Source organism: Seriola dumerili, unplaced genomic scaffold, assembly GCF_002260705.1.
Source record: "Seriola dumerili isolate Sdu_G_001 unplaced genomic scaffold, Sdu_1.0 BDQW01001124.1, whole genome shotgun sequence".
Taxonomy (NCBI): Eukaryota; Metazoa; Chordata; class Actinopteri; order Carangiformes; family Carangidae; genus Seriola; species Seriola dumerili.
This window is the reverse complement of record NW_019175379.1, coordinates 4,851,831-4,912,778: the sequence shown is the minus strand read 5'-3', so window position 1 is coordinate 4,912,778 and position 60,948 is coordinate 4,851,831. Positions and strand designations below refer to the sequence as shown.

At 40.7% G+C, this 60,948-nt stretch overlaps 2 protein-coding genes across 2 annotated transcripts; both read left to right on the top strand.

Moving 5' to 3' along the window:
* The first annotated feature begins 755 nt into the window (after nucleotides 1–755).
* On the top strand, nucleotides 756–12,281 carry ptchd1 (patched domain containing 1). The gene is made up of 4 exons (XM_022767206.1): nucleotides 756–1,431; nucleotides 4,254–4,968; nucleotides 9,565–10,301; nucleotides 10,636–12,281. The coding sequence occupies exons 1-4, from the start codon at nucleotides 1,018–1,020 to the stop codon at nucleotides 11,734–11,736; spliced, it is 2,967 nt and encodes a 988-aa protein (XP_022622927.1). The 5' UTR covers nucleotides 756–1,017; the 3' UTR covers nucleotides 11,737–12,281.
* Nucleotides 12,282–20,315: 8,034 nt separating this feature from the next.
* adgrg2 (adhesion G protein-coupled receptor G2) lies at nucleotides 20,316–39,108 on the top strand. The gene is made up of 16 exons (XM_022767052.1): nucleotides 20,316–20,561; nucleotides 21,791–22,049; nucleotides 22,576–22,586; nucleotides 34,435–34,571; nucleotides 34,679–34,859; nucleotides 34,998–35,153; nucleotides 35,376–35,498; nucleotides 35,930–35,975; nucleotides 36,064–36,167; nucleotides 36,373–36,497; nucleotides 36,660–36,928; nucleotides 37,047–37,146; nucleotides 37,308–37,594; nucleotides 37,682–37,783; nucleotides 38,604–38,720; nucleotides 38,825–39,108. Exons 1-16 carry the CDS (start codon nucleotides 20,316–20,318, stop codon nucleotides 38,923–38,925), a joined length of 2,364 nt encoding a protein of 787 aa, XP_022622773.1. The 3' UTR covers nucleotides 38,926–39,108.
* The last annotated feature ends 21,840 nt before the right edge of the window (nucleotides 39,109–60,948 follow it).

Sequence of the window (60,948 nt, the reverse complement as noted above, 5' to 3'; positions counted from 1 at the left end):
GCAGCGCGGAGCGGCGAGGGGCGGGGCAGAAAAAAGGGGGCTCAGAGCGGGTCGTGAGGGCGGTGCAAAAGAAGAAAAAAAAACAGAGAGAGAGAGAGAGAGAGAGAGAGAGAGAGAGAGAGAAAGAGAAACTGTCCCCGGTTTGAAAGCCGGTAATTAGTGACGTGCCTTCCCGAGGAGCAGAGCGGAGCAGTCGCTGCTGAGAGTGCAGCCCGGTGGCGGATGAAAACAGGGGCTCCGCTAAAACCACCGGGGCGATGAGGAGAGGAGAGGACGGACGACAGAAAGCCCTCTGCCGCAGAGGAAACCCAGATTAGACTGATTTGACATACAGCTCCACCGGCATCCCCGGTGCGTGCACACCGCGTCAGCGATCCTGCGACTCCCACCAAACCACCCAACCAACCCGCCTCGGCCACACATCAGGCTGTGTGGCGACTTGGTGATGCAGGGTGGAGCTGGACGCGCGGACAGCCGGCAAGATAACATCTTGGTGTGAATGCGTCTTAGATGATCTCCGTCATCACCGGGTCGGTCCCCCCCTCGGTTCCCCTCTTTAGGTATGTACAGACTCCAGTTTCGTGCATGTGTGCAACCTGTCCGAGTGCACCAAAACAACTACTGAACCCATTAGTCAGTTTTCAGGGGAAGCTAAACAAGTCTAATTATGAGCCCACTTTGGCTCTGCGATTTTTCTGTTGCGCACAGAGCCGTGCAGCGTGCAGAAGGCATTGAACGCAGCAGGGTAGTGGCTATTAAATGTAAAGTAGGCTATCAATATTCTTTCTAACCGCAGAGCAGAGAAATGCTGGCTCATTTAGCAGCTTCTGTCCTTTGAGCTATTCCAGCGGATGAGAGAACCCCGGGGGAAGGGCTGCCCCTGTGACCGGAGTAGGGTTGGATTCTCCCCGGCTGGTGACCTCCTGCTCCGGGGACACATCCTCCCACCACCTGGCGTCACCTCTCCTCCCCCAGACTGATAGCGACGGAGCCCACCGATGCGTCCGGCAGCCCCTGATGCTCGGCAGTGCTCCGGGGCTTTCCGGTCGGTGGGAGAGGCTCGAGCCGCGGCCGCGCGCTAGGATGCTGCGCCAGGTGTTGCACGCGGGCCTGAGGACCTCCTTCCACGCGCTGGGCCGGTTCGTGGCGGGCCACCCGGTCTTCTTCGCCTCGGCTCCTGTGCTCCTGTCCATCCTGCTCGGGGCCAGCTTCAGCCGGTACCGCGTGGAGGAGGACGTGGAGAGCCTGCTCGCGCCAAAACACAGCCTGGCCAAGATCGAGGGCAACCTGGTGGACAGCCTGTTCCCGGTCAACCGCTCCAAGCACGCGCTCTACTCCGACCTGCAGACGCCCGGCCGATACGGGCGCGTGATCGTCACCACCCGGAAGGGGAGTGTGCTGGACCCGGTTCACCTGGACACCATACTAAAGGTATGCACACTCATTTTAAACACATTTCCAAACTATTTCGAGAAGTTTAGCTTGTTTCAATGGAGTTTGGCCCTGACAAACAAACAAATAAATAAGGTAAAATAGATAAAAAGTGCTAATAAACAATATAGATGATAAAAATAAAATAGAAAATAAATAAAAACAGCCTTATGCTATAATAATAGACATAATTTAAACATTTTCAATGACATATATTTGCAGAGGCAATTTGTGCATTCAAGAACTCACACACAAACATACACACATTTAACGGATGATTTAAGAATGTTGAGAGGCTCCAACCATCTAACACACACAACACTGGAGAAGGTCGGACACTTTCCAGTTTAGCTTCGTGTCCCCTTTAAATCACAGCAAAACATCTCAAATTGAAGCTGCAATGAATTGGCAGAATCCAACTTAAAAAAAATAAAACAAAAAAAACAAATCCACTCCTGGTCACATTCACACACACACACACACACACACACACACACACACACACACACACACACACAAGAGGTAAAGGTCAGTTTCTGAAGGGCCAGAGCACATAGTGTATGCAGGCTGTCTTTCCCCTCATTGTCAGTGATTGATAGTCATTAAACAGAACAACACGGTCCAGTCTCAAGCAGCCCCCGACAACCTTTATAGTTGTGAAGCAGAGCACTTTAATTACAAAGTGGAGTTAGCCGCAGCTCGGAGGCCTCTGTCTCCACGTAGCTGTTGCTAAATGGATTTATGAGTATTAGCTTGACACCCCTGGAGCAATTAGCCAAAAGATTTCATTAAGTTATGAGGTTGTAATCAGAGCTTGCTGACTAATAGGCCTGAGACACCAAGCTCTTTTGTGTATGGGCTGTGTCTCCTCTGTCCACGCTTGTCTCAACGTGTCTCTTTGTCAAATATAGTTATCGCGACCCACTTTACACAAATACCCACAACACAGTGTTGGTCCATTGAGGACTGCCACACTTAGAGACAGGCTAGTTTAGGGCCGTGCATCATTTCCTGGCAGGTTGGTGCATAAAAGACAGAGTGCTGTGAAAGTGAAAAATCGGCCGTTACATAATCTCACACTGTTACATATCATCTGCGAGGTTCAAGATTCTGTCAGATTCGTCTCCACTTGCCCCGTCATCTACTTTGGTTTGCGAGTTCTTACATATACCCGGAAAGCTTTTTCAGCATCCCTCTGCGAATGTGCCTGTACTTGTTGCACGCAGGAGTCCACAGTAGGTGTTGGTGGAGAAAGCAACAGCGGTTGATAGAGAGAGCAAAGAGAAAGAACTAGACACGGTTCCCACTTGAAATAAGAGTACGATTTGTGAGTCACACCCATTGACTGCACTGTGTACTCGTCTATTTAAGCCTCTGTCGGTGAAGAAACTGGCAACTCTTGCTCTTCTATAATGGATATTTATTGACTATATCATTGATCAGTGTCTGTGCAGCACTTGCGACTGAAAAAAATAGATCTTTGATGTTGAAGAAATTAAAACGGAGTGTTTCAGCTGTTTTCTGTTCCTGTATGTCTTCACTGTGCTAGCTGTGCTAAAACTACCTTGATGTGATGTCACGATACACGAACACAACAGAAGGGGCTTAGAAATGTAAAATAATCAGGTATAAAATTGTATTTAGTTTGGTTCATTTTTTTTATTTGTTTGTTTGCACATTTTAAAAAATACAGTTATTATAAAAGATATGATATGTGCACAAGATATATACAAACTCACTAACATTTAACCCCTTCAGTTCCATGTCAGAGCAGCTTTAAGGTTGTTAAAATCTTATTATTACATTCTCACCGTCTCATATATGTCATGTGTTATGTTGCTTCAGCTCTTTATCTAAACAATGTGATGTTTACAGAGTGAAATACTATTCAAACACAAGACTATGTTTTTATAGCTGCACCTCTTCATGACATGTAAATATTCTGTATGCACTGGACATTATTTTAGACACTTTTAAACACATTATGCATTTTATTTAAGACAAGAAGTAATAATGAAAACGTATGACAGTCTTTTAAAACAGGGATTCACACTTTAGACATCAGCTCATGACAAATAATTGTTCGTATTAGGGTTAGGGTTAGTCTGTAAAGATTTAAGTTATGTATGTATATGTAAGAATTCGGTTCTGTATAACTGCAATTAATATGGTCAAGATATTACTGATTGGGCCTTTAAAGGTCATGTAAGTGACGCTCAGATGAGGAATTTTAAGGCCCCACCAGGAAGCTGCTAACAATGATAATGACAGATTGGAATAATTTGGCAATAAAAGCGGCAAAAATTAAATGAGGAATTTTAAAAGTGTCCGTATCTTACAAGGACAGGATGCTGTAAGGAAGTAACTTTCAACGCAAGTCCGTTTTCACACACACGCACACACACACGCACGCACACACCCTCCCTCTCCGAAGTCAATGCAGCACTCTGAGGTGGGAGACAGCTCTGCCCATGTTCGCTGTGGCAGAGACTGGCATCGGGCCTGTTGCTTAGTAACCAGTACTGTGCTGGATGCTGGCACTGTTGTCCTCTCGCCATAGAAACGGAGGAGGAATCAGAGACCACTATTGTTATGCTGTCGAGTAAAACGCACACGTTCCCCCACACATCCCTCTCTCTTATTCACACGAGCAGCTAGAAAGTCAAAGTATACAAAGTAGGCGAATGAGCTTCTGCTCAGGGAAACTTTGATGGAACTTTTTTCTTTATAATTATTACTTTACTTGTCACACAAAATGAGGCCACTGGGAAGCTAACTTAATGAACCTCTCTGTTGTTTGTGTGTGTTTTTTCTGCACACAGCTCCACAGACGCATCTACCAAATGCAGGTGACCGTCCCGGCCACAGGCTTCAACAGCTTCAACTACTCCTTCTCTTACCTCTGCCTCCCCGACGACAAGAACGTCTGCATCATCGATGACATTATTCGCGCCATGGAGGAGATCCAATCAGCTCGCACCTCCAACCGCTCCGTCCCAGTCCTGCGGTACCCGATCACGCAGCTGGCAGACGGGCGGCAGGCGTACATCGGACACCAGCTGGGTGGGGTTCAGGGGTGGGGTCCCAGCGGGGCGGTGCGAGGTCTGGGGACAGGAGCCAGGGGAGAAGGTGTACGTTCTGCGCGGGCATTGCAGCTCACCTACTACCTCCAAGCCCGAGGCGGCCTGATGGACCGGGTGGCCGGCCAATGGGAAAAGGCCTTCTGTGCAGAGTTACAGCACTTTGCGGCGCTGCACCCGAAGCTGGGGCTCTACCCTTCCACTTCCTCCTCTCTGAGGACAGACTTCCAGTTTTCCTCGGTGCTGGCACGTCGCCCCCTGTTGGCCAGCTTGGGGGTGTGTGGCGTGCTGGCCGTCCTCTGCTGCTCTATGAGGGACTGTGTGAGGTCCAAACCCTGGTTGGGACTGCTGGCTTTGCTGTCAATCACACTGTCAGGCCTCACTGCTGCTGGGATACTCAACCTGACCGGGGCCACCTACAACTCTACATACCTGGGCATCCCTTTCGTCATGCTCGGTAGGTTTAAATCTGATATTTCTGATTGTTAAACAACAAATACATAAGATCTTTTTTTTTTACCTGTTGAGTCTTTATAATTCTGGAGGTCAATGCACTCATTCTCCGTTTGTCCTTTCAGCCAAGTTTGGGACATTTTTTCAGAACTTATGGTTGTTGAACGCAGCAAAGTCTTGGCAACAACGATCCATAAAAGCACAGAAAAATCAAAGAAAAGAGAAGCTAACACAAGACAGCTGGGAGCCACAGTGAACATTGCCATTGTTTTTAGATCGCAGATTGCCTGTGTTCACCGTCTGCTCTTTTCAGTACCTGTGATGGGTTTTGCAGACGCCAGCCTCGGGCTGAATGCCATTTCAAAGTAGACAGATCATCAAAATGACTGACAAGTGGTGGGGCATGAACTTGACTTACAGAGGGGGAGGATGTTGGCACGAACAACATATTTTCTGACAAAAACATCAAAGGTTCTGAAAAATGAAGCTGTTAAGTTGAAGTTCTTGAACTGGAGCCTGGAACAAAAGCAGAGCAAAAGGTTTCAAAGTAGTTTACATGTCAACAAGTCAACTCCAAATTTAATGAAAGAAGACCTTGTGTGTCATCGTTTTCCAACTGAAGCCATATAAACGTCTTATGAGCTGATGCCATTGTCTGCAAGACTACATGGTTTGTGAATGCCCTTCAAAACTGTTACAAAAAATAATTAAAATGAACATTTTTTGAGCTGACAGCGCTACAGTTAAGGTTTGGTTAGTTTCAAGAACACACACAGCTTGGTCATGTTTAGGGGAAAAAATGATGGTTTGCGGTAAAATAACTTCATTAACTTTAGGAAACCTTGGTCATCAGAAGGGAAGATTGACTGAAACAAACAGTGGATTCCTGTTTCAGTTTCCAATTAGTCGATTAATCAAGTGGTCGATTGACAGAAAATGAATCTGCAAATATTTTCATAAATTTTTTCATTCATTTTTTCACCCCAGCATCTGAAATGTGTGAATTTGATGCTTTTCTTCATCTTATGTGAGAGTAAACTGAATATCTTTGGGCTTTGGGCTGTTGGTTAGATCATCGTGGACTGAGGGAAATTACAGCAGGCATTTCTCACAATTTTCTGATTTTGTACACCAAATGATTAATTGGTTGATTGAGAAAATAATCAGCAGATTAATCAGTAATAAGAAACACCCTTAGCTGCAGCCCTTCCACTTCAGATATAGCCTATCACGGCGCGTGTGACTGAGGTCCATGAGTGTAAAGGGCCAACAAAGGCAGTGAAGAAGACTCATAGCGGGGATGTAAACAATGTAGGATTTTCAAAATTGTCATGAATAGGCTTTTCAAATGAGGCAGAAAATGCATTCAATATGTTTGTTAAACCTCAAGGATAAACACAGTGAGTTTAAAATGAGTGCAAACAGACGCTTTGTTTACAAGGAAAATCCGCGGGGCGCTAATACAAACTGCATTTATACAGACATGTTTACTTTTGTCATGAACTTGAGGACAGTAAAAAAAAAAAAAAAAAAATTTCCTAAATGTATTCATTTGCCTTTAGGAAATAACTTTGCTGAAAAGCAAAAAATCTCCTTACAAGCATTTCTTTGTTTAGTTTTTTTTCCAGAGTTATATGTACCAGAGTGAGAAATCTACCAGCAGCGTTCAAGTATTCATGTGTGGTTTGTTCAATACTGAGTTAAGTCAGTCAATCAGAATGAACAAACCAGGAGCAAAATAAAAAATGCATGCCATATGTGTGAAGGCGTACAGGCACTTTATCCTGAGCGCATACATACTAAATACTGTACGATGTGCTGTACGCAACCACTCATGCACACATGTACTCTATACCATAATTACTCTGTAATGTGGAGGAGGGAAGGCTGCTGTTAGGCTTAAAATAACTGCAGAGAACAGAGGAGACATGGGGGGATAAATGCAGAAGGGGGGGGGTGATGAAATATCACTCCAAATAGGGGCTGATTTAAGGATTCTCTTAGTAGAAAATGAAGTTAAACTGTAGTTAGAAGGAAGACAGGCAGGCTGGGAGGAGGATTTTTCAGAATGCCAGTGGGCAGACAGAAAAATGTGGGAGGAAGTGTGAGGAGAGGAAAAAAAAATAATGTGGCTGTACTACAGTGAAAGATAGGATTAAGAATAGGGAGTAAAACTGTTTATGTAATGTTTTAGAAATGTGGAGAAGTGACAGGATTTTGCATCTTTCTCTCAGACATAAGAAACTTGTTAACTTGCAAAGCTTGGTACAAAACACAAATAGATGTTGATGATGGGGGGGGGGGTAGTAAACAACGTTCTCTGAATGATCATCCGTCAGTTAATTTACTTACAACAGTGTCCATCTGCAAAACGTTTACATTGGTAGAGATTGAAGAGTTTGTGTGTGTTTGCTAGGACTGGATATTGAACCTCAAAACTTTTTAAGTATCAACAAAAATGTTTTTGGTTTAAGTAAAATAAACAATCAGCAACTATTTTGAAAATCGATTAATCGACAGAAGAACAAAAATGTTGGAAAAAATGCTTCACATTCTCAGGTTTAGGTTTAAATATTTTATAATAATGTGAATATCTTTGGGTTATCAGCCTTTAGTCGATCTAAACTACATTTGAAGACGCCACCTTGGGCTCTGCAAAGTTGCAATTTGATAGCCAGTCTATCCATAATCAACAGTCTAAACTGAGAGGTTTCAGTGTCTGAAATACATTTTATGACACAATAGTGATATCTAGGGACTGAAATGGTTTTGGCAGAAGACACATCCTTATCTTCTGGCTATATTCTCCTGCAGTACTGTCTGAGTGTGTGTGTGTGTGTGTGTGTTTGACCATGAGAGCACATTAGCCTATCTGAGGCTGGTAAATAGAAAAATCCTTGGGCGAGTGCTGTCCCCAGCCTGTCTTTTCACTTCCATCTTCTCTCTCTGCAACATTAACCTCCCCACCTCGTTCCCTGTCATACACTAATTCCCTCTCTTTCAAATACACTCACACGCACGCACACACGCAAAAAATCCGCAGACTTTCTCAGTTGCACCCACGCCTGAAGTGTCGGTATGTTACGCCTCTGCGAAGGTGTTAAGTGTTTCGCCATGGTGAGGTCACTGAAGAGAGAGGGACGGGCGGGTGGTGGGGGGTACGTGTGTCACTGGTGACTCATGGGTGCCATGGCAACCACCATAGAGGAAACCATTAAAAACCATCTGCTGCGTGTATATTAACATGTATGTGCATGCACATGAGACATGGATGCAGCATATACAGTCACATCCAGTGCAAATGGACATTGATGTATGTCAGTGAATCAAATTTTACACACTTTAAAGATAAAATTTATCTTTAGAAATTTTGGAGATTATTTCTCAGTTGTACTACTTCAAAATTTTGGAAATATTAAGTTTTAAATCGTATAATTTCTAAATTGAGAGCTGGATATGAGTCGTATTCTCATGCTGCTGCTGCTGCTGCTGCTGCAATGGTACAATTTCTCAACCAGGGTTGAGAGACTGTGTTTCCATGGTGTCTTATAACTGTCATTTCACATATTTGTAGTTCAAATGGGGTTGAAGTGTGACATTATGTAGAGAGGACTGTTCAAAAGCAGGCAGGCTGAGTTATTACACTCCCTTGTGCGACATTGTGATTCCTCAGAATGAATAAATTGTTTCCAAGCTCGGTGCAATCGAGGGATTCGAGACAAAGGAAAGGTGTTCGTTGGAAGTTAGGTAGTTCTTATGTCTTTGGGACTTCAAAGGGACAACTTTGTTTTTGAGGATTTTTATTTTTTTTCTATTTAGTTGTGTCTCTGTGCTGTTGGAAGGAATGTTAAATACTGAGGTTAGCATGGCGTAGTTTAAGTTGTGGCTGTCTGTGAGATCAAGGTGGGGGTGTAGATGTTAGAGGTAGATGGAGAGCTGCTCTAACAAAACGTTGAGTTGTGATTTAAAGCTGCATCCGTTGGTTTTTTGGCCACTTGGGGGCAGTGCAACAAGCTGCAACAGTTGCTCACTCACACATGCAGCAGACACAGATCCACCTTTAACATTGATACGGACTTTATTTAATCAAGTGGTCTCATTGAGATCTATTTTTTTCAAGAGAAGTCAAAGGTGCATTTACCAGAGACTGGTTCTCACAGTCGATCAGAGTGGTGAGAGTGAACCAAACACTAAAGCTGTTAGCTGTAAGACCGAAACATTGAGCTGAGAGAAACTAAAATGCACCTCACTGAGGGAAACTGCAGAGTCATGATAATTATAAATTAAGGGGCCAGTATTCTCCGTCCAAAGTGTTTGTCAAATGGTCGGATATCTTCAGAAACGCCCTCCACCCACATCTTTCCAACATCAGATTAGGGCCGTCTGTGTCCGACCATCTCTATAACTTTGATTTGACCAGCTCTTGATATAAAAGTATCGATCGGTGCAGCTTTATAGTATATACATAAAATGAGACATAAAAAAGGAGACATAAAAGAATCATAAAAAAGTCATCCTTGAGTAATTTCGTCTGGGTAAATTGGTAATATAGTACAATTCCCCTGATATAATATACTTTTCTATTTCTGGCTCCCCTCAGGTCACGGGCTCTTCGGCTCCTTCGAGATGCTGTCGTCGTGGCGGCGAACCCGGGAGGACCAGCACGTGAAGGAGCGCGTGGCGAGCGTCTTTGAGGATGTCATGCTGCGTTTCTCCGGCTCCACCATGCTCCACCTGATGACCCTGGGCCTGGCCGCCTCGCCGCTCACCAACATGGAAGCTGTCCGGCTCTTCTGCCGCACGGCCGCCTTAGCCGTCACTATCAGCTATGTTTACATGTTGTCCTTCTACAGTTCCTGCCTGGTGTTTACAGGATACTTAGAGACCGGATACAGACACGGCTGCTTCTGCCGCAGAGTCCCCAAACCGGACCGGCTCGACTCCAAACCGGCCTGGTACAGGTGTTTAATGTACACCCGTTACCAGGACGAGACGCAAACCACCAACCCACCACACGTGGTCGGACACAGTCATGCTCACCCACCAAATCCCAACCTAACTCACACACATGCGCACACACACCCACATAGCGCAAACAACCCTAATTCACACGGACACGGTCATGTGGCGAACTCCACACACGCACATCCACACCCACACCCACACCCTCACACACACCCCAATACCAGCATGGACCCTCATCCTCAGGACTCTCACCTTTTGCTGGGGTGTGTGAGGCGTTGCTATGGAGACTGGATCACTAATACTTATGTCAAACCCTTTGTGGTTCTGCTCTACCTGGTTTACATCTCCTTTGGACTGATGGGCTTCCTACAGGTGAGGCACACACACACACACACACACACACACACACACACACACACACACACACACACATCACAGCAATACAAGAAAGAAAACCAACACGATTTCAATAATATTAAATGCCTTGAGGAAAATGGACACCCCAAAGATTCCTGACCAGATACTGGGTCAACCAATCAGTTTTCCATGTACATGTACAAACAGTATATGTGTCATGTGACTCAGCTTCTTGCCATCTGTGAACATCCACACACCAAGATTACACAGGATTGCAGACACACAAGCTCTCTAACACAAAGGGAAACATACGTTTTAATCTGAAACAAATATCTTCTGTTGCCAACAGGTGACCCAGGGTTCTGACCCCAGTGCGTTGGTTGCCATGGATACGACGACAGTCTTGTACACCCGTGCCCAGCAGCGATACTTCAGCTCGTACTCCCCCGTCATTGGATTTTATATCTATGAAAGCGCCCCCTACTGGAATGCCTCGGTGCAGCGGGACCTGCTGGAATACGCCAAAGGCTTCCAGAGAATCAGCTGGCTGGAGGCGTACCTGAACTACCTGACAGACCGCAACCAGTCCACCAGCCAGTCACGGGAAAACTTCACCCGCACACTCCGCCACTCCTTCCTCCGCGAGCCACAGTTCGCCCACTTCGCAGACGACATCATATTCGCAGAGCGCGGTCAGGGCGAGGAGCCTGACGTGGCCGCATCGCGGATCTTCCTGGTGGCCAAGACGACAGAGAACAAACGCGAGGAGATGTCAGTGCTGCTGGACACGCTGCGGCGCCTGTCACTGACCTCACGCGTTCGTTTCCTAATCTTCAACCCCTCCTTCGTCTACCTGGACCGCTACGCTGCGGCGGTGAGCTCCCCGCTCAGACACTCACTGCTGGCGGTGCTCTTCCTGTTGGGTCTGTCCTCCCTGGCCGTGGTGGAGCCGCTGGTCTCCGTGTGGCTGGGCCTCACCCTGCTCTCCGTGCAGTTCGGGGTGCTGGGCTTCATGACCTTATGGGGTGTGGAGCTGGACTGCATGTCTGTGTTGTGTCTGATCTCAGCTTTGGGGCACTCGGCAGACTGCAGCGGCCCCCTCCTCTGTGGCTTCGCCTCGGGTCGGGGTGAGAGCAGGACTCGCTGGGTGAGAGTGGCGCTGGAGAGACACGGCGTTCCCTCCCTACAGACGCTCATCTGCTACAGCGCTGCCCTGGTGCCCGTGGGCTCCGTACGCTCCAACCTCACACGCACATTGTTCCGCTGCCTCACCCTCACGGCCGGCTGCTCGGCCCTGCACACGCTGGCGTTCCTGCCCACCCTCCTCACCTTCCTGCCCCCCTCCAAGAGCCGGGGCCACCGGCCCGGCGGAGACGGGCAGAGACAGGAGGTGGAGTGTGTCGAAATGAACGACAGCACCCGAGTGGTCGACCAGATCACCACTGTCTGAGCATGGGATGATGTTGTGTTTTCGCACCCCGCCCCGCCCCCGGTTGCCATGGTGACTGCCGGCTGGGAATTGGTTCATTGTAGTCTGAGCAGCCGCTGTGCATGCTGCAGACAAGAATGCTGATCCTTGTGAGGAAGAGAGGAAAAGAAGGAGAGAAAGATGCGAAGAATTAATAGAGGCTGAAGGTCGAGAGAAAAAAGATTCAAACAAGAAAAAGCAAGTCGGAGTCAGTAAAGACAAGGAGAGAGAAAGAGGGGTTTCCAATGCAGTGTATCCATGGTTACCTGCTTGTTGCTAGTGCTGTGTGGCATGTGAATGAGGTTTGTTTTTCCCCAAATAGCCAAACAGGTTGAGGATCAGCTGAGGTCAGGCCTGGATGCGACCGCATCACAGAGGAAGTGCCACACTTTTCACGTCTCCAAAACTCGCTTTAGATCCGATCACATTGTTTGGCTACCGCTATCTGTCCGCCATATCAAGTTGCACAAATACAGCTACAATGACATGAGGCAATCATCTGTATAACTCGAGTATTTCTACTTTAATGCTGGACAAATAAAGTCAAATGAAGGAAACATTGTCTGACGTGGTTTTAGCTCTGATGCAAGTCGTAATGCAACTGCTCATATATTTAGACGGAAAGGTTCACATCTGCGCATCTGTTGTGAGTGTTTTACTTAAATATCTTGAATCATTCATTGAATTTTAACAACTTGAGCATGCGAATGTGTCTGTATGAGTTTTAATGTGGTTTGACAGGGCTGAAAAAGGAGTTATGTAAACATAATCTGACTTCAAACTTTTGAAAATACTGTTAAGCCACATCTTATACTCAACTCAGTGAAGGTGAGTGGATTTTCGTTTCATAGCACTGAAAGATTAGCCACATCTCTTTCCAGAAACACTGCCCCAGTTACTCTGTATTATCCACAGAACGCTGTGTCAACCGTTTTCAATGGGTCTACATTTATTCCCAGTGCAAACTCTTGACATATCAGAAGATTAATACTAAAAGAGGAGTGGTGATTCCTCCAGTTCCCTCTTTAGGCAATACAGACGGCCTTGCCCGCACCACCTCTCCATCCAGGATCTCACCCCAACTCTGACACAAACATCACTGTAAAGGAACAGTGCAAGATGCTGTTTGCTGACCACGATTGTTTTGGTACAAGAACGTGCAACCGTTGGCGTTCTCGATGGATTTCTTGAGTCGTCTACCCCCAGAACTCCAGTGGTTACTCACCGAGCTGTCGTTCGGTGTGTCGTCCCGTGTATTTACGAAAGGTTTATGCTCCTTCCTGACTGTCAAGGACTGAAACATATGTGCGAGTTAATGGAAACGATCTTTATATGTTGTTTATTCAGCCTTTGTAGGTTTCGTCTATTCTTCAAGCTTTACCCAACAGATTTTCATCCCTCCCTCCCGACTACTGTATGGACCTGACATTTTGTTTTGCCAGAGCCAAACAGCTATCAACCTTTTTAGTCCTAACCTGACCCCTGACCCGAAGCCGATCACGTTTCTCTCTATTCAGTAGAATTGTGCACTAGAAACATAGTCTATTCCGGTGCCATATAGTTAGCCTGTCATTACACACACACAGACAAAGTCATCAAGCGTCTCCCCCTGATAAAGAAATGCTGAAAACAGTCATTACATCACATTCATCTGGCAGATGCTTTTGTTCAAAGTGACTTACAACAAGTGCATTCAAATCACGCAGGAGCTGGATATCATCCAAAACTGGGGATATACTGTATCCAATCAGCTCTACCAACCAGACAAGACCTCCACATAATGTTCTTTCTTTTCTTTCTTTTTTTAAATCTGGATATGGATTCAGTTACAGGTTTTATTCACTGTCTGTGTTTGATCACTCGGAGCCTGAAGTGATAAATTTTCACTCACTGTTAAAAGCATTAACGCTTTGAGCATCAACAACTATTGAAGGTATTGTTCTCTTGTGGTTGTGGCCCCTGGAGCTGAGGAGCTTGTTGCCTTTTATTCCTGAATTCGTCCCTGTTGTGTGTGTGTGTGTGTGTGTGTGTGTGTGTGTGTGTGTGTGTGTGTGTGTGTGTGTGGGAGTGCTTGCTATTGTTAATCCATGCTCCTCTCTGACACTCGCCTTGAATGAGTATTGTTCAGGATCTATGCAGGCGTCACAACCATCCACCAGCTTCCCACCCATGAGCTCTGCCGATTGGTTCTTCTTCAAAAGCACATGCCTGACCTTCAAGCTGATGGTACCACGAACTGTGGGCTGCGTCGTCTTTTGTAAAACACTATAGCACTTATGCATTTTCAGGGCTTAATGCAGTTCTTTCTAAATATAATCCACACACAAAGCATTCTGCTCTCCCGCATCATCTGTATAAACGAGAAAACGGCTACTTCTTGGAAACCATTACGTCTTCAATCCACAAGGTCTAACTAAAAAATCAAAACAATAAAGTCTTCAGAAAGTGTTGAACAGACACATCATGCAAAATAAAACTGCCTTTCTTTCCATAACTAATCGTCCATTAGTTCAAACTCAAGATTGAGCCCTGAGGCGTGAAACACACAGGACTCTGCGAGGTTGCCAGAAACCACCAACACACCCCGACTCTCCAAATTAAGTTTCCTGCTGCTGCTTCCGCTGTTGCTGCTGTTTAGTCTCATAAGTCAAGTTGTGGACGGACTGTGAGACAATGGGCCCCTGGGCCCCCTTACTTTTCCTTCATATTGACAGAGACACAAAACGACTACAAACTACATTTTGTGTCTGTTTGTCATCGTTGTGAGTCTCTTTGTGGCTGTTTTGCAACTCCTTGTGCTCATTTTGTCTCCATTTGTCATTGTCTTTGTCTCTCTTCGCCGTCATTTTGGGCTTGTTTTGTCTCTTTCTTGTAAATCTGGGGCTGGTTTGCATTCCTTTGTAATTTTATAACTTTTCGTGGTCATTTTGAGCCTCTTTGTGGTCATTTTAGGTCTCTTAGTTGTCTATTGATTGACTTTCCAAGTGGAAATGTTAATAGTCACTTCAAAAAGAGAATCTGGCCGAGGTGCTCCCTGAACCCTGGGGCCCTTTGGGCCTGTGCCCGGTAGATCCAGTCAGTAAAGTAGACCAGTGTAGGAGCTGTTGAGTTTCACTTCAGATGTAAAATAATCTGCTGCAATATTTTGCATTAAACACAAAGCACAGCCAAGGCTGATGGGAATGTCATTAGTTTTTGCATAAACCTTTTCACTCATTTCGGTTTCCATTCAGTAACACATTTTTTTTTTATAATTACAAAATTAACATGATTATACATTTAAGTGTAGCACCATTTTCTACATACATTATTTCACATTTAGTTAATTTTGTATTGTTAAGACTGAAGTTATGTTTTCCTTCAATTGCATTTGTATCATTTCCTTTTCCGTGCTGCTGTTTCTGGAGACATTGGGTCTCTTCCAAGTAAAACTCTTGACTTCCTCTCTCTCATTGGACCCCACTCTATCAGTCCTGCAGTGAGCAGTGTTAAAGGCCTACACCTGCGGGCCCTGGCCTGTACCAAACACCTGCTACAGCAAGCTGGGGAAATTTAGGGAAAGAGCCTTTCTGTGTGTATTTTGCAGTTTTGTTTTTTTTCTGTTTAGAGTTACTTTGTTTATCTTGTAGTACTTGATATTGAGTTACCCACAAGCTTTCAGTCTGCTTTTAATTTGTAGTTTTTTGTGTTTTGGCCACCCCCTCCCACTTCTGTTTAATTGGTCTGACCAGCCAGTATATATGTTCCACCTGTTTGTCGTTTTAGGGCAAATGCTATTAAAGTAATCCGGTGGTTGTCTGAACATTCACGGGTTCATTTTGGAAAAAGCGGAGGGACGAGCAGCTTCTCCCGTGGAAGAACCTCACAGATTCATTTCTAAACACAGGGACATCGCTCCGGATGGACCAGCAAGGACCGTGGGGATGGGGGGTGAAAACTTGGACCAGCACTGGTAACGTTAAAATCACCCCACCTCCCCTGGAGAAATAAATCCAGACACACACATACAGTTGTTAGTAATGTACTCTGACAAGCCCCCTCCCCTGTTTTGGATTGTACCATCTCTACCAGTTTGAATAATTTGTTGCCTCTGGATTCTCCCTGTGCAGACCAGTTGACACACATTCATCTCAAACACACTGTCACAGGTGCAGGCGTGTGTGTGTGTGTGTGTTTGAGCAAAAAAACAAAAAGAATTAGGACGTGTTTAATGTAGCGCAAGAAAAAAGAGGAGAGAGTGAAGAGAGCTTGCCAGTGGGATTTTGATTCACTTGAGCTTGAACTTGAACTCTCTCTCACACACACACACACACACACACACTGACAACCAACTCAACCAAAAGTGCTGTGTCACTGAAGAGGAGCAGTAACGTGCTGCAGCTCTGCTCTGCTCCACTGATCTGATACTGTTTTGTTATCCCACAGTAAAAATGAACAAAGGCTGACACATGAGCCTCGGTGGAAAGAAAAATCCCTGTAGTCTTTATTGCCCCCTTGTGGATAAAAAAAAATGGTCCACTATTTAATTAGCTAGATGCCTTCTCACCATATACACAAACACACACACACACACACACACACACACACTAAGGCAAGTGAAGACACACTGTGATTTGAAGAGCTGTGTCGCCCTCAGGCTGCTCCTGTGTTGTTTGGTTTCATTTTACGTCTGACGTCAGATGCCATTCCTCAAATTCACAGCCCCAATATCGGGGTGTGTGTGTGTGTGTGTGTGTGTGTGCGTGTGTGTGTGTGTGTGTGAGTGATGCAGACATAATAAGAGAGAGAGGCAGGAGGTGTTTGACTGGTTTGTCAGCCTGAATCTAATATTTCATACTTGAGCCAACCATGTAATTTTTGCCTGTTTTTGCAATTTGCTGCTGATCTTGTGTACTATCTTATTTTTTTTGTTGTTTTTTTTTTTATGGACTCATATACACTCATGCATGCACACACCCACACACACACCAGATAAAGGCTAATACTCTGTCCAGGAACTGTCTGGCCCCTGCATCCTGTAATACCAGCTGCTGCCCTCCAGTCATAGCCAGATTGAAAAAACAAAACAAAACAAAAAACAGAGATAGATGAATAGTTAGAGACATAGTTCATTGAGATACATTGCAGCACTGTCCAACTTTTTTTGTTTATTATCTCTGTGTGTCTGTCTCTTCCCTCCTCCTACTCCCTCTGTAGGGGGTGTGTCATTATTTGCTCCACTGTCTCCCGCAGGCAGAAATCACATTTCACAAATTCTGAGTTCCCCCGCACGCACCTCAGACGGTGAGGAGCAGGCGATGCTCTTGTGTAAGAGGCAGGTGGATACAGGAGGAGCGACAGAGAGCAACTGAGGACAGAGGCGAGGGAAGAGGAGCCAGCAAGCGAGGGAGGACGACAGATACTTCAACAGTGGCAACTTTGGATTCATGAATGAGAGTACGGGAATGATGGGGAGGCAATGTGTGACCGGAGTGAAGATGACAAGTCCTCCTCCATAGGATTCATATACATATATATACATTCACACACAGAAGCATAAACAGACTGCAGAGAGCATCAGGTAAGAAATTCTAAGACTTACGACAGTGTAAGAAAAGAACTTGATAATATAATAGATATAAAAGATAATAATCTTAATATTTCCTCTGTAACATGAACTATATAAAAGGTCATGGGTGATTCTGGCAAAGAGCTTTGATATTTGTAACTACAGTAAAAAAGATTTTTAAAAATGGCTCTAACAATAGATGTTCAAGAAAGAAAAAATCAGCAACTCTAGAAATGTCTCTGCACTGTTTTCTCACACTTTTCTTTGACTTCAAAGAGAGTCAGACTGTGGGAACATGAATAGCTGATAATAGTAGTGTATAGCTTCAAGACTTGAACAGGTAGTGTTACCTCTTCTGATGTGACACACGCACAGCATATGATAATCACATCAACAGATAGCATAAATGCAAATACAGTCTCATATATGTGATCGAATGGTTTAGCTTTAAATTAAGATATTAGCAGATATCACCATGAAATTGGACATTTATTTATATTTATTTCTCATTGAGCAAAGAAAAAAAAAAGTCTACTTAAAGGTTTAATGTTGTATTTCTCAAAGTGACACTGATGATATGGATCAACACAATTAGACATTAAATCGTTAGTTAGATTGCAGATCAGTGCATAAATGATTTGACCTATTCGAACTATCTGATGCTGCACACTTAAAGCCAGCAAACCCTGTCTATCAGCTTTGTCTTTTAATCAGCTTCTGTGTGACTGCAGACACTCCCTGTATTACAATACAAATAAGACACAGTAACATGCACATGCACGAATGCGTGTGTCACTTTTATTGTGCGGTAATGATAATGTTGGTGTTCAGGCGCCAGGCAGAGGGCGAGGTTAAGAGAAAAAAACAATAGGACTTTTGAGAAAATCTGAAGGAACAGGAAATCATTTTCATAAATCACCACTTAGCCAACTATTAATTTCATCGGAAGTGCCAGTTTCAGACAAGATAACACTGTGGGCACACATGAGACAAATAGCTGCTTAGTTTTTATCCAACTTTGCTCATTAAGGATGGAGTATGTTTGGCTTTGTGTATATGGATAAGGATTTATTTATTCATTTTGACATATTGAGCTGTGATCATAATGAAACTCTTCCCCAATAAAAGAACTGTTTGAACATTTGGGCCTAAAACCTGAACATGTGTCAGCTGTAATGAGCAGATTGGGTGGAAGAGGTTTGAAGATGGTTTGTGTTTGGCATGTCTGCTCCAGCAGCTGTGAACAGAGAGTGATTCAAACTATTCAAATGTTCCCTGTATAGGTGACTCCTAGAGATACAGGCTTAGTATGGACTGCGTGTATTTGAAAAGTTAATTCCGAATGAGAGCTCATTATAATATATTAAAATAAGCAAATTATATGAGTTTAAATGATGCTTTTAGTTGGGAAAAATCAGTATTTTGTCAGATATTTAGGATGCTATTCAATATTTCTTATATTAACAATGGATTACATGACTGGATGTAATATAAAGAGGGTTGTTTGTAGATGAACCCAGAGAAAACTATCACCAAACTTGTACTTTTATTCTGCGGTACAGAACATTTTAGCATATTTCACATCTTTACATTTTACTCCAGTTTTTGGTTCAGTCTCAGGGTCTTATCAGCATTTATCAGCTAAAGATCCAGATTATTTCCCCTCAGGAGATGTGGAAACCAAGACAAAGCTAAAAGGAGAGTAGATATTCACACTGGCCATAATAGGTTTCTTAAATAATATCTTAAGGTTGTGGTTTCAGCTTGTTCTGCTGTCCCTTATAAAGAGGGAATGTAATAATACAGATTACGTCATTGCACAATGAAACAAAGGTAAAAACAGAGAAACAAAAGTCTATGCTGTATCAGTATTTTCCTACTTTTGATGCCTTATATTTTCCTTTTGGGGCCCCACAGTGTGACAAAACACTGTGCATCGTGTGATACTGTGCTGTATCTAAATTTTACAGGCGTAAACGAGGTGTATCAACAACAAAAAGACACATGCAACAATGACCTGTAACTTATAAAGGTAAGAATGCAACGAGATGTAACCCAGTCTGCTGTGTCCACCCCTGCCCTGGAGTCAAACCCTCAGCGCAGACAAAGCCACAGATATTATTAGATCGTTTTGGTTTACCGACTGTAAAGGAGAATTTCTTGTGTAATCCCACGGTGGAAACAATGATGCCCTGTGAGCACATCCACAGTCTGCACGGAAGAAGAGGGCAATTACATGAATATGGGAAGAGGAAGCTGGCAAACAAAGAAAGTCAGTTGATGTTTTCCCCAAAAAAACTTGAAATGAAATTTGAATATTTGGCACAGCCATGACTGAATGGGAAGTAAGCAGCAAGAACAACAAAGCAAAGGGAAATGAAACCAGTCAAAGGAGAAGGAGGGTTTTCTCATTTAATATGAATTTATGTCACTTTGTGTTTCCAGGAGGATGTATGGCTTTGGAGGACAGTGGAGATGGACACACCGTTTCCTTCAAGTCATCTGGCTTTTGCTATTGGCAGCCGCTCCACCCACAGGTGATTATTGTGAAAGGAGATACGGACTTTTACACCCCCACCCCCACCCCCACACCTAAAGAGGCTTTTAACCCCAAATGGCACACTATGGTGGCCAAAGTTCTCCTGTTCTCTTGTTGTACTAACTGTTTTGTATTAGTTAGCATATTTACTTTATCCAAAAACCACTGACTAGACTAAATCTACAAAAACAATAATCAAAGTAATAAAACTGATGCTACTTTAAAGCTTAAAGGTCAGCTATTTTTGGACTGAGTTTCTCCTTTGGGTTTTGCAAAGAAAGTGTAAGATTAAAAATGTTCTGTGGTTCTGAGCGTTTAGAGTTAATATGAGACTATGAGCAGCCATGCAGTAAAATTAAACCTTCACAGCTACATTTCTTTCTCCCCGTTCCAGCACTTGGCTATTTCCTGGGAGACACTAAAGCTATATTAAATGGCTGCGAGGACCACTGGACCCTGCAGGACAGGGCCGCCATGCCGCTGCTCTTTCAGATGACTGTGTGCGTGGACATCCGTGTTGTGGTCCCCGGACCCTGGGTTGCCTTCTCTTACAGCTCGGTCCACGCACCCAGGCCTGAGCTGGGTCTGGAGGGAGATGACGGAGCTCTGTATGGGTGGCTGCTAAGGGTCCGACACCGATTTCCTCTCCAGTTGTCCCCGACTCACTGGCACAGGGTGTGCCTCAGGAGGGATGTACCACGCAACTCCTTTAGCCTGGAGGTAATTGCTGTTGTCCAGTGGAGAATTAAGTATTCAGATCCTTTACTTAAGTAACGGTAATACCATAAAGTGCTCCACTGCAATTCAGTAGTAAGTCCTTTGGTCACATGTTACTGAAGTAATGAAGGCTTACTTAAAGCATCAAAAGTCAAAATACTCAGTGCAAAATTGGCCACTTCATGTATTCTAATAATAAATATTGTATTATCAGATTGTCATTAATCTGTAAGAAGCATTTTACTGTGTCAGTTGACAAAGTCAAATAGTGTTTGCATAAAACAGATTGTTTACCGTGTTCAATAAGTTAATTTAGCAAAATTCCACATAGGCTATTGTAAATGGAGCTTGGAGTGAAAAACAATGAACCATAAAACAAAGTTTAGATGAGCACATTTAAATATGTGCAGTTAAGCTGAATAGACTTTTGACTTATACATCGTATGAAAATAGACACTGTATTGCAGTGAACTACTATTCTTGCAATTCTAAGCAAGTCAGAAAATGCTAATGCTAATTTTGACGGCTACTTGTGGCTTATCCAGGAAGTTTGCAAACGTATACCTGTAAGGTTTGTACACATCTTGTAATATCATGTATAAAACCATATATTGCATTTTTATACAACTAAAAAATGCCTCAACCGACTAAAGTACTGCATTACACAAAAAAATTACCAGCTGCATTATGTTTTTACTTTGGGAATGAAGCTAACAAAGCTAACCACAGCAACTTAGAGTACAGTAGGTTAAAGAGGTCAAAAAAACACAGCCAGTTAGACAGGTTGATCAGTAAATTTATCTTAACCATTTCATTTGGAAATGACCTGACAGCCAAAGTAGGCAACAGTTAAATCTGAAACTTGGTCTATAAGCTGTGATGGCTGCTTACAACTGAAAGTTTGGGTAATACTTTTACCATTGAGTCTTAATTTCTCTTCCAAATAAGTCTGGCTAACTTGGGGGTTTGTTTAAAACCTGTACCGGTATGTGAATGCATATTTCTTGCTCACTTGGAATTGCTTTTAGCAATGTTTCACACTCCCAGAGCTCAGCAATTAACTTGGTCATGTTGACCATGTTATTACTGGTGGACATGGCCAAAACGATGAAAATAAGACCCAATAATTAATATTTTGTGTTTGAGGTCAAACTGTTGAACTTTCACTAAATGATCTCTCTCTTTATCTGCTATATTATATTAGTGACACAAGGTGTGTATGAATGTTCCAGGTTGATGGGAAGATGGTGGCCGAAAGGACCGTCATCGCTCAGGCCATCCCCCCTTATGGCTCTCTGTGGCTGGGTTGCCGTCCCAGAGACAGACCCCCGGGAGCCACGCTCGGAAAAGTGGAGCTGTACCTGTTCCGGATGTGGGAGGACTTGGGTAACCATGGCCTCTGTGAGGACGGCACTGTGATTGGCTGGAACGCTCAGTACTGGGGCCTGACCAGTCCCAATGCCAGGCAGAGAGACCCTCACCTCCTGTGTGGTGAGACGGAGCAAGCTGCAACCTTGTGCATCAAGAACTTTTCTAACTAATTAACTGCATTTATAACAGAATGCAGGCTAGTCTTTTCTCTCCTTTCTTAAAAAAATTCATGAATGTAAAAAAACTTTAATTCTAGCTAAAACATAGCACGGCATGTTTGCATTTTGTTGTACAGAAATTCTTGAGCATGCGTCTTATCCTGTATGACTGGAGTGGTTTCTAGAGCCTGTTCTTTCATGTTTTTCCTTTTAGTTTACCTGTCCTTACCTTCAGGAAGTCAAAAGGTTGTCAGTAGAGTCAGCCAGCCATATTCCTTCCTCTTTTAAATCAAATTCCCCCTATTCAAGATTGATGTTGTGTTGCTTTTGTACAGAATAATGTGAGGATCAAAAATAATGCTCATCAGTTCATGCAGAACATTTCACTAACATTAGAACTAACACTTCTCTAGATACTGTACAGTAGATGTGCATGTGCGTAGAGCATGTTGGATGTTGAATGTTGCATGTTTTTATGTGTCTTGTAGCACTGAGACGGGTGAGACGTGGGGTTTCCACTCACAGAAGGACTCCTAATGGGGTGTCCTCAGGTGACTTATGCCTGTTGTGTGTATTTGTCTGAATATACAGTGTATGTTTATTGGTATATGCCTGTATGTATGTGTGTAATTTAGAGAGTAGATAGATAGATATAGAACCTTAATGACAAAATTTATTGTTTCAGCAATTACATCTCCATTTGCACGGTCAAACCCATCTCCATCTGGTAAGCTTCACTTTAACTTAATAATATCTCTTATTATCTTAACTGCAGTACTTCCCCCCTGATTAATACTCATCTCCCTTCCTCTTACTTTCTTCTGTTACATAACTCAAGGTCAATAATCTAAAATCATTTTACTTTTGATACATTTAAAACAGATTTTCTGAAAAGAACATAAGGATTTTTTGAGTGAACAGGGTTCATTCACTTAGGCTGTGTCATTCTCTAGTCTATTTTTTTCTTTGGTCCACTTGCTGTTGTTGCGTGCCTGCATGTCGGCTCATTTATTTATCATTTCAGCCATGTCAGTATCTGTTTTGCAAACTGCTGCTGCCACAGTTAGATATGTAAGACACTCTGTGAGTGGGAGTTTCTGTAGAAAAACCTGTCAGACAACACACAGCAAATGCTATTAAATGGTAATCACATTAGTAATTTGTGATTTAAAAAAAAAAGTAACCAAAATTTAAGTATAATTTCAATTTGGTCCTCTTGGCTATCATTTGTATCAATTATGATAACATTATAATGTAAGAAAATTATCATTTTTTAAATAACAGTAAAGTAAAAAAAAATTGTAGCTTGATCCATCATTTTAATCAGTTATGATAATGATACGGAATTTTGGACATGCATATTTAGTTTTTTCCACCCTTTCTGTTAGTTATGATAAAATAATAATATCATTAAATTGTTGCAAGTAATGGGAATTTAAGGATAATTTTAACTTGGCCCAACTTTTTGAAGTTTTCCCTTCCATTTCTGCAGGATATGATAACACTATCATGTCAGTAAATGAAAGAAGCAAAGAAAGTAGTAGACATTTAAGGATAATTTGATATTATATTTTTGTCTTTATTTTTGTCTTCTTTGATATTATACATCATATTATTACAAAGTACTGTAATTGCTGAGATCTGAGAAGACAGCAACATCGCTAAAACAAAGTCCAATGAGGCAAGCAACATGAGCAGTCGAGAGGATCAGACAGTTTCTAAACAAGCAAATCACTTAAACCACTTGGATGTGAAGCATGAAGTGAGTGCACAAGTCTCAGTAGTAATCCCTCAGGAAAACTGTGTGTGTGTACAGGTATTGTAAAACCACGGTCAGACTTAACAGCAGCTCTGCCTGAGAAAAAACCCCAACTCATTTGAATGTCTTGCTGCGTGTCGACGGTTTAGCTGCTTCCAGCTGTTACTGTTCACCTTTGCATCCGTAGATCCAAAGATAGCCAAAACTATGAAAAAGAGACAAGTTGTTATCAAATTGGAATTATCCTTTGATATACGTCATGGCTAGTTATTTAAGAATTGAAATTTAAGACACGACTTCATATCTCCAATCACAGCTTTTACTGCCGACCAAACCGCATCTGGGAAAGCACTCACAGGTTAGTCTGACACATGCACATTTAGAACAGCTTTATGTGGGTGTGTATAATTAAAGAGTCTATATAGTATTGTGTTATTGATATATAGAAGAAACAATGCCTTAACCATGCTTTTATGTATTTTTTTATCAGTACATTTTCTTTAAAAAAATAAAAAAATCAGTTTTCTCTATTCTTTTAGGTTCCCAATTCGTAAACTGTAGCATCAGACAACTCTGTTCCGATAAGGGTAACAAATATTCACCTTTTGTCCCATCACAATGTTTTATTGATGCATCTTTGTGCACTTATGATTTCATTTCTTTCTGCAGATGCTTACTTTTGGATGTTACTAAGAGTGGTGGTCAACGTTGACCAAAATATTACAATGGATGTGAAACATCTGGTGAGAGTGAAAACTGTCCCTCATCCACTTTGTTGGGTTTCTTATATAACTTTATGTCCCTGCAAACAATTAAATATTATGAATCTATTCAAAGCCACAATGTGTACATTTTTGGGTTTGAGTTTGAGTTTCCTCCTAATGGTAACATGAAGGAGAATATATGGAAAGAAAAGGGCTGAAAGTGAGACATAGACGGCACCAATTTTTTAACCAGATCTTATTTTTATACAAAACAAAATTTAAGACATCAGAATGATAAAATATATTATAATCAGCGACTACAAGTTTTTACTTAATATGTCCAATATATTCATTACATATACAAAGTAAAGGCAAATCTCAGGGTTTGAGATTAAAGGGAAACATCCCTGTCTGCCTCTGTCTCTCCATCTCTCACGCAGGTGTTAGATGCGTTTGATTGCAAAAATAAATCATCAGACTTTGGAGATGTCTGTCAGGGTGGCAAAAATGTTCAGGTCAGTATGACCCAGAAACGGGCAACATCCCTCCACTTTTCAGAATAAAATTTCTCCCATAAAGCAAATGACTGCAACTCTTCTCTCTCTTCTCTCTCTGCAGGTAGAAGAGGTCTTCTGTCATGACAAAGACAACATAAGCTAAAAACATGTCAGTAGGTATTTTGTTATGTATTTATATGTATATGTATACTTCACATTTCACCTCCTCACGGTGGTGTGAATTTTTTTTTCTCCCAGAAATAAAACCTGCAGTGTGGTGTTGAAGCTCAGCCGCGCTGTCTCAGCGTGTGAACTGCAGCATGCCAGCGTTTCTGCCCTGCAACAAGCAGATCACAAGAAAATACAAGCAAAAATCATTGGAGAGGTGGAGAGAGTCGGTGAGCAACTTGTCTGTCAGTAGATTTATCTGCCTACCTATTTATTTATCTTGACACATTCACAGAAACACACAGACACATTAATGCTTTTCTTATAAACAGCCACTATAGCCACATGTATAACATAAGAGTTTGACACATAGAAGTAAAACAAACATACAGTGTTTCTCAATTTATTATGATAAAAAATGTAACCCTGCATTTTCAATTAATGATGTTACACTGTGTCATAGATTAGTTGTTGTATAGTGTTAGTCTGTGTATTAAAAGACCTGTGAGTCAATCTGAGGTGACGCAATGTTTTACATATTACCTTAAATTTTGCATTTTAATCATGAATTGCAAACATGTATTTTGCAAACATGCAAAATGCTTGCATCAAGTGAGAAAACACACACTGTTCTCAAATACAGATATACCTGTGCAGATACACAAAACTCCCACAGGAATACAGACAGAATATTGTAAACAGACACACAAGCATCTAAGTTGCAGCCTTAACTGTGAATGGAGAAGGTGGGAGGAGGAACCAAAATTTGAATTTAACGTCCTCACTGTCAAAGTCTAAAAAAAGAACTGGCCAATACAAATATGGAAATAAAAGAGCACAAAAGCAAACATGCATTTCTTAACTTGTTAGGACGCCCCTGATATAATTTCTTTCCTTGCCCCGAACCTTAAAGATCTGTCATGTCTAACAAACCTAAATCTAACTTCAAGCCAAAATCCATGTATTAATGTCAAGGCTCTTTGAAGAAATGAAGACTTTGCATAAATATCCTCACTCAAGATTTAACACCCAAAAAAAGTCCTCATAAAGACAGACGTACAAAAACACACATTCACACACAACATTTTAGCTCATGATAATTTTGTCACCATCAGGTCAAAATCGTTGTAAGGACTTGAAATCCTCTGATGAGAAGTTTATGAGGTGCACAATCTCATCTTCCCTGGAGGACGTCTGTCGGTCTGAACCACTCCTCAAGTTTCCATGGTGAGAAATACCTTTGTTTTGTATTCTGTACTCACTGTATGCCTAGGTGTGCATGTATACAATTTCTATCTCATAATCCTCTATATCTCCCTAGCTCCGTCATGAAGCTCAAGTCTCCCAACCTGGCGCCACAACCTAGGACAGGATCCTGCAGTAGTGAGTACCAAAAACACAGACACCCATAATATCCATCAGGATTCACTGTTGGTTCTGTTGCTGTAACCATGTTTGTCTGTGCTTCAGGGGAAACGCCTCGCTTTTGTGACTGCACGGCCTCCTGTAATTCTTCAAGTAAGAAAACAGCCGGTGTAATCTGTGCCTGTCTGCATAGCGTTGTAATGTCAAGCAAAAATGATATGTGCATAGAGTATATGTGATTATAGCTCCCTAATGCCCAGCTCTTAAATAGTATGGGACATTATTCAAACTTGAGAGGAATATTTTCACATTATGGGAATTATGCCCATTGGCTTTCTTGCCAATAGTTAGATGAGAGGATTGATACCAAACTCAGCTTTGTTCCATAAATATGAAGCTATAGCCAGCGGCCCATTAGACTTGGACTTGGTCAATATCAAGACTTAGACTTGATATTTAATGGACAAAGATGAGAGTGGTATTGATCTTCTCATCTAACTCTCAGCATGAAAACAAATAAGTGTGTTTATTTGTCTCAGAAGGTTTTTGTTTGAGTTTTGTATTAAACTGCCGCTGATGTAACTTTTCCCTCTTTCTTTTCTTTGTTTTTTGTTTTTTCAGGACAGTTTTTCGCCATAAGAATTAATGTTACCGTGGCATCTGTTGATGTTAACTTCCTTAAACGATTGGTATGTATAGCACATTGTGACTGAACTATACCTCCTGTTGTATACATGCTACGTACTGACTTTCTGACTTCATATGACAGTTGTCAGGCCTTTGTGAAGCCCACAACTGTAACATGGGCGTAGGGTAAGTCTCTATCCATCAAACTGTGCTGTTTTGCTAACTATTAGCATGCTAATGGGTCTGGGTGTCTTTGCCTCTTTTGTCTTTTTCAGCTTTAATATGAATTTTTAAAAGTGTAGATTAGTTGAGCTGCTGAATAATACCTAATGGGAAATAGTTTTGGTGGTAATAATTCACACATTCAACATTCCAGGTCATCGTGTGAAGATTATTCAGAGATTTCAAAGCATTACCGGGTAAATCTTACAAAATCTTACAATTAATTAAAGTTTTTTTTATGCATAAGAGAGTCATTAATCATGTTTCATAAATAGTTTTCTTTATCCTAGGGGGCTCGCTTTGACTGCCATGGGACACAACAGAGGTAGATATGTTTCTTTCCTTTGTCTATTATGTGCACATGCAGGAAGGAGCCTGTCTACAAATGTTGAAAACTGATATTACTCTCTTTCCATAAAATTCCTGGGCCCAGTGTATGTCTCAGTGGTGATTCATTAGGTGATGGACAGATGCACTGGGGAAATTTGGCACACTGTTAAAGAAAATCATAACTTTTCAATAAACGATAATCCCTGAAATGCAATATTGATGATAGTGTATTTGATAATAATTAATAACCGCCTTGCTGCTGGTCTCTAGGTTGTACAGCTGCATGGTGATACTGGAGATGTCTGGACCTGTCAATATTTGCTCCCTGAGTAAACTTCTGCAACAACTTATTGACAATAACGGCAGCATCTCAAACGAAAAGCCACTTACACGCATGGGTTAGTCTGCACATTTTATGACTAACATAACTGCATATTTTTCCTATTATGACGTCTCAATTATATATCATATCTCTGTCTTTAGTGATGTGTGGTTCTCCTGGTTCAAATGTCAGTACTCTGTTGGTATCCAACCTGACATGGGTCACCAGTGACCTGCCGACCTCTGATGTCTGCCAAACTGACCCCACTTGGTGTAAATGGTAAGTTTATAACATTTCTACTGTGAAATCTTTAGAAAATTGATATTCTGATTTCTTTCCTTTTGTTGTGCATGTTTATAGCTATGCACATTTCCAATCCAAAGCTGGAGAGGACGCTGGAGCCTCTTTCTGTTTGTTAAAGAACAATCTGCATTTCTTTTCATGGAAAAAGAGCACAAGAAAGACAAATGATGCCCCTGAGTATGTTTAGTCTTTCGGAGAAATTCAGGAATTGAGGAGGAAGAAAGGAAGAAAACAGGAGAGTTTAACACTTACTCAACTTATGCAGCACAGACTCAACTGGCTGTACATAAGCATGAGAAAAGCATATCATCTTTGTTTATTGATTGTATCTCTCTAAAAAATGAATGATCCAGTAAGTTATCATTGTCATTATCATTGTATCAACCAATGAATTAGTTAATTTACCATGTTGGAAATGAAATAGAATAGAAAAAAAAGGATTAAAAGGAATAGTTTGACATTTGGGGAAATACAGTTATTTGCTGTCTTTTTGAAAATTGGATGACAAGATTCATACCCAATATGAAGTTACCTCCAGCATAGTTAGCTTAGCCTAGCACAAAGACTGAAAACAGGGGAAAATGTTCTTTTTACTCTTCACTTTTTGTATGCATTAAACAGAGATATGAGATATAAATTGTTTATTAGTTAGGTTTAGTTAGCTGCTGGTAGGCAGAGTTTATTACCTTTGGAGAGAGCCATGGTTACTCCCCTCCCATTTCCAGTCTTTATGCTAAGCTAACTGGCCAAAATGTTGAACTATTCTTTGAAATTTTTGTGAAGGTGGTTCTCTCTCCAAAATGGTGAATATGTAAATTTTGAACCAATTAATTAATTCTCTTTTTTATTTTGATGTGGCATTGTTTATATGTTTATATATCCTACTTAATGCTAATGATAACAGTAATATCAGTACTCCTGCCACTGCCCTTTAACAAGGCACTGTCCTCAGACATGAAAGTAATAAAAGTATGCTTTTTGCCTGTTCTTTCATAGTGAGGCAAATGAGACACTTGCTGTTCTTCTGACTGACAGCTGCCCTCCAGAGCCTCTCACATCTCAGCCCTCCACTCCGACCAACAGCAACATTTCTACAACTTCTGAAGCCTTACCACCATCTGTCACCAACAAGACCCAACAGACTAACACAACGACTGAAAATACCACAGCAGTTCAACAGAGAAATGCATCACAAGGAACAACTCAGGAACTCAGGAACAACATGACAACTTCACTTGCAACAATTAACAGTACACAGTCCTCGACAGCACGGCCTGTCCTTGAAACAACCTCACAAAACATAACTGTGGCTGTCTCTGACAGTACAAAAGTACAGCAAACTGAATCTGATAACAAAAAATTGTTGACAACCACTGAAAATATAGTACTTCAAAACACAACGACAGCACAACAAAAGACAGAATTCATAACGTTATCGTCTGTCAACTCAACACAACCCAGCACCACAACTTCTGACAACCACCTAACATTACAAAACACAAAAACCACTCTGATTGATTCAACACTTAACACAACTACACTGTCTCCCAAACACACATCACTGTTCAATGTAACAACAGCAGATGCTTTTACACCTTCTCTCAGTGACAAAACAGCATTCAACATTACTATAGTTGACACAGGTACATCTTCTCCAAATTACACAGCAGTGTACAACATGACTACAGTCGGATCATTTACATCTTTTCCAAATGATGCAACACTCTTAAATGCAACTACAGTTACGCCTCCGAATGACACAACAGTGTACAACATAACTACAACTGGACCATTTACACGTTTTCCCAATGACACAACAGTGTACAACACAACTACAACCAGACCATTAACATCATCTCCCAATGACACAACTGCATACAATGTAACGACAACCGGACCATTAACAACATCTCCCAATGACACAACAGTGTACAATGTAACTACAACCAAACCATTTACACCTTCTCCCAATGACACAACTGCATACAATGTAACAACAACCGGACCATTAACAACCTCTCCCAATGACACAACAGTGTACATTGAAACTACAAGTGGACCATTAACACATTCTCCCAATGACTCAACAGTATACAACATAACTACAACTGGATCATTTACACTTTTTCCCAATGACACAACAGTGTACAATGTAACTACAACTGGACCATTTACACCTTTTTCCAATGACACAACAGTGTACAATGTAACTACAACCGGACCATTTACACCTTTTTCCAATAACACAACAGTGTACAACACAACTACAATTGGACCAATAACACCCTCTACCAATGACACAACAGTGTACAATGTAACAACAACCAGACCATTAACAACATCTCACAATGACACAACTGTGTACAATGTAACAAAAACCGGACCATTAACACCCTTTCCCAATGACACAACTGTGTACAATGTAACTATATCTGGACCATTAACATCATCTCACAATGACACAACAGTGTACAATGTAACTACAACCGGACCATTTACACCTTTTTCCAATGACACAACAGTGTATAATGTAACTTCAACTGGACCACTTACACCTTCTTCCAATAACACAACGGTGTACAACACAACTACAATTGGACCAATAGCACCCTCTACCAATGACACAACGGTGTACAATTTAACAACAACCGGACCATTAACAACATCTCACAATGACACAACTGTGTACAATGTAACTACAACCGGACCATTTACTCCTTTTTCCAATGACACAACTGTGTACAATGTAACTACAACCGGACCACTTACACCGTCTTCCAATAACAAAGCGGTGTACAACACAACTACAATTGGACCAATTACACCCTCTCCCAATGACACAACAGTGTACAATGTAACTACAACCAGACCGTTAACACCCTCTCCCAATGACACTACAGTGTATAATGTAACTACAACTGGAACGTTGACACCTTCTCCCAGTGACACAACAGTGTACAATGTAACTACAACCGGACCGTTTACTCCTTTTTCCAATGACACAACAGTGCACAATCTAACTACAACCGGACTACTTACACCTTTTTTCAATAACACAACGGTGTACAACACAACTACAATTGGACCAATTACGCCCTCTACCAATGACACAACAGTGTACAATGTAACTACAACTGGAACGTTAACACCTTCTCCCAATGACACAACTGTGTACAATGTATTGAAAGCCAGACCGTTAACACCCTCTCCCAATTACACAACAGTGTATAATGTAACTACAATTGGACAATTAGCAACCTCTCCCAATGACACAACAATGTACAATCTAACTACAACCGGACCATTTACACCCTTTCTAAATGACACAACAGTGCACAATTTAACCACAACTGGACCATCAACACCCTCTCCCAATTACACAACAGTGTACAATGTAACTTCAACTGGACCATTAACCCCCCTTCCCAATGATACAACGGTGTACAATCTAACTACAACTGGACTACTTACACCTTCTTCCAATGACACAACAGTGTATAATGTAACTACAATTGAACCATTAACAACCTCTCCCAATGACACAACAGTGTACAATGAAACGACAACCAGACCGTTAACACCCTCTCCCAATTACACAACAGTGTACAATGTAACTTCAAGTGGACCATTAACCCCCCTTCCCAATGACACAACGGTGTCCAATCTAACTACAACCGGACTACTTACACCTTCTTCCAATGACAGAACAGTGTATAATGTAACTACAACTGGAACGTTGACTCCTTCTCCCAATGACACAACTGTGTACAATGTATTGACAGCCAGACCGTTAACACCCTCTCCCAATTACACAACAGTGTACGATGTAACTTCAACTGGACCATTAACCCCCCTTCCCAATGACACAACGGTGTACAATCTAACTACAACCGGACTACTTACACCTTCTTCCAATAACACAACGGTGTACAACACAACTACAATTGGACCAATTACACCCTCTACCAATGACACAACAGTGTATAATGTAACTACAACTGGAACGTTGACACCTTCTCCCAATGACACAACTGGGTACAATGTAACAACAACCGGACCATTAACACCCTCTCCCAATAACACTACAGTGTACAATGTAACTACAACCAAATCATTTACACCCTCTCCCAATGACACAAAAGTGTATAATGTAACTACAACTGGAATGTTAACACCTTCTCCCAATGACACAACTGTGTACAATGTAATGACAACCAGACCGTTAACACCCTCTCCCAATGACACAACAGTGTATAATGTAACTACAATTGGACCGTTAACACCTTTTTCCAATGACACAACAGCCAATGACACAACAGTGTATAATGTAACTACAATTGGACCGTTAACACCTTTTTCCAATGACACAACAGTGTATAATGTAACTACAATTGGACAATTAGCAACCTCTCCCAATGACACAACAGTGTACAATCTAACTACAACTGGACCGTTAACACCTTCTCCCAATGACACAACAGTGTGTAATGTAACTACAACCGAACCATTTACACCCTTTCTAAATGACACAACAGTGCACAACGTAACCACAACTGGACCATCAACACTCTCTCCCAATTACACAATAGTGTACAATGTAACTTCAACTGGACCATTAACCCCCCTTCCCAATGACACAACAGTGTATAATGTAACAACACCCGGACCATTAACACCCTCTCCCAATAACACTACAGTTTACTATGTGACTACTGTTGCATCTTCTATTAATCACACAACAGTGTACAATGTAACTACAGCTGCCAACAAGAATGTACACAATGGCACAACTACAAGTAATGCTACGATAATCACATTTACACCTTCCAATTATACAACAACAAACAATGTAACTGCAGTCTCTAACAACTACACACAAGCAGAGAATGTAACAACTACTATTGTATCCTCAAACAACATACCCACTGCACAACAGAACACAACTACTCATTATAAAAACACAACTATGTCTACCGCAGCTTCACAAGGTAATGAAACTCGAAATATGACTTCTGCTGTCGACAACACCACTAAACCCACAGCTGCTCCAATGAAAAACCACAATACCACAGCAAGTGTGACTCACAGCATCACAACATCCATCAAATATGACACAAGCACCACCACACCTTCCAACAGCACTGCTTCCATTATCAATCACAATGAAACCACAGAAATCAACTTCAAGCTGAGTTCAACTGCAAGCAGTTTAACCACCAGTTTCAAGCTAACAACAAAAGAACTAGGAGTCAATTTAACAACTACAGCAGCAAATGCTTCCCATGAGCATATAGCCACAGCTTCAACCACAACCACCACTACTGCTACTACTAAACATGACCCACCTCCACCCCAGATTAACACCACTACTGGTGAGGTGTCCTCAGCTTCTACAACAACTCTCCAAACCATCACCCTCACCAGTGCAACCACGACCACAACAGTGCCTGGTATGTAAAGCTCAGAATTCAAAATTCTAATACTAGTCTGCCTGAAGCCACACAGGAAGGTTTTGTGGACCAAAATGACTGGACTAGCTTTCACTTTGGTTATCTATAGAGACAACGCAAAGTGAAGAGGCACAGGAAGAACAAGTAAATGAGCTGCTGGAGCAAACACAGAATACATCCCAGCTCAACTCGTCTCAGGTGAAGCTACTAGTTACTAATGCACTACTGGATAACTGTTAGCATAAAAACACACAACACAATGCTTTTTGTAAAGTAAAACTACTTCTTTGGCCTAAAAATGTGTGAAACTTATGTTTAAGAATAATAAATATCATCATTATCATTTAATTTGACATTCTCAAATGATTATACAGAAAAAGATAGTAAAAATAAATAAATATCTCCTCAAACCATTTAGTTTGATTGGGAAAAAATTGGAATCCTAATTGTCAGACTGTCACAACTAGCATTGAATAGTAGTAAAGTGATTTGTTTTCATTTAAATGTGTGTTCATCACTGAGGTATTGTAGCTGTCTCTTTGTTCGAGTGATAAATTTGTCATTTTGGAGGTAAGCTCTGTAATTTGGTGATTGTTACAGGTGGGGCAAATGGTGGGTCAGTTGGAGAACCTTCTGGATGGCCCCACTGTCTCTCAGGCAGTGGGACAAAAAGCTGTCAACATCATCAGCAACCTGATGGAGGGTGACTCAGTGGCCCTGACTGCATCTGCTAATAGGTAAAACTCACATGACCCTCACCTATATATATATATATATATATATATATACGTTTACACACATATGTGAGTTTTGCAAAATGTTTTGCCATCTTTCCCCTTGACAGGCTGATTCGAGTAGTGGATAATCTGGGTCTTAAACTGGTTGTCAATGGCGACAGAGGGATCCTCTCTTCAAATTCGTTGGTTCTGGCAGTCAGGACAGTGGATGGGACCAACTTTCCAGCAACATCTGTCAACATCTTCAACACCGATAACGTCCAGCACAGAATAAAATTCTACAAAAAGGTAGAAAGATTAATATCTGCGGCACAAATTTACCACCGGTAGCACATCTAAAGTTGACAAGGCTACACTTCAAAGTGTCTTCAAAAGCATCACACAACTATTGCAGTAACCATTTGTTAACCTTTTGTTTTTTTCCAGCTCCGTGCTCTCAGCAGGTCCCGGTCCAAGAGATCAGGTTCTGCTCTGGGGTCTGTATTCTTGCCTTCCAACCTCACTGCGGGACTTAGTCCTGAGCAGCAACAACAGGCGAGCAGGGTCCAATTCACTTTCTACACCAAAAGTGCCTTTTTCCAGGTACTATCCCATTGTCAGATCCAGATTTGTCTTCAGTCGTCGCTTAAAAATGTTTTACAGGATGTAGAAATATTTACTGGTGTTCATTTAATGATTTATAAGCAACTTTTCTCAATGAAGTCCAACATTTGCTTTTAAGAAAAGAATACAGTTATGACAAAAGATTATGTAATAAAATATTAATTACAGTGCAGGAATGTGCTTGTGCTTGTCTTTGCGCAGGATGCTACATTAGATAACAACACCCTTGTCAGTCCAGTTCTGGGCTCCAGTGTTGCCAATTTGTCAGTAAGCAACTTGACTGAGGACATTCAGTTTACCATCCGAAACATCAACCCAATACACGTGAGTGTGCACATTAAAATTAAGATTATTTTCATGAGCCCATTTATACAGAATAGAATCATGTCATAACTGAAATGCCACAAGAAATTGCCAGGATGAGACCAAAAGACTTAGCTGGTTTAGTATTCTCATAAAAAAACGCCTTCTGGACATGGATTGCATTATTTACTATTTATTATGAGGATCCCTGTTTACTAAGTCCATAGCAATAAACCAGTCTTCATAAATTATAAAGTTGTAACATTGTAAAGTCACAATGAGACTGTAATAACAATAAAACCTTTTGTCATTTATAAACATAATAAAATCTGGCATTTTTTCAGTGAACCTTTCAAAATAAAAGGTTAATTGTAAATTAGCTGCAAATAAATGAAAGGCATCCATTAAAATCAGCTGTAAAAGGTTACTCAGACTTTGCTCTTGGTTTGCAGGGGAACTTTGTGGCCTCCTGTGCTTTTTGGGACTTCACTCTGAATGGTGAGCACATGAATACCAAATCGAGCTGGTTGAGAGCCAAATTGCCACAGGTGTGAATATTCCTGTTTGTGGTGTTTCTGTTGTTTAGGTGATAGAGGAGGCTGGAGCGCTGCCGGCTGCTTTGTTGTCAATTCTACACCAGAAGAAACAACCTGCAGCTGCAACCATCTCACTTCATTTGCAATACTGCTGGTTAGTGTCCATGTGTCAATATAGATTATTTTTGAAATCAGAATTGTTGCATTTATTTATCAAATGAGGAAGTGAAATTAACAGCCTTAGTTTCAGGAGAAGTGACCTGACCTTGTTGTTGAAGAACAATTAAGAAACAGCCTACAGTTGTACAATATGTCTTCACTGTTTGTATATTTGTGTCTGTACCCTGTTCTCAATACAGGATTTGTCCAGAGGAGGAATAACTGACCATCAGCAGGCACAAGTTCTTACTTTCATCACCTACATCGGCTGTGGAATCTCTGCTATTTTTCTTGCCGTCACCTTACTGACATACCTTTCATTTGAGTAAGGATCCACCTCTTTACAAAGCCAAGATTACTTCAATCTGAGCTTCATCAGGCGCACGTAGCATTTTAAAGCTTACATACATTGAAAATTTAAAAAAAAAAACATTTCTATTCCCCGTAGTTTTAAAAAATAAATAAATAAAAAACTCTGTCTTTGCAGAAAACTGCTGCGAGATATTCCCGCCAAGATCCTGGTCCAGCTCTGCTTCTCCCTCCTCCTCCTCAACCTGGTCTTCTTACTGGACGGTTGGCTGGCGCTCTACCCGGCGATCGGGCTGTGCACCAGCACCGCCTTCTTCCTGCACTATTTCCTGCTGACATCATTCACCTGGGCCGGGCTGGAAGCCCTGCACATGTACCTGAGCATCATCCAGGTGTTCACTCCTTACCTGAGCAGATACATGCTCAAGTTCACACTGATTGGCTGGGGTAGGTACTTTAAACTTGAACTCCAAAATGCTTAAGTTATAGGAAGGCAATATATAATCTTAATGCACTTCTAAAATTTGGTTTTGAAACACATATTTCTATTTATTGGTTTGTGCAGGTATTCCTCTTCTTGTGGTGATCATTACCTTATCGGTAGACAAAGACAACTATGGTGTGGTTACATATGGAAAATACACAAATGGCACTTCAGATGACTTGTAAGTTACATTTAAATCTTAACTACCTTTATGTGAATACGGTTGTTTGATTTTTTCTGTTTTATTTTTCTTTCGTTTAAATGTTCTCCTAACCAGACTATAATAGAGAAAGTAATGCAAATCTTTCCATGTAACACACTCCTGTACGTCTCCCTCTGTAGCTGTTGGCTGCGTAATAACGTCGCCTTCTACGTGGGCGTGGTGGCCTACTTCCTCCTGATCCTTGTTCTGTGCCTGCTGGTCTTCATCGTCGTTATGGTCCAGCTGGCCCGGATCAAGAGGCAGAACCCTCAGAACCAGTCTCCTAACCGGGGATTGATGACTGACCTGCGCAGCATCGCCGGCCTCTCCATCCTGCTCGGTCTCACCTGGGGGTTCGCCCTGTTCGCCTGGGGACCGCTCTACTTACCCTTTGTTTACCTTTTCTCCATATTCAACTCTCTGCAAGGTGAGACCTGTGTGATTCTGCATCACAATCTGCATGATAAATGTGTCCAAAATGCTATTATTTTACCGTTGAACTTGTTCTGTATAGGTTTCCTTGTCTTTGTTTTCCACTGTGCTGTGAAAGAGAACGTCCGCAGGCAGTGGAGGACGTATCTCTGCTGTGGGAGACTGCGACTGCCTGAAAACTCAGGTGGGCACCTTAATGTCCTTTTATACCTCGGATAAAGTAATTGGACACATTAGGGCCTGGGGTTTTCAAACTGCGAGCCAGATATACTGCATGAGGTGAAAGGTACTGGTACACGCCGGTGTTTTTAAAAGCAGCTTATTGTAGTTTGGCCTGCTGATTTGGCCCCAGTATTGACGCGGTCAGCAGTTGGAGCGGGTGCAGAGACCGTGACTGCTCATGGATTCAGGGAAGGTACTTTACAGCACTTAGTGCCTGATTGCCCACCAATTTGCATCAGACATTGAACTTTTGACTTTTCTGAGTCATAACTTTGTCAAATCTGAACACGTAGATATGATGCACATAATTTTAGATTCAGTGTCACTCACATTTTCCGATGATGTAATTATCTTTAATGTCCTTCGGCAGTAAGCGTCCATGAATCAGCATAGATGTCATAGAAAATAAAGATGCTCTTTATATCTTCAGAACTTGCTTGAGAATCATCACATTTTTATGTTTTCCTCAGTATCAAAGTAAACCAATGATAGTTGCCTGTACATTATAAAGAGGAACTGCTAATAGCTAATTCAGCGTACATTTAGTGGCGCTAATTTGCCGAAATGTAAACACATAAATGTTGCTCAAGTTGCAGCCACTTAGTGTCACTCACTAACTCTCCCAAAGCATTATGGGAAATGTAGTTCCAGAACTTAAAGGACAAGTCAGACAAAGAAATGAATCCATTAATATTAACTGTTAATTGATATTGATATCAATGGATGTCAATGTGAATATCATCCCATCGATAAATCTGCCTTGGTTATACATGTTTCTGCAGATTGGAGTCGAACGGCCACCCAGAACAACAGGAATCTGTCGGTCACCGCGCCGAACGCCGCTCGGCCCTTAACCTCTCGCAGCTCCTCCGTCATCAGCGATGGCACCAACAGCAGTGGTATTTTTACAGTGTTTGAGTTTGCACTTTTATACAATTGATACATGCTCACATACACACAGACAACGCTACTATTGATGTGTTACTGTGTTCATCCCCCACAGGCTCTGTGTTTGCAGACAGCGGAATATCAGAGGGATACAACAGCGACGTCGTCCTCAACGAGCTCCACAGACGAACTCTGTCACCACAAGGCGAGGCCTGACAACTGTGTCAAGCGTTCATTTGTGATGACAGTAATTATCTACTCGAAGAGGGCCGAGATGACAGACAGAGATTAGCACTCTCCTGCAGATGGAGTAAACAAAAACGCAGTAATCACAGGAGTGGTTCCTCACGGGGTTCAAAGAAATCACAAGATGATGAAAGGATGGACAGGAACAGGAGAGGTGAGACTGAAGGTCCTGTAGTGAAAAGTGTTACTTGACACCATTTCTACATTGACAGTAGAATATATGAAGTGGTAAATGTACAGTAGGTGTATTTCTGACTGAACACATGAATCATTTCACAGTTACAGCTGCGACTTTCAGCAGACTGTCAAGTTTATTTCAAAGCTCTTAGAATTATTACTGTAAACATTAAGTATGATATTAACATTATTTTCAGTCTGCAAGAAAGGTTGTGTATGTACATGTTAAAAATACAAAGTTGCATTTCATTAGGAGCCTAGATCAGACTGTCAACATTGTGAAGCTATTTTGCAATTTTTTTTTTTTTTTTGGGTGGATTTCTCTTCTTTCTGAACATAAATAGGAGAAAAGAAGATATTTACAGTGTTCTTTTTCTGATGCTGCATGGACTTACCTTTTTACATTTTCAATAAAGAGTCAATTTCGCACTTTGAAAGGATTCTCCAGCTTTTAATAGGGGCAAAATGGATTGAAGGAAAATGTGCCAATATTAACAAAGTGATCAGAATTTGATCTTAACAAGAGTATTTGAGGATCTAATCCTCCTTTAATATGAGATACTGCTTTATTTTGCTACAGCACAGTGTTGATGTTAGAGTCATGAGATGTTTATGGTCATGCAGCGTGAAGAGTGAGGATTTTCCTGTACAGGTTTTACTAAATGTCCTTGTGGAAGGACATGTGCATGCCATGAAAGAGAAGATAATAAACCTTCAACTTATTACCTGTCCAGTTTGTCTTTTGTCTTTTTTTTTTTTTTTGAGTCAGAAAGTTTCACATCTGCATGACATCTTTACATCTTTTATCAAACCTGTTCAACAGGGGAAAAAAACCCACCAATAATTACAATCCCGACAGACTTCCCCTCTCATCACAGTGCTGTGTCACCTCCAGCAGAGCATCTCGCCGCCCAGCGCCGGTTAGATCACAGCCTGTGAAGGTCGGCCGCTGAGGTTGGCAACAGTTAACTATAAAAAGTTTTACACGAGTTCAAATCTCAGAACAATGTGACTTCTAATGGGAAGCAAATAGGAGAGCACGTTGCGAGAGACTGATGTTATGTTTTTTATATACATATTTTATATATATGTATATATATTTGTGCTAAGTAGTTACAGCCGCTGATTTATTATGTTGGGTGTCAGCATTACAGGCATCTAACACAACTGGTCTTGTGTGTGAACAGTAACTTGGCTTTAATAACTGACTGCTGCAAACTCCAAGTGCAAGTGCAACCATCTTCCACTAGATGTCAGTGTAATCCCACATCACAGCAACTCCTACTCACACAGGGAAAGAAGACTGAGCACTCACCGTTCACATGACTGCTAACATGAACACCTATTATTTACCCAGCACCTCCCTGTTCTTCTGGCCGCTGCAGCAATTTCATGTTTGGTTATAAATAAGGGAATCATCAACACTGAAGAATGACTTTTTAACTCGGAAAAAACTCCCCCACTTCCGATCCTGTTTCTCTGAATTTGTGGTTCTCGCCACATCATGTGAAACAATAGAACTGCAAAACAACTGACTTGCATAATCATTAAATCCCAATTTCCTTGTAGATTATTCATATATGCATAACAATCCCTTTTTTGTCTCTGCTGTGATTCTGTCGGATTCAATATCCCGACTTCCTGACAAGCAGCATGGATGCGGGATAAATCTATGTCTGGTTCACTTGACTAATTTGCTGGCAGATTTTGCTAATCACACATCACTCAAAGGCGGGAACTTTTTTTTTTCCTCGTCTGGAGTTTTAATTAGATTTAAAGGTTAACTTTTAGTGCAGCTGTGTCAGAGCGGCCTGCATGCTTTCACAGCCTCACTAATGGCTGACAAGGGGGGGAGGGGTTAAAGAGGGGAGAAAAAAAAATAGACACATGCATCAAAATCGATTAACATTTCACTTCTAAATGGACGTTTTACGACTCGTCTCAGGGCGTGGGACAAACACACATAAATAAATTCCTTTTCTTTAAGTTCATTTACAAAGGATTGACCTGCTTCACCTTGCTGTGACAGAGAAATTCATGCTCTATTCTCTATCATCGCAGGCCATCAATATTTAATCCAGGTCAAATGAAAGGTCTGTGCCTCTCTGGGGGGGTCGCTTCCTCGGCTTAACATCCGAGCAGCAGTTTCATCCGAATCCAGCAGCTTTTCAATTTGTTTAAAGAAAGGTGTTTACAGATGTGAAGAAGCTGCAAGGGCCCCCCCCCCCCCCATGCATGCAGTTGAGTTGCTTGTATAGTTTTAAAGTTTAAGAGCACACAGGCAGCCTGCTTGTAGTTACAGCTGAAGAGTGCATCGATCATCGGCACCTCGGCAGCTGTTCGTTGTTGAGCGTTGGCTCATTCGATCACTAACTCTCCACTTTGATTTTCCAGCTGTCTGAAGACTTCACTCCTCAAGAAAAACCGCACTCCGAATCCCAGGCTGCTGCAACTGAGGGAAACATCCCAAAGCAAAAGAGGGAGAAACAAGCTCCACTCATACAGACATTCTTGCAATTCCTGCACCGAAAATTTCCGTTTAGAGAAATGCACTGTGGGATAGATTGTAACTCCGGATGTTGGAAAGTGTGCTATCAGTTCACTTTACCTATAACATTTAGAACTTTTATCATATTACTTTTCATATGTCAGGATAACTAATTCTGAGATATTGCAGTATGCGGTCTGCAAACTTACATCACTCAGCTCACTCGACACAGAGACGAGTAAAATGAGATATTACTGGTATTCTGCCTCTATACCAAATATATAAATGATAGAGACCTTCTTGGTAGTATTGGATAGTAGATTAGTACGGTGGCCCTGAGAGCTCAATGCACTGCAACCTAAGAAAACACATGCAAACAGACAAAACACAAACAAATTCAGACAAACATCATCAACTGGACACACAAGACATGCACTGCAAATGCACACAGCACAACCAAATCCAGAAACACGCCACAAGTAGCACAGAGGACAACAGGAGCGTTTCCAGGGGACACAAAAAAAAGAGTGATGAACACGACTGGGATGCACTTGTTGTTCAATGCTCTCTGACTTTTGTTTTCATTTTCATTTCATTTCATTGCACCTTTTATCCAAGAAACGCAGCTCAAAGTGCTTCACAACAAAGAAATCACATGCACCAAGTGGTTCACGTGAAAGAAATTTAAATGAACATAAAAAACATGTCAAAAATATAAATAAATAAAAATAAGTTAAAGATAGAAAACATAGAATGCATAAAAACAAGTAAGAAATGTTTTCTTTAAGCTCTCCAGGTTGTGAAAATGATGAGTGACCCTACAGTATTGTTTTTGTTTCTCTCCCGTCCGTGACTTATTCGTCATAAATGTGGCGGTACTATAATAAAAGTATAGTGTCTGAATCACTGGCTGAGGAACAATCTGTGTTAACTTATGCGGCAACGGAGGGCAGTAAAACACAAGGAATCTGAGCTCCGGCACCAGCAGCTCTCACTACTCTGTGAGTCACCTTGTGTTTATGAGTGTCTGCCCAGAAACATCTTTATTTGATATTAATTTGATAAACATATCAAAGAGCTTAATTCCTGAACTTTCTGTGCTCTGATAAATTTTGATGAACACGTCGATGATGTTCATATACCATCAATCAGACACCATTTCATCTTTTAATAAAAAAAAAGCTGTAAACCATAATCCAGCCTGCACAGAGGGTTGTTTTGTTTGAAACCAAACAGAATGGCTAATATCGTGTGTGCTCCCCGGCATCAGCAGAAATAAAAGTCTCCTCTGGGAACCATCAGATCAATGAGGCAAACCTCTCAATCAAATGTTGATTGAAGGGAGTCACTGAATCAGCAGGATCTTTATTGTTTGGCAAATTGGGAATTTAAAGTCATGCTCATGAGCTTATTGTCCTCCAGCTATGACAGGCCTTTGAAATTCACAGAGAGGTAAAATGTGTGTTTGCATGTATTAAGTTGCTCAATGTGATGAACCAGTCCGGGCAGCTAGAAAATCAAGAAAGGGAAGGAATAAACGCTGAGCTGAACATGAGCACCGGTGGACACTGTCATTGTTCCATTTTTCTCTGTGGTATGAATAAGAGCGCACTCACATAACTGAGAGTACTTTCAACATATCTGGACATCCACATCCCAGACAATGTGGTGTAAAAAGAAGGAGTACAAAGAGGCAGACAGGAGAGGCAGAGAAACACGGTTACACAATACATTACCTGGAACCAGAGGAAGTCTTATTCAATACCTTTTTTTCCAGCTTGCTTCAGAGAAGGGAGGATGGTATTCTTGTTTTTGTTTTCTCTTCTTGAATCATGAAAAATGTATTGTTAATAACCTGATGTGACCAGAGCAAGACAGACAGATAGTGGTGTGTGTGTGTGTGTGTGTGTGTGTGTGTGTGTGTGTGTGTGTGTGTGTGTGTGTGTGTGTGTGTGTGTGTGTGTGTGTCTGCTGCAGCAACCAGAGGACGCCTCCGTCCACGATTATTTTGTGGCTCTAACAGGAAATCATTGGTGTTTTATTGATTAAAATAACACAATCGGTGCCCGTCCCCTGAGCATCAATGACATCTGTAGAGCTGAGTCCAAAGGATACTAAAACAGCACCGAGCCCAGCCCCAGCCTGTTCACCCTGCTGCAGCCGCCGCCGCAGCACCAGACTTCAGAGCACTTCCTTCCCTCAGGCTGCAAGACGACTGAATTCATAGCCCACACTCCACCATGACAATACTTTTACTTTAATGACTTGATTATTTAATCATTTATTTGTATAACTTTTGTTTTTGGGTTTCTTTTTGTGAGTAGAATAAATTGACTACATCTGGAATTCTGTGTGTTGCATTATGATAATTAAATTTAATCATTAATTCTTTGAATATCATTCATAGCACAAGATCTCAGAAAAAAACACTTCACATTTTACTTACACACTTTTACTTGTTTTATTTTAAATGCAGAACTTGTACTGGAGTATTTTTACAGTGTGATATAAGTACTTTTACTTAAGTAAAGGATAGGAATATCTCTTTTCCCACCACTGGTATCCTTTGTGGTACTTTCTAGACCCTATACATACCTGTGTCTGTACAGATTCTCAATAGCTACTTCTGTATGGCTGCTGATTCAAGGCTCCAAGGCCCGGCCAGAACATATATAACATTTTTTGTACTGCCTGTACCATAGGGGCATTGAATATTGAATATAAAATGACTGCATGAAGGAACACTTGGTATTTTATAACATTGCTCTCTGGTGTGACCTATCTGCTGCTTCCTGCTTCGTTTCGGACCATGTATATTGTATATGTTGTATGTTTTTAATGGTGTGTTGTGTTATGCGACATTTACATATTTTTAATGTACGAAGATAAATTTCCACTGTGGTGGACAATAAAGTCAATTGAAAAAATCTATATTGTGGTTGTTCTCATCTGTGCAATTCAAATTAAGCCCCTTACCATGCTAATACAAGACGATAGCTGTAGACCTGCAATGTCCCATTGGGATTAATAAAGACAACGATATCTATCTATCTGGAGGAAGCAATGCAGCTAAGATAATTAGAGATATTATTAACTTAAAGTCATGCTTGCCAGTAGGAGACAGGAATGACTGCGCAAATGTAGTTGTAATTGCTGAAAGAATAAATGTGGTCGTTAATGTTTTCCCTCTGCAACTAAAGAGTATCTATCTATCTATCTATCTATCTATCTATCTATCTATCTATCTATCTATCTATCTATCTATCTAGTTTCCTGCTCCTGCTCCTCCCTGCACACCTGTTCCTAATTACCTCATCAAGTCATACCTGTCTCCCATCAAGCCCAAGTAAATACAAGCCCCTTTCCTCGCTCCCAGTTTCCAGGTTCTCAGCATGTCAGTGAACGCTTCCTCATAGTGCTGCCTGTTTCAGCTCTGCCTCCTCGTCTTCGTCTGTTCAGATCCGTGTGTGTGTGTGTTTTTTTTTTTTCCGACTGACTCCCGGATGCTGAGCACAGTTTCAAGTGAAGTGACCCTGGTGTATCTGGGTGTGTGTATTTTGGATGCTCTTCTGAGCCAGAGCCTCTGTATGACTATGACTGTTAATATTTCTTGTTTGAAAGTCACAGAGCTCAGTAACAAGACACAACACCACCACAAAGACACCCAAAATGTAATCGTTTTGGGTGTCTTTAAATCTGACACCATATTGGAGTGGTGAGGCGCCTTTTACTTGTCCCACTGTCCCATAATCCATCCATGCTGAAAAACATAACTCCAGCCTATAGCATGCAGCTGGGCCAGATCTTGCATGTATTCTTATCAGTAAAACTAATTATATTAAAGATTATGTTCTGTTTTGCTAAATACGATATTTACAAAGATGTTTTCCATAAGTATCATTTTAAATAATAAAACTAATGACGCAAACCCAGTATTTCACTTTGACATCTCAGAGAAGTCAAAGCATTTTTTCTTTTCTTTAATGGAAATATTTTGAAAACTGTCTGGTTCTCTGACAAGCAGGCTCATTTAAACTAGAGTTGGAGACGAGGGAAATTACATCCTTCTTAGTGCTGGCTGTCAGCCGTCCCGGGGAGGGTCTGCTCCATACACTGTTGGCAGTGTGTGTGTGTGATAACGAGACATTTGAAATGCAGATATTAAAACAACATCAATCGCGTGTGCGAATGCAATGTGTTTGTGAACAGATCAGATCTGTGGGATGGTAGCGGCCGCTGACACTGCCATTTTAACACAGTGGGGATTTGCTTTGCCAGCACACTTAGAGTCTGAATGCTGCTCGGTAAACAGAACCGGTGGGGTTCCTTAAAGACCAAATTAAGTTGAGAAACTTCAGAGAAAGTAGTTAAAGTTGCTTAATTTGAATGTCCAGTAGTTATAACTTTCCTAAAATCCAGTAATTCTGATATTAAGTCGATTTTGAATAAATATAAAAAAGATACAAAAAGCAGAAAAGCATAAAATCTGAAAGTTGTGCTCATATCTATGTCCTCTTCTGTTTCAGAACCTATCAGATGAATTGTATGAAAATAGTTCATGTTTACCACTTCACACGAGTGCTATCGAAGAACAGCAGAAATACATACATGAGATACATGAGTACATTTCCTCACGTACTTCCACATCAAAATGTCTAAAAATGACTAGACCTATATTATATACTTTGTTGAGTTCTGCACACTATCCCAAATCTTTCGAGCACTTTTCAAACCATGGTACGGACCGTTTCATTTGGTGGCCTGTCAGTGACGTCATATCCCTTACTTTTTATCCAATTTTAAGCCACAATTTTGAGATGCACTTTTTACACCTTACTCATTTTCAACTATGTATTTCAACCAGATGAAGGATTTTAGTCATCGGACGTCTGGATCTTAAGTTATCAGAGGAAAAAAGCCAAGAAATGTTAGACAGAAATGTTAAGATTTTACAAGTGCTTTTACAAGCCAATGTTCATCAAGAATTTTGATTAGAATTCATCAATTGACTGACAGAAAATGAACTGGAAACTATTTTATTAATCGTTTCGTCATTTTTCATGCAATAAATATCAAATAGTCCAAGGTCCCAGCTTCTGAAATGTTATTTTGATAGTTTTATTAAACTAGTATTGTAAAAGTGTAGCTTTGAACTCTGCATAATTGTGACAGACATCTCTAGCCTAACTATTGTCGTAAGTTTTACGAACCAAACAATTTCATTTCTAAATCAAGAAAAATTATCAGCAGCTTGATTCATAATGACGTCAGTTACTTTTCCCATTGAGAACTTTTACTTTTGATCCTTTAAGTACATTGTCTGATTTAAACGACATACTTTCAGCAAAACAAATACTTTCAGTGCAGTGGAATGCACTTTTATGTAACCATATTAATATAGAAGAAAATGTTTATCTGAATGTGTAAAATGGAAGTGTTACATTGTTCATGTAACTGTTCAGAAATGTGATTATTAATCTGTGATCGGCTGCTGCTGTTTAGAGCGTAATGATAGGAAGTTGTGCTTTTTCCGGAGTGCGCAGTGAAGTGCACACACACACACAAGGAAGGAGGAAAAATAGTTTTATTTACCACGCTATGAACAGTGAATGCTCTTCAGAGTTTTGAAACTGAACACGTTAGTAGATAATTTGTTTAATTTGTCCTCGACGGAGTAAACGTCAGGTTTTGTCGTGACTTGGTGAGTTGAGACCGTTAGAAGTGTGAAGTCAATTTCACGAGTGAAATGCTAACGGCCGGTGACGTCGATTAAGCTAGCACAACTCATTGCAACGCCAAAGACAAATCATCATCAATTTCATGGGAAATGTAGTCAAAGCTGTAACAATGACGAAGCTCAGTGACGTTTATGCTGGTTGTCAAAATTAGGTGATGATTTCCGTGTGTGCTGCGTGTGCTGAACATAGTTACATGCGCCGGAAAAAAATGAAATGCACTGAAGAAATGAAGATTTCTTGACTGTAGTTTCTTCGTGGCGCCATGTTGCTAGCATTTTGATGCTTCTGGAGAGCCTTGTACTTTGTTGCTTTGGTAAGAAATCCCTACTTAATGTGTACACTGTAAAAAAAAAAAAAAAAAAAAGAAGAAGTAACATTTTTTATTATGATGCATTAAGAAAGAAATCAGTCATTGTTTTGAATATTTTTTTCTGACTTCTTTATGCAGGCTAGGTTATTTTGTGTGTTCTTTGATGAGCGGCCGAGGAGTCCGTCCAAGGACGGCGAGCCCCAAAACCGAGCGACTAACAACTGCCGCGGACGGACTGTGAGCTGCGGTAACTGCCTGAGCGGTAGGACAAACTTTCTTACCTGCTCTACCGTACACTTTGCAAGGAGACAAAAGAGACTGAGTGAGATATTTGATTGAGATATTTGTATTGCATATGGTGTGCTCAAACACCATAAAGACTGAATTAAGTCCTGCGGGGTATCTTTTTTCTTTCTTTCTACTTTTTCTATTGTGGGCCCATTTTCTTTTGTCTACTGTTTTATTTTTCTTGTAAATGGAATCCAATGGTTATGACACATTTAAAGGGTATCTGGTTGTAATGTTTCCATGGTTTACTCATACACAACCTTTCAACTAAACCCCTTGTATTGGTTTCATAAGCCGTTCATTCTGCTCCAGTATTCATATCCTAATAACTGGTCCAATGTCATACTGAGCCTCATATTTCATGTTCTTACATTTGAAGTGAGTGTTTCATTTAACTGTAATATAGTACATAGTGTATTTTACAAAATCAGGTTTATTTTCAAGTAGGTTTTCACATATGAGGAATTTGCTTTGTAGTATTGTTACATAACTAAAATAAACATAGTGAGTAGGAAAATATACAGCAAGTACTGCAAGTCAAGAGGTAAAATATGAGAAAGTATAAAAATAATTGCAATATGTTATTTAGATAAACGAGTTGTATATTTTTATGCAGGAATGCACACAGTGTGGTATTCGTCCTTTTACATAAGTAAATGATCTGAAAACTTCCTCCACCATTGACAAATATGCATTGACATGATAAATCTGCCACTAGCTGTTTATTTACATTCCCAGTTAGATGAAAGAAAGCCTCCTTCTGTCAATGCACTGACATCTCAGCCCTGTGCTGTGTAAGGCTTATGAATATTTGACCTGCTCGCTTCGGACACCCAATATCCTCTCTTAAGAAAACAAAGGGTCATATCAAGGACAACAAAGAAAAAGCTGACTCCAGAACTATATGTTGTGAGTAAAAAAAAAAGTGCTTGAAATTTGTCACAAGATTTGTCCCATAAGCAAATGTCTCAAGGTGACTCCTACTTCAGAGATAACACGTAATGTGCTTAGATTTCATGCTAAGAGTAGATCCAGGGGAGGGTGTTATTTCCTCATTTCATTTTTAGTCTGAAAACATATTGTACCTCCGGGCACAGGAAAATTAACCCATTTTATATCATCAAATAAAGTTTTCAGAATCTCCCAGTCCAATTTGAAACTTAGGAGCAAATCAACTTTTTCCTTGAGTGTTGCATCATGTGTGGGGCTAAAAGGAGAAACTCAAGCATCGTCCACTGTTTGTGCCTAACTGAAGATGGGCATGTTTACTCTTTTGTAGACTTACTTTTAATGCATATATCAAAGAAAAAGTGTGTGTTTTTGAAAGGCAAAATCAATCAAAATAAGCTTGAAAGCATTCATATGGGGGAGCCAGTGTCTTGCAAAACGAGCTATACTGACGTTGCAATAAAGAACCGCAGGCAGTTTTGCAGTTCTGTGCAACCTTGAGTCCCAAGTTCAACTCTGATACAACACAGCACAAAAAATAAATAAATAAAGAAAGCTGCTTAAACCTCTCCTATAGGAAACATTCGCATTATCTGTCCCTTGAAAGCCTTACCTTCAGGCGAGGCTTTATAAATGGACTCTGTCCCCTCCCTTTGCTTTTGGGATATAAATAGCCCATCAATTTGACATGCTTACCATGTCACTTAGCTGCAGATGTCTTACTTTCTAATGCAGAGAGGAGAGAGCGACAGGCAGTCAGAAAAAAAGAGAGAGGAGAGGAGAGGGAGAGTTAATGTTGAAGTTTTCACTGAAACTGCTTTTCTTGAGTGAGGCTGAATCTGCACTGGCTAACGTAAGCTTGACCTACTCAGACTCTGGAGAAGAAATGACTGGCCTCATCGTGCTTTACTTCTGAAGCGACTGCAGCTTTTTGTAAAGACACTAAAATATCCTCCAAGTTTTGAGTTACATAAATTTTGAAGATCCATGCACTCATTACTTTCCAAAAGAAGACCACATAACGTGAAAGACATAACTCTTGTCTTGGGATGATGCAAGTGTTTCATTCTCTCTCCACTGCCTCTTATGCCATATTGCGATCTAGATGGTTGCCCCTGACAACCATGAGTGCTGTCATGAAAATCACCCGGAGAGATATTGATTTATTCTGTTCAATCAGCCATATCTGTGCCAAAAATAATGGGGAGCTGTGTCTTTATGGGGTTTATAACATTTCTAATTAAGAAGAGAATCAATATGTTAACAGTCAGATTCATAATTATAACTAATGGCATTTTCATCACACAGAAAAGGGCACCATCGCAGGCAAGTGCTGCCCCAATAAAATCCACACCTGAAAGTCTGCGAGAGGCTTGTAATCAATGTTGAACACAGTAATGAATATATAATTAGCTGGCACTCTATTGATTTAAGACCAATTTCTCCACCGCCTCAAGCTGATTAAAACATTTCATTTCATTAAATCTTGTGGCACATTACTGTGGTTTTGGCATATACAGCAATAGGCGGTCATGAACTTCTTCTTCCCCTAGAGCAGCTCTTGATGTGATAGCACTGAGAGAGTGATGTGTAGCCCAACACTGCCTTTAGATAAAAACCTCACCAACTTCACCTTCTCAACTACTGTAGATGAGAACTTTAACCCTATGTAACAAAGGGGTGGTTTTAATGACAGCTACTTTATGCAGATGATACCTTGTTTTGGTTCTTAACAGAGTATCTTTGACATCGACGACCATATGTGAGCACACATTGCAACATCTGATGACATATTTCTGATGAATTAAAAGAGGAGTTGGAGTGGGAGTAATGTTGCATTGTTACAAGGCTAGAGCACTTTCGTCGTCATGGTTACGGTAATAAAGGTTGTGGATAAAAGAAACTGCGCTGTCATCGGTTTCACATGGGAAACAAACAACAAACATCCATCCACCCCAATGTTTTCCTAACAGGGACTTTATTGTTTTATAACAACATCACTTAACTTCCTCCTTTGCTCCCATCATAATTACTACAGCCACTAGAGGTCACCTGACAATGAAAAGTAATTATGAGTTATAATAACCTGCTGCTGCTTTTTACCTGAGGACAGTTTCTTTAATACATATGTTGATGGTTGTCATCATGTGACACATTAAAGAAGCTTGTAAGTTTTGCTATTGCTACATAGCCAGCATTGGCATTAACAGCTGTTTACTTACCAGTCTTGCTGAGAGCTTAAGCCACTGTTGCATTTGCAAGACAAGAGGTTATAATATGTCCTGAGCAGTGCTAGACAAGACAGTCCTGCTGGGCTGTGGCTAGCTGGTTAGCATGCTAACTTCAGTAGAATAAAAGAAGTGATAGAAATAGAAACCAAACAAGAGTTACCATTAGCGTTGCTTTCCACCGCTCGAGACAACTCTCTGATTAAAGGAATGAAGTTGGAGGGGTGATAGGAGGGGTGTTCAATTGGTTGCAATCTACAACCTCATCGATGCCACTATAATCCTAGCATGGGTCCTTTAATACCTGGAGGCAGCAGAAAGAAAAACCTCATCTCAGATCCGACAACACCTAATCTTCCAAAAGTAGAGTGAAATACCCTTTTCCCTACGTAAAACATAATTCAAGAAGACATTACAAGGTAGCTTTAATGTTGGACTATGGCAGAAGTTCTATGCAGCAGGCACTTTTTGATACTTTTTATGCTTTTATGATACAAAACATTAGACTTTTTTTCACAAAGGCATCATTATAAATGATTAAGTTTATATTTTTAACAATATTAACTTTTTCTGAAACTTCTTGCTATGCTGCTTTTGTGGTCTGATTCTAGGTTGCTCATCCCTTGCAATGTCCCGAGTATGTGATAAAACCCACTAGTGTGTGTGTGTGTGTGTGTGTGTGTGTGTGTGTGTGTGTGTGTGTGTGTGTGTGTGTGTGTGTGTGTCTCCGTCTCCTTTGTGCTCCATTTACAGAGGGGTTTAGTGCTCCAGAGGTGGGGCGACCCCCTCAGGCCTCTGACTAAAAGCCCTTGGGGGCCTCATTAAAGCTAAGACTTGTGCTTTCCCTCTGTGTCAGGAGTTGAAATGTCTTATTTTTGCCATGACCGGGAAAAAGAGAGTAAGTTAGAGTCACTAAGATGGAGAGAGCGGAGTGTTACTCTGACGAGCTTATCCATTAATGTCCGTTCGCGTTTTCAGCTTGTCTTTACAGGAAAACCAAGGTCAGCAGATTGTCAAGTTCAACGCTTCCCCCTTTAGTTCTCCCTCACATTTTGTCTTGCAAGCTTTTACTTTTTGGGCTGTCATGGCCGTTATGTAATCAGTTCAGTTTTGATTTCCCGGAGCCAGAAATACTGCAGATAAAAGATGGTGAGATTGGGACACATGTGCTTCGTGATAAGGGGCTCATCAGTCACGTAATAATAAACGTATCACAACTCCTGATCTGAAATGAAAAAAAAACCATTGCTGTAGAGATGCTTTGGGTGTGTGTCATGGTGTTCCCAGGACAGTAATTTAGGTCAAGGAACTATTCCTTAAGAAGAAGTAATTATCTTATCACTGGTTGATCATGGCACATCGCATTTGTTGTTTTTGCTGTCATCAGGTTCATTAGCAACTCATTATCTGTCTTTTGATATGTCCTCAGATACTAAAAACAACCACATATATTTTTGTGTGACATCTGCAAGTGTTGTAGAGACTCCAGAAGATGATTATTGATAAAAAGACATCTATATCTGTTATGTTGCTGTGCAGATTTTGAGGGGGGAGGACTGACAATTATTCATGAGGGCAACAGATTGTATGAGCAGTGTAATCTGATCCTTTGAAAATGTGTACACTTAATACAACATCATCATCTTTTCCTTCTTTTCTTCCTCTCTGGACATCATCTCTTTGGTTTAAAGCAGTTCCAGAAGAAGAAGTTGGGGATGAAGTCCAGTGACACATGATAAATAATTGTTCATTTCCCAGCTTCTCCTTCTCACAAACACATCACACCTCCTCTTTCATTCGTAGCCTCAAATCCCTTTTTAGAGATTTCCCAAACATGGCTGCTCTGCCTTTTTTTGTGTAATCAGCAGCGGTGAAACATCGTACCCTTGTGACAAAGGAAGGAGAAACCGGTAAAGGCCTGCCATTGATTAGACTACAAACAGTCATCGTCTGTGCTATCTCTGTCGCGTGTTCAATAACAATGGAGCATTTCAAATGTGACCCCCAAGGTCATCAGGATGGCTCTATGTGAAGTTCAAAGTCTGTCTCATGTTACTTTGATTTGGTGTGAAGTTACAACCCGAGATCTATATGACCCAGATTGGCTCTCGTTCCTAATCTGATCAGTGCTATCTGAAATATTTAAAAGCATGTTCAAAGGCTCTGTACAGCTTTGTTCCCTGGATCCTCCACCAAAGGTGTCCTTTCAGTGGAGGGCATACACACATATGCTAGCCATGCTCTCGATCAAACAATGTACCTACAGCATGGACCCTAAGTAACAGTGATAGTACTATAAGGAAGAATAACTCATTTTTTAAACATTACATTTACAACAAATGGGTGTTATAGTTGGTTAAAATTGAAACTATGGTAGTTTTCTTTGTTTGATCTTTTCTAATGCATGTCCAAGTAAAAGATATCTAAATCATCATGTAGAGTTTATGAAATGAGAGGACCCAAATTTACCCAGGCAGTCACCACTACTTACTTTATCCCCATGAGTCTTTGAGATCTATTCAATTCTAAATGCTTTTTATTGTCTGATTCCTGACATTGTGAAGAAATGCAGCTTAGTGTAGGAGTATAATGTTGTGAACTAAGTTTCCTTACTGAGGAAACCTTGAAGCTCAAAAGTGGTTAATGTGGGAGGAAAGTCAGTCGTGTGTGTGTATAGCTTGCACATTGACTGATTGTATCATCAATACGCATGAATAGATGAGCTAGCTCCTTTCATATCATGAACCTCCATCAGGTCGTTGCTCAAATAATGAAACAGATTGACCACAATATATATATATATATATATATATATACATATATATATATATATGTGTGTGTGTGTATGTATATGCATTTTTCCGCCAGATTGAAAAAGCTCTCAATGTGCTTTTCACAGTGTAATAGAGGTGTGACTACGTTTCCTCTCTTATTACCTCCTGTGGTTGCTTTTTTAAAAAAAAAACACCACTGACACACTTATAGAAGTTTGTTGTGAAGTTTCGTCTTCTCAATTTTTCTTGTCGGCAGAGGATGTTTTCACACAGAAAATATGTGGGTTTCCTTTATTTATGTATGACTCACTTCAGGAGGAAAGGAGCCACCACCCCTCCCCTCAAAAAAACACATCAAGTTCATTTTGTCATTCCAGAGAAAAAGCACAAGGTAATTTTGAAATGAAGGGCATAACTTTCACAGTAATCACGTTAGCTCGAGTATCTCCAAAGGCACAATTTAGGTTAATTACAGGGATGAAACCAACTTGTACTAATCATATAGACCTTGCCATTGGCTGTAATTTCAGTTTTGCAGCCACAAACAGCCAAATTATTTATTGTTTCCTTGGTGCTTTCACTCAGCATCTCCTGGAGGTTAGATATCAAGATTTTCCCCCTTAAACTGCGGTGTTTGCCAGTGTTTTTGGAGTGCTTCATGTAGAATACATTACTATTAATGGATTCAGCTCCTGGAGGAGCATTTGACCTGCAATTTGAAGAGGAAGCATCTTTGAGTTGAGAATTTAAAGGTTCTCTTTCTCTGTGCTTGATTCTGGGTGCTTCTCTTCAGACGCAAATTGCTTACTAAACAGGTTTGACTCACTTGAATAAGAAAACATATTTATTTAAACCATGGATGGAGATACAGATTGTGTGTTCTTGGACCTCACATGGTGCAGGTCCTGCAGCTGAGGCGGTGAGTGCTATATTTTTATTTGATCACTTAGAAAACAGTCAGCCAATCAGAAGAGAGGCTCAGGCTCACCAACCTGTTATTAGAAGAGCTCCTGAGAGAAGCCTGAGAGAGGAGATGTAAAACTATATTGAGATGATTTTCCGTAGTTAAAACCAGAAATATATCTTTTTACCGATCAACACTTCAAATAAAACACACGAAAAACTGTAAAATATGGGACCTTTTAAAGCTAAGGAAGCTGTGGATTTGAAAGTGCGGCCAAAAAAATATGTCCGGTTCTGATGATCAAGGTGTGAGAGAGGTGGTTCCATATTCGTAGCCACGCACCCACCTGTTCTCATCTGTATTCCTGCTTTTATCACCTGGCTTTATGGGATTTTTTTCCACTCTTTGAAATGGCTGCTTTCATAAGTTTCTACATGTTGAGAGGACATCTTTATTTTTTAATCTTTTTACAGCCTTTTCTCCCTTGCATCAATTTCTCACTGTTTCTATCACTCTCTCTTTGCATAGTTTGTCCATTTCTCTCTCTCTGTTTGTGGTATATAAACCGTCGATGGCTAGCGAGAAATAAGCGGGGAGCAGCATGATGAGAAAGCATTTGATTAAGTACATTGAATGAAAGTCTGTCAGATCTGAAGGTAAAGCTTTGTCTCACCTGGGTATGATGAGTCCCTGAGCGAGAAAGCAGGTGAAGGCCAGAGGACTGAGAGGACATCTGATGTCTGTGAGGTCAGCTAGAGATAAAAGCAGAATTCAATTTCAAATACCAGATGTGCCCGTACGCCCAATCCCTGCTTGATGAAACCATGGCTACATGATCAGCAGTGAAAACCCTAACAGTACAATAGTGAGGATAGGAGTTGTATTATCTGTATCTGAAATTCAAGAAACATGTTTTATTAACTCTTTCCTCTAAGCCCTCTGCCAATATGTAAAGCTTTGCTCGGATTTCACTGCCATCCTTTTGCAATATGTTATTTTGCTGAGTGTCTGTTGTGTTGAAGCTTCACACGGTGAATGTTTGGAAAAAGAAAAAAAGACATGCCTCGCCACCACGCTGATACTCGTACACACACATTTTCTCGGTTCATGTTTTCCTTGTGAACCCACCTTCACGGTTGACTTGGCCGGTCACTGACAACAACATTCCCAGTGGCCACTGGCGTCTTTAATTGCAAGAGGGAAGCATTTTGCCCATGAATAAAGTGGTGTAGCCCTCTTGTAGGGGAAGGTCCACTTTGAGCTATGTCTTTGACTGGTGGTTGAACCAGTACCTCTTAATGCCATGCAAATGAGGAAAAAAAAGGTTTCTAATCAAGCATTGGGGAAAAACGCTGTCAGGTTGAATTGTCAGAAGATTGATGATGGCGTATATGACTGCAGTCAGCCATTAACATCCATTTTCACCCAGACACGAGGCTATAGCAGTTCAATTTCATACTAAAGCAGCACAGAACTAAATAACTCTTAATAGTTATGACTGTTAAGCCTTTCTTGACTATACTTGTTTAAAATCATGGCAAATTTTTAATGGGCTTTAAGATCTACCCAAGGCTATATTACAGTAATTCACAGAGGAGAACTCCATGTTCTAACGAGCAGGAATAAATGCTGGCTGAGTCTGTGTTAAAATGGGTTTGATCTTGCATCCACAATATCAAATTCATAGAGAAGCTCTCTTTTAAAAGAAAGCCAACATAAGCAGATCAATCTATAGGAGCTGCAGCCCATCTATTATTCATGGCCTTTCCATAGGTCTCAGACCAAAGGCCAAACCATACATATTTTAGCATCCTCTTCCTGATATGTCAGACTCCACATGCCTCATCATGGACAACCCCCCCACCCACCCCAACACCCCCCATGAATGTTATGTTATTTTGCACAATAAGACAACATTTACTGTAGTGTATTTGCTGCAAGTCACAGCATTTTTATAAGAAATCTTTCAATTTTTACAGTTGTCCTTCACGGTGAAGCTGCTTCCTGAAATCTATAAATCTGCCTTCTGGTAAAGTAAGTTTAACGGCCAGTGTTGTAGGTTGTAATGTCACTGACCCTGTGATTTCAGACCATTCCTGGTGCATCTAAGTCACCAGATAATACAGTATGTAGACCCAGATTGTCTGCTCAGAATTCTTTCCTGATTGGGAAGAGTTTACAGCAAATTGTTCTGGAAACAAAAGTTTAACAGCCTTGAACCTTGAGGGTATTTCTCCCACTTCTTTGTGCTAAATTTTTATTTCTTCAAAATACAGATGTTTTTCTCTGTCTGGTTTTTACTCCAGTTTCACAATGATGATTGCTATTTAAGTTTGAGGAAGTATATCCTCTCCAGAAAATAAGGCAGGTCACTGTGGACGGTACAGTCATTGTATAGTGTGCAGAGGTTTCAGCTGACAACACAAAAGATTTAAGCCCTAACCCTAACCCAAACCACACTGAAATACACAGATTGTTATAGTCTTGACAGTCGGAAAGAAGTAGGCCTACAGCAGACAACACATTATGAATGTAGTTATGTCGCCAGGCAATCTTTCAAATCCCAAGACAACAGCAATTGTTCCATATGGTTGTCACAACAGTCCAAATATGAGGGAAATGGTGGATGTGGACAACACAGTAGACTCAGAGAATTGAAGGTGACGAGAACTTTGTAAGACAAATGTAAATTTCAACTGAGCTGCATGATTATAAAACAAATCTGAAGGCATACAGTATTGTTTGTCTGTGCACTCACAGTTTAAAGCTAGCTTTTTATAATTTCTCCCAGACACAGTTACGTCGACTTTTTTACTCTCAGCTTTAAAAATCGAAAGGTGTTTTCAGAGAAAAACAAAGAGCAACTTTTATAGGTGACGTGACTCCATGCAGTCCAGAGTTAATGGAAAGACACGAATGGCTGCAAATACAAATGAAGTCACCTGAGGCAGTGCGGCTAAACAATGTGTGGAGTTCAGTGAAAACTTTGCCCTTTTCCTCCATTTATTAATGAATCTACTTCAATAATCTACTTCATTAGTTTATAGAGGCTGGAGGGAAATGACAAAAAGAGGCAGTTTGTTGTGCGTGCTGGGATTAGTCCGAGGCTGAGCTAAACTGAAGACACACTGATACAATATATGGTTGGTGCATCTTTTCTGGCTACCTAAGAGATGACGTCTGTGCTCCCAGTGTATTGCCGTTTAGGCTGAATAAACAGAGAAAAAACTGTGACTTAATCTCAGAGAGAGAGGCTGGTGGTGACTTGATCAGACGGCAAACAGTATCATACTAACACTTTATGATTTTGTCATTTTTAATCTTTTTCTTATTCAGCACTTTTTAAGTGTGTCCAGAATAAACCCAAGACAGGACAGGACAGTACAAAGCAAAAACAACAGACAAGAGACAAAACACAAGACAAAAAGCAAGAGACAAAAGACAACTCGCAAGACATGAGACAAGAGACACAAGACGAGACAAAAACTTTATTGTTTGTACAAAAAAGAACAGACTACAGACAAAAACAAGGCAAAAGTCAAGAAATGAGACAACAGAAAAAAGAAAAGAGATAGGGCAAGAGACAAAAGACAAGGCAGCAGACAAGACAAAACCAGGCAAAAGACAAGACGAGAGCCAACAGACAAAAACGAGGCTAAAGAAAAACTTACAGACAAAGATAACAGCAAACAAGCCAAGACACAACGGACAAAAGACAAGAGAACAGAAAAGAGATAAAGATAAAAGACAGAGGACAAGACACAACAAACAACAACAAAAAAAACTGACACAAGGTGGGACAAAGTTTAGCTCTTTATGAGGCTTTATGGATATTTAATAAAACACCTGCCGTCTATATATCTATTTGTATATGTTTCTACATTGTAGACTTTGCTGACAGTGTCACTGTTGTTTAATAATTGCTAAATGACTATAATATGAATGTGATGAACATAATAAACTACCAGCATGATGGGTGACTCCTGGGTTCACCGCTCTCCATTTCACATAATTAGCAAACATAAGAATTAATAGAGCCTCAACAGAGTCAGATTTATTGATCAACACAAAAGCAATGACTGACTTTGAAGACATTTGACTGTAATTTCATCATTTTGGTCGCAGGATTTTTGTTTCTCAAAAACTCTAATGGGTATTTTTGGTAGTTCAATCAAATATTCACAGCAGTATGAAAATATTTTTGCCTTTGTCTACACTGACAATAATTTCCAAATTTCAAGGCCTTTGAATGAATAAGAACAAAGTGAGGCTTTAAGGGAACACACTGATCACACTGTCTGAAGCTGATCAATTATATTCTCCCCCGAAGGTGTTTGAAATTTCTCCACAAAGCTTGTCGGAACAGAAGCTGCAGACAAACAGAGAGAATCGCTATCATTATTCTGGTTTTATGTCTGGTCAATTATTCAACTTATTTCAGGCAAAATCCCCCCCCCCTGCTGCAGTTAGTCTAAGGAACTTCTCATATGTGTTTTTTAAAAGTTGGAGTTTGTCTGCATTAGATCAGATTCACCAGAAGAAAATATCTAAAGCACTTGATTTATTCAATGATTTGCCACAGACATTCATAGTCCCCAGAGGATGAATCTTTTTGAGCACTTTTCCTTGAATACCACCATGAGGATGACACTTGTAGGTTTGATCAAAATTCTTTAATAATGTTTGGATAATCCATCAAATAGTTTGTCCTCATCCTAAAGATGGCATCAGTTTGAGACAGTTAAATGAAATATTGTGTAAGCATTGCATTTACAGTAAATGAATGGGTCTTGTTTGATTAGTTAATTATGATAAGTTAATAATGGAAGCCTTGTCAGTTGATATATTTCCAAAAGCAAATTGCCAAAAGAGGGAGTTGCATTCTAAACTGCTACAGGACTCCATGTGGTGTTTCATGTGTAGATATGGAGGACTATACAATTATGAAACTGTGCAAGTGAATGTCAGAATGGCATGGCTATCTGATTCTAGAATACGCTCTTGTTTTCCAACCTATTTTGCTAATTTTATTTCTCGTGCATAATCCATTTCTAAAGTGGGCTAACTGAATTTTCATGAGATTATAGCTTCCTTCCCAAGTGTGCTTAATTCCTTGATACTCCATTCTCTATATACTGTTTGCAAATGTGCCTTGTGCCATCACTCATTTCTTATTAATGCCTATTAAGATGGTAATCACAGGCCTCATTATCTGTGGGGGGAAAAAAGCACTGGGCTCCAAAGTTGCTCAGCAGAGGCTTGTGGTAAACAACACATCTCAGTTTGAACCAATATTTGACCAATCAAAGCAGTTTCACCTAAACTGAATGCTAAATGGGTCGAAAATGTTAGAAATAAATTAGCATAATAGCTGGCTGTTTGAATGGCAGTTACAGTGTTTAATGTGTAATTCATGAGGAAAGTTTCTGGTCGATGAAGAGCTGAAAGCCCAGCAGCTAATGTCGCTGGAGGACCAAAAAAAACAGCTATACTAGTTTTTTTATGATTATTTATTTAATTTGATACTGTTAGTGGCAAAAAATAATGAGGATGATACTGAACTTTTTTAGGCTGCTTTTTGTGGCATTTTTTTTTTTTTAGAATTAATGAAGCTAATTGGTGAAGTCTTGAAATTGCTGCTCTTGCAATCACTGTGATCTGTTCTGATGATGATAATAGTAGGAAGCAGATGGGTTGTTTGAGACATATTGTGTACACTGTTAGTGTAGTTTGGTACATGACACTTCAATGTTATCAGAAGCTTGGGGGGAAAAAACTCAAATTATGACAGTTTGTATTTTTTATGAGAAATTTTCTTGGGTGGAAAAGTGCGATCATTTTCTGACTGAAATATTTCCTACTTTATCACACATGCACTTCACTTTCCTGCCATGTTTGGGATTGGAGCTGAGCTGGTTTGCACTCAAGAATATGCACTTGAATTACTTCTGTTCAATTATGAAACAAACTATTCATGAACTATTTTTCAAACCAGCATACACACACTTGCACCTGCCTGCATCTGGCAATGGTTCAGCACAGTGGGAGGCTGATTAATAGATGAATAAACCACACTCTGAGATCACAGTGCCTTCAAATCTCAGTGATGCCACCAACATTTCAATTTTCAAAATGTGG

Coding starts and splice junctions, on each gene's coding strand:
- ptchd1 (XM_022767206.1), top strand. CDS start 1,018: ATGCTCGGCAGTGCTCCGGGGCTTTCCGGTCGGTGGGAGAGGCTCGAG. Junction 1,432..4,253: donor ACCTGGACACCATACTAAAG/GTATGCACACTC, acceptor TTCTGCACACAG/CTCCACAGACGCATCTACCA. Junction 4,969..9,564: donor CATCCCTTTCGTCATGCTCG/GTAGGTTTAAAT, acceptor GGCTCCCCTCAG/GTCACGGGCTCTTCGGCTCC.
- adgrg2 (XM_022767052.1), top strand. CDS start 20,316: ATGCCGCTGCTCTTTCAGATGACTGTGTGCGTGGACATCCGTGTTGTG. Junction 36,929..37,046: donor GTTCACACTGATTGGCTGGG/GTAGGTACTTTA, acceptor TGGTTTGTGCAG/GTATTCCTCTTCTTGTGGTG. Junction 38,721..38,824: donor CGATGGCACCAACAGCAGTG/GTATTTTTACAG, acceptor CATCCCCCACAG/GCTCTGTGTTTGCAGACAGC.